This window comes from Watersipora subatra, chromosome 9, assembly GCF_963576615.1.
Source record: "Watersipora subatra chromosome 9, tzWatSuba1.1, whole genome shotgun sequence".
Classification (NCBI taxonomy): domain Eukaryota; kingdom Metazoa; phylum Bryozoa; class Gymnolaemata; order Cheilostomatida; family Watersiporidae; genus Watersipora; species Watersipora subatra.
The window spans coordinates 49,083,412-49,133,947 of record NC_088716.1 but is presented as its reverse complement, the minus strand read 5'-3'; the positions used below and the strand labels follow the sequence as shown (position 1 = coordinate 49,133,947).

The window sequence follows — 50,536 nt, the reverse complement described above, 5'->3', positions numbered from 1 at the left end:
CGAGAAACTTAAAAGTGAGCTAGAGGAACTCAAAAGACAAGACATCATCATGAACATATGCGATTATGAGCAGAGGCTGTCTAGCGGAAAGTTGGATCCAAATTCATTGTGCGCGGTCTGTCGCCATTGTTTTTATTAATTTAGCTAGCTGAGCAAGGCACTTCAGTCACATATTAAAAAGGCTGTTGAAACCATCAAGATAGAAGTGGGTTTAAATCTCAGAGAGTCTACAAGTACTTACGGTTTTGCTATGTATCATTTCACTTATCTTTAAAAACAGACATGTACTGTTGCTTGTACTATATATGTACTGTACATGTACTGATACTTGTACTGTACATGTACTGATACTTGTACTGTACATATACGAGTGAGAAAGTGGAATGGCTAACCTAACAAAATTTAGTCATTTTATGAATATATTTCTTTTACCTATCTTTTTACTTCTTTCAGTAACTGTTGTGATGAAAACATCTAATCCTTTAGATGACTTATCAGCTAGTCTTGTTGGATCTGTCAAGCTTGCTTTCAGTCGCAGCATCAGACAACACGCGTGTCACTCATGTGAACTAGTCAAAGTGTTGGCTGCCAAAGTGTACATGTATTGTAAATAGTTTTCAGTATGTCCTGTATTATAAGTTACAGAGCCATGTTCATTAAGTGTTGAACTATGGTTGGGATGTACGGCATATTAGTGAGAGTTGACAACATATGGATGTAGTTACCAGTAATTATCATATTTTCTTGTAGCCATAGCTTACAAGATCTAAATACTACATGTATCTGTGTATCTTTTTTTAACAAGGTTGGCTAATGACAGGCAGTTTCTGGCATATTATTCTATTGTACAACATTTTTGGCTGAACTGCATACTGTATGTTACACTGTTTGCTGTCAACTACTGTATATAAACACCAGCAGTTTATAACAAATTTACCTGTGTGTATTTTGACAAGGCTACTGTATGTTTGCCTTGGTTATATGTGTACATCAGTTTTACACACAAAAAACCAAATAGTTTACCGCTTGAACAAATTATAAAATAATATAATACAATAAAGTAATCTGAACATACCACTAAAAGCAAGGACCTCTAAGCTATAGCTCTCGATGAAATAAAAATATATACTCTGTCATCATTTATTTCGGCTTTAGATGTCATTATTGATTTGTTTGTCTTTTAAACTCTCTCACTGAGCAACTTCCTAACAGAAACTTTGCGGAGTTTTTTTCTCCCGGCAATAAGGAAAGAAATGAATTTAGTAACCCCTTTAGCTCTCAGTAAATCCTAGCAAAGGGTTGATGATTGTCAACATTGCACAGCAGTCATCACTTGCTGAAGCTGATATAAAAATAAGTTTAATTACTGCCCTGGTCATTTCTTTAGGTAGAAGACACATATACCTTTATACAAATAGTCCTACTAGAAAACATGATACAGAAACCAGAATACACATATATACCCTAATGCATATTACTCTTATGGAAAATAGAATACAGAAATAGAATACAGAACACAGAAAACCGTTATACATAAAGCATAACTAGCTAAATGCCTGGCATTGCACAGATAATAAAATAATTACCCAATGAATTTGAGCAACTTAGAGTATCTGGTAATCTAGCAAGTAACTTAAGCTAGTAACTTAAACTAAGTTTTTACTATAATAATAGCTGTGAAGCCAGCTTGACATTAGGCCTAATGGCGTTAGCGTAGCATTAAGCAGGCCATTAGTATTTTCACAAGTGATGCATAAGTATGTGCACTGTTATTCTATTATATGGCAAAAACAGTGTAGTGTATTGGGTTGGCTCGCCGGTCTGAAGAGCTAAAAATTAAAAGTCCAAATCTGGTGCGAAGGGAATTTTTCATTATTAAAACTTTATTGCTGTAACTGGACAGGCCAACAACAAATAACAACTGAGATCTATTTCAATCTTTATAGCCTAAACAGCAGCGATGTGCGTGTTACAGTATTATACTACTTGGTGGCATATTCTTTGAACAAGAGTCAAGAATCAGGCCGACCATGTGCAGGTATGTTGTTTTATCCTTTCAGAATGGTTAATCAATTGCATAATGGTCGATGGCTCTGCTGCGCCTAATTAACTGTTGCATACATCATGTTTAATCAGTGAAAGCTTTTGAATTTCTACCTACATGAAGTGTCTAACAGGAATTTTGATTTATTTTGTGAGTCATGCTGACGGAGCAAACATTCAGTATTTGTACGTAACCAAGAGCATGAGTTATTCCCATGTTTTTCCATTTATTGTCCATTCTATTAGCAGTGAAAGGTATTTTAAACACTGCATGTCAAACTATTTATTCAATTTTATGGGCTAACTGTTCTCTTTTTTTTTTATTATTGTTATATGGCATAATTTAAAAAGCCTTTCAATTTGAAATGAATATAGTGCCAATGAAGTCATATGTATAACATAATTCCCATGAATATTTCCGAAGTTTAAGCATGATGTAATATGCCACATATTTTTATGTCAGCCATTTTACATAAAAAAGTGGTTGTTTATTACGGTAAGTTTTGGTTAACAGCCAAATAGTTTTTTGGTAAGCCAAGCTTGTTTTTGAAAGGCTGATCAAATAGTGCATGCTTAGAATGAGGCAGGCCTCTATATCTTTGAAGTCTATTCAACATTATATTTCCTGGAGTTGTTCATTAAAAGAAGCTAGTACGCTGGCAGTACCATGTGTTGTGAGAGAGCATCATGTGTAATAAGTATGTTTGTAATCATGCTATAATATGGCAAGGTGGTCGTGTGGTGCATGGTTAATGCGCCTGCCTGCTAAATGAAATGCCTGAATTGAAGTCCCATGTGAGGGAATTTTGCCCAACATTCCAAGCATTGCTTCGGACATACATATGAACGCGGGACTTAGCTCTTATTATAATAAAGACTAGCAAAATGCCCGGCGTTGCACGGGTAATAAAAAACAGTTTACAAACACTGGTAAGTAATGTAGTTGCCACTGACTAATTAGCCAAAGGCAAAATTAGCAAATAGCAAATTTAAGTAACTTAGCTGGTATCTTAAGCTTGTCTAAATCTTCACTATAATAATAGCTGTAAAGCCATCTTGTAATAGTTACATTTCATGAGCTCTCATGCAATCAATCATGATCTTCAGGCTTGCTAGTAGTCACCAATAGTTTTTCTCGCAAGTGTTTCAAACATGCGTATTTTAACCAGTGTAATGACTATGATCGCAATTATTCCATTGCATAGCAATGTAGTTGCTTGGCCAAGAGATAGCCCGTCTGTATGCAGACCTTAAGGTTCTGAGCTCAAATCCAGTGTGAAGCGGATTTTTGGTTCTTAGAACCTTTTTAATGTAACTAGACATATGGGTGACAAAAACGGAGATTTATTTATATATACATGTGTATTTGCAGAAAGAGATTGAGGAAGTATCAAAATTTTTCCAAGGTAATGGCTAACAGCATCGGCATGTGAAAATGGAGTGTAAAACAGGTAATACTAGACGCTAAGTTAATATATAGGTTAGCAGGAATGTCTTTCAGGCAAAAATAGCGGTTTATCTATCAATTGCTTTGATGTTTGAGTTGATCTGACTGCCAGTATGTTTTAAAATTGAAAATGACCAAACTTGATCACAGTTAAAATGCTCAAAAGAAAAATTCATACGAAATGATGCCATTAGTTGTTATAGCTGCTATAGTTTATATCGGCTATTGTGTTCAAGTTACAGCATTGCGCTTCTTTATTATGTCGGTCTCTTGCTAATTATAGACATAATAATCACACTTTCACTTGATCTGAGCATATTAAACACAAGTTAAGACAGTTTTAACTGTATTAGCTAAGGTTAACTAAAAAGACTAATTCGTAGCGCGAGACTAAATCAGGAGTGGAAGGTTGTTTTTTATTCCAGCACAATGAGTGCTTTGATACCCTAAATGCTCTAACGCTGGTAATATTGGTAAGTAATAAAAACTAACATGAGAGACTCACACGGGAAATTTACGAGAGAGAGAGAGAGAAAGAAAGTGAGGGAGAGAGAGAAGGAGAGAGTAAAGGAAAGAGGGAGAGAGAAAAGAAAAGAGGGAGAGAGAAGAAGAGAGTCTACTACATACCACCTGTGATGTAAATAAGAAGTAAGATTGAGTATAGTTAATAGAGCCACAAGTTATACCTAAGCAGACAGCTTCAGCTTAGCATGTTAGCCTTTTCATCAAGAAAAGATAGTGTGTATTTTAAAATTTTATTTACTATACCCAAAATGGCAATTGTTGATGATGCCTGAAACTTTACTGATCAGGAGTCTAACTTATATATAGTATATGACTCTTGTCACTCTCAACCACAATTCAGAGTCTCATAATAAAGTTAAAACGGCCTTCATCATTCCATTTTTAGTTCCATTATGCATCAGCAATGAATTGGTTTAGGCAAAAATTTTTTTATTTAAAAACAGCTAGCTATCTTGTTATCACTTCCTACTAACTACTGTTATCACCTACTAACTAAGTAGTACTGCGAAAGTAGCCCACGAATATTCTTTTCTAGATAGTTACAAACCATTGGACATTTGAATTTTCTCTATTTACAGATGAGGCAGGGAATGATCTCTGGTGTCAACCTTACCATTGGCAGTATACAAAGTTGAATGTCCCTGATCGCTTGCTTGAAAAGGGAATGTCTATCCTTCAAAAAAAAAACTTGTGATAGGATGTGACTATCATTGAAGATGGGCAACGCCAGTAAGTTGCTTAAAAAGCTTGTCAGGTTCATTTATTGTTGCAGAAGAACAAAATCAACTCTGCTCTCTGTGTAATAAAGGACAGTTGACCTCAAGTTAAACTAATCAATTATCTGAGAGTACTAGAGCAACTACCAATATGCTACATTTAAAAATCAAGGACTTAGAAGAGAAAACGACATCTTGACTCCTTTAACTCTCAGGGCTGCCATTAAACTCCTAGCCCGCTGGTAGCCATCAGTTATCTTACAATAAATATCTTACATCTATATTGTGTGAAAAGAACATTATACCTTTAAACACCTACTATGTTATTCTATACTTTAAAGAATACAAACTTATAGCAAAGTTATATTTTAAAAAAGTCATGCTCATGTATGTGGTTCAAATCAAGTTTAAAAGAACAAGCTATTCATTTAACTGCAGTAGTGATGTGGTTAACTGCAGAAGTGATGTGGTAACTGCAGAAGTAAGGCGGTTAACTGCAGAAGTGATGTAGATAACTGCAAAAAGGATGTGGATAGCTGTAGAATGGATGTGGATAACTGCATAAGTGATGTATATAATTGCAGAAGGGAAGTGGCAAACTGCAGAAAATCAGGCTTGAACATTTATTATTCAATCGATTGCAACTAACATGAGGCTTTAGAGTCAAGACTCAACATTTGCAAAGGAATGAGAGTTGTGTTCTCTATGTAGTGAAGAGCCGGTTTGTATTCTTGCAGAGTTCCGATGAGAAATGAGGAAATGGCTCCTGAGACATATTCATGATATTTTGGGTAGACAAGACTCCAGTTTCCAACTGTTTTGCAGAAGTGACCATAGTGACATGCTGAAAAGTTAATTTACATCAACAAGGACGTTTTGCTCAGAACACAAAGCACAAGTTGGCAACTATCTGGTTATGATAAACCCAAGTTCGGGATCAACCGTCCCAAGAACCTGTCTATTGTTCTGCTTTGACATGGCAGTTAGAAGCTTGTTCACATTACAGTTATTATGGAAATTTGTTTATGGGGGCTGCCTACCTAACAAAGATACTCCGAGAAAAAGCAATAGAAACATGTTTGTGATAACATTGTTGCCAAATCTACGTGAACAGCATTTGGCAGCATCTAACACTGTAAGGCACAAATACTAACAAATGCATTTAAAGTATTTAGTATAGTGCAGGAGGCATTCTTCTTCCCTAAAAATTACAGCAGCATGTCCCCGCATTAGTGCAACTGGCAGTGCCTACCTAATAAGTAGAGCTGCGTGATGATCGCGTTAATGAAACGATTAACGCGACTTATACAAATAAACGATTAACTGAGTTGAGCCAATTAATCTTCAATTAAAATGCAACCGAGGTGATGATCTTGATGTGGTTCCTTTCCTTTGTACTGTTTAGTACCATACGTTATACTACGTAGCAGGTTACTACCATTTAATTTACTAACAAATATTATGACAAGCAACACTTTCTTACCAATTATATACAACCACAATTATTTTGCACTCAACTATGAAAACACAAATTGAGTCGCTAACATAAAACTTGTTTATACAATGCGACGCATAAGCACCGCGCCGATCTAGCCGTTAGCGGCCATGTTTTTAGCTGTTCGAACATGTTTCTAGGTAATAGCAACAAAGCATTTTCAGTATTATTTAATATCTTTCAGTTTATTTTTTGTTTATTTTCAAAAACTTTTTTAGATAAATTATACATCTATGTTTATCTTTCAAAAAATAACAATCATATATCGGCTTCAGAATATTAGTAATATAAGATTGACACTTTATTGGAACATGAAAGCAGAAAAATGTCTTCCGTTCTAGGTAGCGCATTTCCGTACGTTATTGGAAGCGTAAACAAAAACGCAAAGTGCAATATATGCCAAAAAGAATTTGCCTATCACCACAGCACATCATTAAAATATAATTTAACTAATTCTCATCTTACCGCGCAGAAATCATCACCAGCTGTCGCAGACAATAACTACTACTACTGTCCCCTGCGAGTGGCTATTCTCTAAAGCTGGCAATATTGTATGTAGGAAGAGGGCATCTCTTTATTTGGATAATGTGAATAAACAATGCTGCCTCAACTCTTGGCTGACTTAATTATAGACTTTCATCGACTTTTTCATACTCTTAATAATTATTACATTGTAACTTATGTACATTGTACATAACATGTACTCCTGCTAACAATTGTTTCAAATATAATTAATTTATATGCAGTGGTAGCCTGTTATTTGTTTTTGAATATGCAGATTTTTGCTAGATTAATTCTAAGATTAATCGAAGATTAACTAGTTCAGACCAGTTATTAATCGCGATTAATTTTTATAATCGTTGTGCAGCTCTACTAATAAGTTATAATAACACTAACTAGCTGTATGTGTGACCATACTTACTTTCCCACCAGAGGTGGTCTAGAATATCACAGTGCCCAAAGCTCTACAACAAACAAATTGAAATGAAATTACCTATGATCTGCTCATGGTAAGAGAAGCTCTTGAAAAATAACTGCTTACATTCGTAGGAATTTTTATTAGTAAATTTATTCTTATTGTGAGCAGTAAGTTTTAAAACTGTTTAATTACTAATAGAGACCTTGTTAGCAAGGCGTGTCAAATAGCTGTATCTTTTACTAATGTCTTTCATTGCACTTATTTTCTATGTCAATGCATAGTTAGCTTTAAAATGGTATCAGATAAATCCTGATTAAAAGAATGAGACTTTTATTTTTATATACATAAAAAACTTTATTTTTCACAAATACCAGACTGCGCATGCGTCGCAATGAAACCTTCAAACAGCATAAAATATGAGAGTTAATTTCAAAACAAAACATTTATAGACGACAACTACAACCATATAGAGCTTTTTTTCTGCAATCTTTACTATAATAAGAGCCGTGTTCATTTGTCTGAAGCCACGGTTAAAGCGCTAGGAAAAAACATTGCCTTCTAATAGAACTCAAACTTATGTACATGGGTCCGAAGCTAAGCATGCTACCTCTGTACCTCTCAATCATCTTTCCACATTTAAGAATAATAAGTATGCACATAGTTATTGCATATGACTTTCTCTCACAGTGCATGAGACTGCCAGCATTCTAGTTAACAATAATATTGCTGTTACAACAATATGTAAAATTATAAATTGTTCTTCAAGGGCTATGCATTAGTTATATTAAAACTATAAAATACTATCTAAACATCTGTTATAAGCCCAGGTGCAACATGATTGTGTTTCTATTTGATTAAATGTACTAGAGGTATGACTACTTACTGCAACTTCAGTTATCCATTTAGGACACGCCCACTTCTCATAGAACGCTCTATAGTCAAGACCAGGCAAGGAACAGGGAGACAACTCCTCAGACAGTTGGGTGCCATACATGTAAGCGGGAACCTTAATTCCTGGATTTTTGCCAAGTATGCTCATGCTGAATGGCTCAAGGAAAATGGTGCTCTGGTAGTATAGGAATAAGCAAAAGTAGTACTATTATAGATTTGTAGAAGTTACCAGAAAAATGATGTTTCATATCAAAGAATGACAATATCATGGATTCATTGTAGTCATGGTGTTATTCAGCATAGTATTTGACCAATCAGGAAGAGCAACTGAGCAACTAATGGTCGCTTTCTCATTAGTTAGGAGTTGTTTACTCACATTGGCAGTTGAGGGTTTGTCTTGTAGCATTTGCAATGTTATCTCACAGCCAGCTGAGTGACATCCAAGAGCAACCCGATCTGGCAAAACTACAACAGCTCCATCCAAATGTTTTTGAAGGTTTTGTTTTATCTACACAGAAACACAGAGCAGGTAATGAACAAGAAACCTTCTGTCACAGATTATCTTAGATAGCCACAAAATACAGATTCTAGTGATAACAACAAAATCTAACTAGAAGGTGAAATAATATAGACGTAATGCAAGCTAATCTAATATAAAAATATGATATATCGTAATCCATCAATGTGTAATTTGACATGATATATCATAATGTAACTCAAATCAATTTTTTGCAGCTCAGTGTCACAAACAATTGTGAATAAAATCTGTATGACCAGATTGACCTTTGACCACTACAACTTACACAGCTATAGATCAAACCACCATCAGCATGCTGCTTCTAAGGTTTATAGGTGAAACATGCCTTAACCAGGAGAGATAATGACAAGTTAGATAGATAAAACTCCGACATGATAAAAAAAATCAAAGACGAAAAACATTTAGAGTCAATTGTCAAATTTAGCAAACGGGTTAAAAGTTGTGTTAGCTTTTGCATTTACCCAATTTAAGTGTTGAATGTTTTTAGATGAAATCGTCTGTAATTGTTCAGGGAAGGATGAAAGGGTGATGAGGGGGAAGAACTGATCAACAGCGGCAACAATGAATCCATGGGCGACAACTCTCTGCAGAGTGTCACTATACCACTCTGCAGGTATTACTCCTTCTGGTCCACCAGGTAGAAAGTACAGTATAGGATATTGACCGGCTGTCTCAGGATATATTACTATAAGCACAAAGTAGTATGACTGTAGCACAAAGTAGGAAGACAACTCCTTGCATTCTTCCAACATCTTTCCAATAAGCAGCTATACAGGCTAGATAGATATTACCTTTATTTACACTGGTCAATGCTATTTAAAGCAATTCAGACCATGAAAGAAAATAGTAAAGTAAATTATGTGTATTAAAAGAAAAAGCTCTTCTATCATAACGCTGTTCTACGATGTAAATTGGCAAGATGTTGGTGTCTGGTATAAGGTGTAGTGAATTATTTGAGAAAGTAGGAATGTAATGGATGGTCAGGCAGATTGGAGATACGATCTGAGTATTTTAAACAGCAAGTATTTGAAAACAAATTTAGCTCTTCAGCATTAAAGGCATTTAGACACTGATCGTAACTGTCTGTATCAGTTATCATAACTTTAAAGCGTAATATTGAACGCCTTGTAGTTTTTCTTTATTCGTTTTTGATACAAAGTGATACCAGCTTAAAGCAGGATAAAACAAATCTTTATTTTGCAACTTAACTGTTTTATTTGCTTGCCAAATATATTTCGCAAGATATATATCTATACCAGATATATATATTTCTCAAAGTATGTTTGTCTGTATGCATTCCGGGTATAGATCTTACTAGAAATTCCACTGTCATACAGCCCACGACCAAAGTGATATTGGAAAAAAGAAAGGGTACTGATGGTTGAGAAATGCAATATTAGCAGTCAAATAGGATAACTGCAATGGTAGCTGTAATGTACTGGATGTTATTATATACAACAAATAGTAATAATGAAAGGAAAAGATTATATGTTTATATCTCTCCTCCTGCAAAAACAGAAATGCAATATTGGCCAATATTAGAAGTAAAATGCATTGATATTATTAGAATAACCAATATTATTTATATAGTAATAATAAAAAACCAATGCACAATTTTGTTTACATTTCCAAACGGCATAGCTAACAATATCACGAAGTTGTGATATTTATATAGATTTTTAGAAAATCTGTACTACGTAGTCATTGTCCTGTAGTCATCCAAACTTATAATTAATAATTGCAATAATCTCATTTGAACCGTTAGAAAAAATATCATCGTCATGCTTTTACTTACACTGCGTTAGATTTTTAGAAAGTCTGTACTACGTAGTCATTGTTCTGTAGTCATCCAAACTTATAGTTAATTATTGTAATAACCTCATAAGAAACGATAAAAAATATCATCGTCATTTGCTTGCCTTTACTTATACTGCGTTGGACATCAGTTAGAATGTGAAAGTATTTAAATGTGTTGGCAAATGAAAATGAAAAAATTGAAATCAGCAAAAATGAAACGATTTCTGTACTCCTATGTTAATGGCCAAAACCTTCGGCAATTCGACAATGCTATAGACTGGTGAAAAGTGCACGTTATCTTTTCGTGAAATGCGCAAGACATCGTCATACTTCATCGTTCTGTTATCTGTCCCTCGGCGTTTTAATTTCCGGTCTTAACTTTTATTAAACCAAGCTTTTCAAGTGTTTTGTGGCGATTTTCGTTGAAATTAATCTGTCTATTTGTGTATAATCCGATCAGATGGGTAAGTTTTAAGATATTATCGAAGGTTTAAAAAGACTTGGTAACATATTTAAATAGGTTTAAATGTGCTTTGTATCGTTATTATACTTTAACGACTTTACATTCCGATGCTTAAATTTTTTGATGAAATTTCTTGACGAGGGTTCGTCTCATTTTTGATTAATAATTTTCGTAAGTTGTGTGCGCATGCATTTATCATAAAACTCCCACACTTCCGCTCCGCTCGTGTGGTCGTGGGACAATCCTGAAATGAAGAATTGGCATCAAAAAAGATTTGGTCTCGGACCCTCCCAATCACAAACCAGGCACTGTACTATTTAGGCCACTGAAATCAATTTTTTTGCTTGCTGATATATGTCTCTATATGGGAGCAAATACCCAATGGCTTTGCGTACGATACAGGGTCACAGCATAACGTCAAGAAAAGCTGTTAGCTCTCATTATTAAGCATAATCAAATCTTCCATTGGCAATGCACCAGGCTAATAACAAGTGAGCACGCAACTCTCTTTATGTCTCATTCTTTAAAAGCTGATTTTTATTACCCAGGCAACGCCGGTAGCACAGGTAGTATCACTATATATATCAGGTATATATATTTTGTACTTGCAAATATATTTTGCAAGTGCTGTACATTTTGAGACAGAACTTGTTCTTTGAATCTCTAGTCGCAGAACATCTTAACTGAAGGAACAATAATAGAATGACTGGTTGATCATTTCGCTGAATTTTTTTAATGAAATTTTATTTGACAAGCTATTCGTAAGTATACTTTGTTAGTCATGTAAGCATTTCAATTCCAAAAAGATTGCTCCTATCATGAAATGCAAAAAACAAGTGGGCTACTAAATTTTAGTGGCAAAGTTATGAAGGCATATAGCTATTCTGATGATGCATCCAAAGTATATTGTGTGATTTTAAATCATCATTTACTTATATTTTGTTTGTATATTAAATATACGGGTAAAATTTTAATACACAACTTTAGGTATGCTTTTCAACATTATCATTCTTTTCAAAGCACATAAAAAGACAATATTAAGTTAAGTTGAAAAAGCTCACCAAGGAAGGTTGCTTGATAAGGTTCATCAACACAAAAAAATTCGATTTTCTCTTGATTGCAAAAAATGATTGTGGCTTGTATTTGACAATGTGTCTACTTGCCAGTAGTATGCAAAAGTGCTCCAGTGGTCTGGTTTAAGACCACACTCTTGTTACCGAGGTGCCCGAGTCTGTAAGGGTTGTCTTTATAAATGTATGGCGCAGGGCTGGAGTTGATATCATGCAGGAGGAAAAAGGCTGCCACAAGGAAAATCACTGTTGGAAGAGATTGTAGTCACAGATAATAATCTACTTGATGATTTGAAAGCATTACAGTGTAGCGCTAAATATGCTCACATGGCATTGTACAGTACACAGGCAGAGCAGCCTGTTACATTAACAAGTCTATAATTATAGTCATGTTACAAAACTTAAAAGTTGACTTGCAACAAAATACACATTACAGTTATTTGATATCAAAAGATTCACCATGTCTTACTCTGTTGTGTTATAGGTGCCAAATATGTGGGAATGTGATTACAAGCTCTTAAAAGCTCAAAAACAAACAGTTAATCGCAGCCACACGAGACCATCGTAGTTTGGATTCTCTTTCCAAAACGGCTCAAATATGACGTTATTGTGAAAAATGGTTTCTGTTTACACTTTCATGCAACCTTATTCGTCGAAATATTTTCACAAATATACTTCACGCATTCAATAAAACCATGTCTATTGTTCTTACGCGTCTGTTTTATTGTTATTGTAATGCTGTCACTTTTAGCACTGATATCTTATAACTTACAGTACAAATTCATTTAATTTTTTAACCTTACCTTGAAGGAGTACATATCATTGTCTGATAATCATGACGAGCCTGTTGGTCACCTGTGATAATCGAAAAGTGCTGCAAAAATTATTTTCAAAGTATTGGGTCACATGATCAGATTACGACTTGACGATTAGTTTAAGCCGAAACAAAACTGTAAAGTAGCGAGCATCTATATTTGATACGGGGTCTTTGGTAAAACCCGAAGTGTTTGTCATAAACTAGTGCTACGATAAGTTTTATGTTGAGCTTTTTATTGGCCTTTCAATGCACGTGAGAACATCACGTGACAAGACAATAACCAAACTGTCATGGCTACATCAGAGAAATAAACAGATTCCAATCTACAGGGGCTTTTAGCTTTTGAGCTTTTAAGAGCTTGTAATCACATTTCCACATATTTAGCACCTACAACACAACAGAGTAAGACATAGTGAATCTTTTGATACCAAATACATGTAACTGTAATGTGAATTTTGTTGCAACTTGCAAGTCAACCTTTAATTATTAGTTGTATGCTTAGGTACTTATGCAAGTTTCTACGCAATAAGAAGTTTTCTTCTCGGTCATAATGTTAGTAATGAATAGATTGAAACAAAGGTTTTACTATTCACTTACCAAAAGTATTACCTTATTTTAAAAATACGCAAGCTCTAAAATACATGCAGCTTGTATTTCATAGCCTAACAATGTTATTACTATATACTATAAGCTCCTTGAAAGAACAACTCTTATCATGTTTTTGTTACAGAGAACAAGACCAGTAATTATGTTTTTCTTTGTGCTGCCTGCACCAACAAATAGTACACAATTAATGATGGCCTGTAGACAAGCACACAGTATAAAACTGCTAAACTTTGTTTCTCAAGATATAATGAATTAAACAAATTGTTTTTCTATTTGAATTTACTTTCTTCAAAATCATCTAAGATTCATACATGTACACCATACTGCTCTTTTAATCATAGGTTGCATAAGCGAACAAAAAGTGTTAATAGCCAATTTTAATATATTCTTGGACATCAAATACTATTCAGTAGAAATTTCTAAAGGAAAAGTACCTGATATCATGGCTGCCATCCCTCACAAAAACTGTAGATAGTTGCAGCATGCTTCAGCATACTGATAATCCACTAAAGCATTTATGGGAGCGTGTCCATATGCTTCACCACTAGTAGCATATTCTAATCACTTGGAATTCTTTTTTGTAAACATAGAGGACAACTCTTAAAATGGGACTATCCTGCTGAAAATCTAGTGATGTTCTGATCAGTGTTTACAAACAAATAGACTGACACAACTGGCAGTAGATTTTATTATTCAAGTGAGCAGTAATCTGCAAAGAGAGGCTTATACTACCACTTCATCTAGTATAAGAGTTTCATATTTATACTGTTTCTTGTAATGTAATCTGGTCAAACAGCATAATATCTTCAACAGGTATTTGATAACGAAATGCAATAGATTCTAAAATGACATACTAAAAACTGAAAAACTTTTTATCAACTGACAGCTTATGGTTTACTTAATGCTGCCTCTTTGTTTATGTAATGTTGCCTCTATGCAATCTATTGCTGCCTCTATATGTTTATTTAATGCTGCCTCTATGTTTATCTAATGCTGCCTCTATGTTTATCTAATGCTGGCTCTATGTTAATCTTTTTTTGTTGTTTTTTGGTAAGGCTATGTTTGCCTTGGTTACATGTGTATACGAGTCCTATAGAAAAAACTTGAACATTTAAACAAATTATAAATTAATATAATACAACTGGAAATTCCATGTCATACAGCCCACGACCAAAGTGATATTGGAAAAAAGAAAGGGTACTGATGGTTGAGAAATGCAATATTAGCAGTCAAATGGCACTGCAGTGCAATAGGATAACTGCAATGGAAGCTGTAATGTACTGGGTGTGGGTGTTATTATATACAACAAACAGCAATAATGAAAGGAAAAGATTATATGTTTATATCTCTCCCCCTGCAATAGGAGAAATGCAATATTGGCCAATATTAAAAGTAAAATGCACTGATATTATTAGAATAACCAATATTATTAATATAGTAATAATAGAAAACCAATGCACAAGTTTGTTTACACTTCAAAACGTCATGGCTAACAATATCAAGAAGTTGTGATATTTATATAGGTTTTTAGAAAATCTATTTAAAAAAGTGTTTGGTCATGACAAACAGCAATAATGAAAGGAAAAGATTATATGTTTATATCTCTCCCCCTGCAATAGGAGAAATGCAATATTAGAAGTAAAATGCACTGATATTATTAGAATAACCAATATTATTAATATAGTAATACAGTAATAATAGAAAACTAATGCACAATTTCGTTTACATTTCAAAACGTCATAGCTAACAATGTCAAGAAGTTGTGATATTTATATAGATTTTTAGAAAATCTATTTAACAAAACTATTTAGAAAAAATAATAACAGTAACATATTGCCCATCATTGACGTTGTTAGTGTGACTATAACACTTCAATAGTCATCCAAACTTATAATTAAATATTGTAATAATCTCATAAGAATCGTTAGAAAAAAATATCATCGTCATTTCCTTTACTTTCACTGCTTTGGACATCAGTTAGAATACCAAAGTACTCAAAAGTTTCCAAAATGTCAGTTACTTTGAAATTGGCAAAAAAGAAACGATTTCAGTACTTCTACGTTAATTACAGAAACTTTTGGGAATTCGCCAATGCTATAGACTGGTGAAATGTGCACGTTATTCTTTCGTGAAATGCGCACGACTTAATGGTTCTATTCTCTGTCACTTGGCGGTTCGTTTGCCAGTCTTAATTTTGATAAAAGCAAGGCTTGGCAAGTTTTAATAACAATTTTTGGCCAAATTAATCTGTGTATTTGTGTATAATCCGATCAGATGGGTAAGGTTTAGGAATATGTCGACAATTTTCAAAGACTTAGTAACAATATTTAAACATTTTTTTATGTGTTTTGTATCGTTATTATACTTAAACGACTCTACACAAAATGGTTAAATTTGTTGATGAGATTTCGATACAAGGGTTTGCGACGTTGTTGATGAATAATTTTCGTGAGTTGTGTGCACATGCATTTATCATAAAACTCTCAAACATTCGCTTTGCTCGTTTGGTCGTGGAATAAAGTAATATGAACTTAGTACTAAAAGCAAGGACCTCTAAGCTATGGTTCTCGCTAAAATAAAAATATATACTCTGACATCATTTATTTGGGCTTTAAATCTCATTATTGATCTGTTTGTTTTATCCACTCTCTCACCGAGCAGCTTCATAACAGAATCTTTTAGAGTCCTTCAGAAAGAGAGTCATTCTCTCTCAGAAATAATAAATGAAATGAATTTAGTAGTCCCTTTAGCTCTCAGTAAATATTTGCAAAATGAAAATATGAAAAAATGAAAAATATTGTGAAAATGATAAACCAGTCACCACCCGCTGAAGGTCATATAAAAAAGAGTTTAACCACAGCCCTGGCTATTTCTTTAAGCAAAACACACATATACCCTTATACATATAACCCTTACAGAAAACAGAGTACAGAGTACAGAAAACCCTGGTACATATAGCCTAATGTACTCCACTTGTCCAAACCTAAACACCAGTGTGTGCATATGTTAAAGCATACTATCAGGTGCTCATCATAAAACTATGATGAGCATTCTTTGAACAAGAGTCAAGAATCAGGCCTCCCATATTCAGGTGTCCTATTATCCTTTCAGGGGGGTTAATAAATTGCGTAATGGTGGGTCCCTCTACCATGTCTTATTAGCTATTGCATACTTTATGTTTAATCAGAAAAAACTTTTGAGTTTTTGCTTACACCAAATGTCTAACAGAATTTTGGATTTAGTTTTGTGAGTCATGATAACGAAGCATATATTTAGCATATATAAGTAACTAAGAGCATGGGTTATTCCCATGCTTTTCCACCTGATATCCATTCTCTTAGGATAGAGGGGAGAGAAGAGGAGAGAGAGAGAGAGGGGAGGGAGAGAGGGGGAGAAAAGAGGGGGGAGAGAGGGAGGAGAGAGGGGAAGAGAGGGGGGAGAGAGAGGTTGGAGAGAGGGGGAGAGAGAGAGGGAGAGAGGTTGGAGAGAAGGGGAGAGAGAGAGAGAAAGAGAGAGCGATTTCTGAGAGGAGAGAGAGAAAAGAAAAGGGGGAGAGAGAGAAGAAAAGGGGGAGAGAGAAGAAAAGAGAGAACGAGAGAGGAAGAGAGAGAAAGAATGAGAGAGAGAGAGAGAGGAAGAGAGAGGAAGAGAGTCTACTATACACAAGCTGTGATGTGAATAAGTAAGATTGAATATAGTTAATAGAGCCGCAATCTATACCTAAGCAGATAGCTTCAGCTTAACATGTTCGCCTTCTCATCAAGAGAAGATAAAGTGTCCAATGAAGTACTGAGGAAGCAGTATGTAGGCATCAATCGTCTTGATTAATTTCAAAGTTTCATTTGCTATGCCCAAAATGGCTATTGCAGCCCTTTAAATCACTGTTCAGAGTCTCAAAAAATGAAATTAAAAACAGCCTTTGCCACTCCATTTGTGGTTTCATTATGTATCAACAAAGATGGTAATGTCATAAGGTGCAAATATGTTGATACTTGGTTATGAAAACAGCTGATGCACTTAGAAAGGGCAGATAGCAAATGCAATGATGGCGGCCATTGCTACAGAAGAGAAAATGTTCTCCATTGTAGTTTTAAGAAGTGTTTCATCAGAGCCGAACGTTGGAACTTCAAAATATAAATTTAGTAAGGCATCTTTGCATTCTAGCTAAACACGTAGTTTTTGATTTTCATGCAACTTCACAAAGCCAACAATGAGTTGGTCTAGACACACAAACTTTTATTTAAAAACAGCTAGCCATCTTGTTAGTACTTCCTACTAACTGATTGGTTCTGTGATCGTGCCTCACGACTATTCTTTTCTATTTAGTTACGAACTATTGGAAATTTGAATTTCCTCTATTTACAGGCAAAGTAGGGAAACGATCTCGGGTGTCAACCTTACCATTGGCAATATACAAAGCTATGTGTACCTGATCACTTGCTTGAAAAGGGTATGTCTATTCATCAGAAAAAACAGTCGTGACGGTTCTTAATGTGGAGAGGTGCGACTATCATTGAAGGACGGTAACGTCAGAAAGTTACCTAAAAAGCTTGTCAGATTCATTTATTGTTGCAGTAGAACAAAATCAACTCTGTTCTCAGTGTAATAAAAAACTGTTGACCTCAAGTTAAACTGATCAGTTATCTGGGAGTACTAGAGCAACTACCAATATGCCAGATTTAAAAATCGAGGACTTACAGGATACAACTATAGCGTGACTCCTTTAAACTTCCGGGCCACCATTAAACTTGAAGCGGGCTGGTGGCAATCAGTTATCTTATAATAAATACCTTACATCTTGATTATGTGAAGATAAAATAAAACTTTTAAACATCTAATATATTACTCTATACTTTTAAGAATACAAACTTATACTAAAATTACATTTTAACAAAGTCATGCTCATGCATGTGGTTCAAATCAAATATAAAACAATAAGCTTTTCAGTTAAATGCAGAAAACTGCAGAAATGACATTGTTAACTGCAGAAGTGATGTGGATAACTCAAGAAGTGATGTGGTTAACTGCAGAAGTGATGTGGTAACTGCAGAAGTGATGTGGATAACTCAAGAAGTGATGTGGTTAACTGCAGAAGTGATGTGGTAACTGCAGAAATGATGTGAATAACTGTGTAAGTAGTGAGCTTAACTGCAAAAGTGGTTTGGATAACTGCAGAAGCGATGTGGATAACTGCAGAAGGGATTTGGATAAATGCAGAAGGGATGCCGATAACTGCAGAAAGGATGTCAATAACTGCCGAAGGGATGTGGATAACTGCAGAAAATCTGGCTTAAACCTTTATTAATCAATAAATTACAACTAACATGAGGCCTTAGAGTCAAGACTCAACATTTGCAAAGGAATGAGAGTTGTGTTCTCTATGTAGTGAAGAGCTGGTTTGTATTCTTGTAGAGTTCCGATGAGAAATGAGGAAATGGCTCCTGAGACATATTCATGATATTTTGGGTAGACAAGACTCCAGTTTCCAACTGTTTTGCAGAAGTGATCATAATTGTGACATACTGAAAAAATTAATTTATACCTACAAGGACAGTTTTGCTCGGAATACACACCACAAGTTGGGCTGCATTATCTGATTGTGATAAACCCAAGTTCGGGATCAACCGTCCCAAGGATGTGTCTATTGTTCTGCTTTTACATGGCAGTTGGAAGATTGTTCTTATCACAGTTATGATAGCAAGTTGTTTATGGATGCTGCCTACCAAACAAAGATACTTAGAGACATGGCAATAGAAACATGTTTGTGATAACATTGTTGCCAAATCTACGTGAGCAGCATTTGGCAGCATCTAACACTGCAAGGCACAAATTTTAACAAATAAACTTAAATAGGTCATACAAAAATAAAATGGCATAGAACCTGTGCAATAAATGACGCCTAGGATAGTGCCAGAGGTATTCTGCTCTCCTAAAAAGGACAGCAGCATGTCAATGCACTAGTGCAAATGGCAGTATCTACTCAACAAGATATAATCGCGCTGACTAGCTGTATGTGTGGCCATGCTTACCTTCCCACCAGAAGTGGTCTAAAATAGCACAGTTCCCAAATATCTACAACAAACAAGATTAAATGACATTATCTATGATCAGCTCATGGTCGGAGAAGTTCCTAATATAAACTACTTACATTCATAGGAATATTTTCTTGTGCGTGTAAATTTATTCTCATCGTGAGCAGTGAGTTTTAAAACTGTTTAATAATAGAGATTTTGTTTACAAGGCGTGTCAAATAGCTGTATCTTTTAGCAATGTTTTTCACTGCTCTTCCTTTTTATATTACTGTATAGTTAGCGTTGAAGTGGTATCTGATGAATATAGATTAAATGAACAAGAATAAATTTGAGGTATTCAAACTTTATTTCCCACAAGTACTAGAGTGCACATGCATCCCAATAAAACCTTCAAACAACATAAAAGATGAGAGTTAATTTCAAAACAACATTTATAGACAACAATTGCAACCATATAGAGCCCTTTTTCTGCAATCTTTACTATAATAAGAGCCATGTTCATTCGTCTGAAGCCAGGGTTTGAGCGTTAGAAAAAATATTGCCTCGAATGGGACTCAAACTCGACTACAAGGATCCAAAGCTAAGCATGCTACCTCTGTACCTCTCAATCATGTTTCCACATTTAAGAATAATAAATAATAAGTGTGCGCATAGTTATTACACATGACTATCTCTCGCAATGCATGAGACTGCCAGCATTCCAGTAAACAATAGCATTGGAGTCACAGCAATATGTAAAAGTATAAATTGTTCTTCAAGGGCTATGCATTAGTTATATTAAACGTATAAAATACTATCTAAACATCTGTTATGAGCCCAGGTGTACCATGATTGTGTTTCTATTTTATTAAATGTACTAGAGGTATGACTACTTACCGCAACTTCAGTCATCCATTTAGGACACGCCCACTTCTCATAGAACGCTCTATAGTCACGACCAGGAAAGGAACAGCGAGACGTCTCTTCAGGCAGTTGAGTGCCATACATGTAAGCAGGAACCTTAATTCCTAGATTCTTGTCAAGTATGCTCATACTGTACGGCTCAAGGAAAATGGTGCTCTGGTAGTATAAGGATAAGCATAAGTAGTACTGTTATAGATTTGTAGAAGTTTCCAGAAAAATGATGTTTGATATCAAAACAAGACAATATCATGGACTCATCGTAGTCATGGTGTTATTCAGCATAGTATTTGGCCAATCAGGAAAAGCAACCGAGCAACTAACAGTGGCTTTGTCGTTAGTTAGGAGTCGTTTACTCACATTGGCAGTTGAGGAGTTGTCTTGTAGCATTTGTAATGTTGTATCACAGCCAGCTGAGTGACACCCAAGAGCAACCCGATCTAACAATACTTTAATAGCTCCATCCAAATATTTTTGGAGGTTTTGTTTTATCTGCACAAAAGCGCAGAACAAGTAATGAGCAGGAGACATGATAGCATGATATATTATAATATATATATATATATAGTACTTTATTGGCAATAATTTGCCTAATAATAATGTGCCTCAAATCAATTTTGCAGCTCAGTGTCACAAACAATTGTGAATATCTGTATGACCAGAAGGACCTTTGACCTGTACAACTTACACAGCTATGAATCAAACCACCATCAGAACGCTGCTTCTAAGGTTTATACGTGAAACATGCCTTGACCAGCTATATAGTCACATTAAATGGATGCCCAGCATTGCACGGGTAATAAAAAGGTTTTTACATAAAAAGCCTATTTTTAATCAACATAAGTATACAAAATTTACCATTCTAACTTTTAAATGAAGGTATTTGTGTGTTTTTGTGTGTGTCCGGCCAATGCATCGTTTAAATATTCAAAAGCGCGAGACATAACTAAAACAGAACATTGAAAAGCATTTCTTACTTGTTATGCTAAATATAAGATCAAGATATGATCATATAAAACAATTTATAAACGATGTCAGGTAATGTAGTTGTCATTGTTTGAGCTTCTTTACTCAATGAGTAACTTCAGTTACTAGTTTAAGCTTATTTAAAAAAGTTTAAAAAAATTATTTAAATTTAAAGTTTCTTTAAAAAATCTTTACTATAATAATAGCGGCGTCTGTCTGAAGCAAGCTAAGAGCTTTAGGAAAAAGATAGCACCTGACAAGAATTGAACCCGTATATTTGGATGTAAGCTTGTAGAGCCAAGTGCACTATCACTAAACCTTTTGAATACCTGTGCATATGATTACTATACAACATGAGCGCTAGTGAGGCAGTGGACTGCAAACGTGCAAGCATGCGTATTTTATCCAATAGATATTAATTGGACATACGAACGAACGACGACGACAGGCAGACTGAATATTTATGTATTTAGATTAGGGAATTGTTAAATGAATTTGTTAGCGCCACAGTAACTGTGCGATGTTGATTATATAGAACAGAAGAAGTCGATTAACATCAGAGCATTAGTCAGTGCCAGTGCAAGGTCTGACTCCAGAGAGAATGCTTGTTTTCAGGTTAGTCTGAAAAGGTTTACGTAGCCCAGGAAAGCCAAAGGATGCTATAACTTTTTATACATGTGTAAAATTAGAGCTTCATGACTTTCAAAATCACCAGACGATGCGATACCGCAAATAGGCAATTCATGATATTATTATTACATACAAATCTTGTAGATTTTTGTTAATATTTTTCTGTTTATTCACTTAAAAAGAAACTGTTTTGCGTTTGTGATAATTAGAAACATTTATTTCATGAAGGCCCGTGTGTGTGGAAGGACATGAAATGAGTTTATTATAAGACTAGATGGACTGTGTGTTTTAGTTCCAGTATTATTCACTTTGAAAATCATATGGAAAGAGATAAATCATCATTACATGATTATATTGTTTATAAAACTGCGGATATCTCTTTAAATGGGCAATTAAAGGCAATTTTCAAATCGGCTACCTTAATAGTTGCCACCACATGATTAAATTGCTTTATTGGGAAGCTCTATTTAAACTTAATTTGGTGACAAATGGCAGAGTTAAGAAAAGTTGAAGTAGGTAATTAGGAGATTTCTGAAAAGTTATACATTTTATCGACATAATAAAATCTTTTAAAGACATTTAGAGTTAATTGTCAAATTTAGCAAAAGGGTTAAAAGTTGTATTAGCCTGTGTACCCACCCAATTTAAGTGTTGAATGTTTTTAGATGAAATATTTTGTAATTGTTCAGTAAAGGATGATAAGGTGTTGAGAGAGAGGACCTGATCAACAGCGACAACAATGAATCCATGGGAGACAACTCTCTGCAGAGTGTCACTATACCACTCGACAGATACTGGTCCTCCTGGTGTGCTAGGTAGAAAGTACAGCATAGGGTATTGACCGGCAGTATCAGGATATATGACTGTAAGCAAAATACAAAGTCCTTTATGGCACAAAGTAGGAAGACAACTCCTTGCATTTTTCCCACATCTTTCCAGTACACAGCTATACAGGCTAGATAGATATTACCTTTATCTACACTGGTCAAGGTCATTTAAAGCAATTAGACCATGAAAGAAAATAGTAAAGTAAATTGTGTGTATTAAAAGAAAAAGCTCTTTTATCATACTGTCCATATTAGGTAGCATAACTCTAAAGCATAATTTTAAAAGCGTTCTATTTTAATTTTTTTATTAGTTTTTAATCCGAAGGAATACCATCTTGGAGCAGAATAAGACAAATCTTGATTTACTTTGTAAGTTGACTACTGTTTTATTTGCTTGCAAAATATATTTTGCAAGGTATATATATATATATATATATAATTCACTAAACATATATATATATATTCACTAAACATCCCTATATATATATCACATATATATACATTTTGCAAGATATGTATATCACGTTATACATCACTATATATATTAGTGATATATAGTGATATATACATGTATATCTATATATATATTTCTCAAAGTTCGTCTGTCATTCCAGCTATAGCTATAATTAGAACAGCGGAGCTAGACAACAATGCTGACGTAACGTCATGGAGTCCGTCATTAGAAGCCTAGCCTTATTAACTAGCTTAGTGGAATTTTCCATTGGATCAATAATTTTCCATTGACGATTTTTCACAGGCAAATAGCTTGAAAGGTACAGCTGTTTGACAAAGTTTTAAAACCCTTCCAGTTGTTTTTATTTCTCTCTTAATTTATTTCAACTACACAAAACACTTCTCTCATGATATGTAGTTTGAAATTTAGAATGGGAAATGTTGTTACATGTTAAATACAAATCAATTTTCTGTCCAAAGACTTTTTTATTACCAGGGCAACGCCGGGTGGTACAGCTAGTCACTATATATATATATCAATATAATATAATAATATGGTTGTCTGTCGAGAGTTGACAATGAATTGCATCTTAGCGATGCATGCTTGGATCGAGCGGTATGGTAGAGAAGAGGTGACCCAGTTCTCAGTATCTACCACTTCCGGAACTGTCAGATTAATCTGAAGGGATGCCTTTACAACATGTCCAGTCTGACAGAGCCAGGTAGCCATTTCACTTGCTCAATGTGCAAAAGACAGAGGTAGATCTTTAACGTGCCCACGTTGTCAATGTGGTACACGGGGCCTCCAAGTTATGGTCTAGATCTGAAAGATCCAGCAATTTACAGTTGAAAGCTTGCTGAGAGCTTTTTGTCAGATTGGCATTAAGCAGGATTCGAACCATCAACCTCATGGTTGACAGTCAATAGTGATGTATATAATCAATATATGACCATATATCACTATATGGCCAATATACATGTAGGAATATATATAGCAATATAAATATATCACATATATATATATAACTATATATATCACTATATATAGGGTATACAGTGATCAATATATATAATGATGTATCTAGTGATATATATATATATATATATATATATATATATATATATATATATATATAGGTGATACATACATGTATGTGATATATAAAGTGATTTATATATCACTATATATCACATATATATATAGGTGATACATACGTGTATGTGATATATAAAGTGATTTATATATCACTATATATATATATCACATATATATATACATTTCGCAAATGCAAAATAGATTCTGCATGTGCTGTATATTTTGAGACAGAACTTGTTCTTTGAATCTCTTACCTCAGAGCACCTCAACTAAAAGAACAATGATGGAATGGCTGGTTGATCCTATGGTTGAATTTTTTTATTGAGGTTTTATTTGAAAAGCTATACTTAAGTATACTCTGATAGTCATGTAAGCTTTTCAATTCCAAAAAGGTTGCTCCTATCATGAAATGCAAGAAACAAGTGGGCTACTAAATTTTAGTGGCAAAGTTATGAAGGCATATAGCTATTCTGATGAGGCATCCAAAGTATTTTGTGTGATCATCTTTTACTTATACTGTATTTTGTTTGAATATTAAATATACTGGTACAATTTTAATACACAACTTTAGGTATGCTCTTCAACATTATCATTTCTTCCAAAGCACACAAAAAGACAATATCTAAGGACCAAGGAAAGTGGCTTGATAAGGTTCATCCACACAACAGAAATTCGATTTTCTCTTAATCACAAAAATCTACATTAACTACACATAAGCTAGTATCTGACAATTTTCTACTTGCCAGTAGTATGCAAAAGTGCTCCAGTAGTTTGGTTTAAGATGAAACTTCTGTTACCGAGCTGCCCCAACTTGTACGGGTTGCCTTTATAAATGTATGGTGCGGGGCTGGAGTTGATATCATGCAAGAGGAAAAATGCTGCCACAAGGAAAATCACTGTTGGAAGAGATTGTTGTCACAGTTAATAATATACATGACGATTTGAAAGCATTAAACTTACCTTTTTCAAAACCATCTAAGATTCATACAGGTGCATCCTACTACTCTTTTAATCATAGGTTGCATAAACGAACAAAAAATGTTAATAGCCAAGTTCAATATATTCTTTGACATCAGATATTATTCAGTAGAAGTTTCTAAAAGAAAAGTACCTGATATCATAGCTGCCATCCCTCACAAAGACTGTAAGATAGCTGCAGTATGCTACAGCATACTGAATAATACAATACAGCATTTATGGGAGCGTGTCCATATGCTTTACCACCAGTAGCATATTGTACTCACTTGGAATCTTTTTTTTGTAAACATAGAGGACAACTCTTAAAAGGTGATTATCCTTCTAAAAATCTAGTGGTGCTTTGATCAGTGTTTACAAACAAATAAACTGACACAACCGGCAGCAGATTTTATTATTCAAGTGAGCAGTAATCTGCGATGAGAGGCGTATACTACCACTTCAGCTAGTATAACAGTTCCATGTTTCTAGTATTTCTTGTAATGTAATCCTAACAAACAGCATAATATCTTCAACAGGCATTTGATGATGAAATGCAATAAAATCTAAAATGATATATACCTACTAAAAACTGAAAAACTGTTTATCAACTGAAAGCTTATGGTTTACTTTATGCTACCTCTATGTTTATCTAATGTTGCCTCTATGTTTATCTAATGCTGCCTCTATGTTTATCCAATGCTGCTTCTATGTTTATCTAATGCTGTCTCTATGTTTATTTCATGCTGTCTTTATGTTTATCTAAGGCTGCCTCTATGTTCACTCACTCCTACTTCTATGTTTTCATTTTAAGTTTTTAAGCATTGAAATGCATCAGAATTCAAACATGCAATTTAAATGACTTAAATAATAAAAAGTTCAAACTTAAAAATCAAATTTTAGCCGCACCTATTAATAAAGGAATAATGCAAAGAGTGAAGCTATAACCATAGTAAACTTTTAATTTGGTGAAGTCTGCGAAAAGTATTTATTAAAAATATGTAAGAATAAAAACCATCTTATCTGTCAGATAAAGTATAAAAGCTGTGCTTCAGTAATTGATTTGGCTGCATCCTTTATTAACACATGTTAAAGTTGATCATTTTTGCAAATACTGTGTTATAAAAACAATATTTGTAAAAAATTACATTTTAAAATCAAAGTAAACTTAACATTTTCACAAATCTGTTTGTGTAGTTACACTAAGTGCATACATTGATGTTTTCAGGTTTACAACTAGAGTGTTCAAATAGATTCACTTATACTTATTGGACTTATAACACTTTTTATTCTTTTAGGCTGAGAGCACTGTTTTCTGTAGGCCTGACTACTTATACATTGCATTCAAGTTTATAGATGTTAAGGATTTTGAGCTAAAGACTACCAAATACCTCAAAATGTCTTTTCAATGAGACCATAAAAAATCATCTTCTTTCAATTCTGTACAATAATTTTTCTGCCAGATGTAAGTTATAATAAGTGTAGGTGCTAACATTTTTAGCAAATAACAAATTGTAATATATTTATCAAAGCTGAAAGTTTCTTACCTCCAATCTACACGTTTGCTTTGAACATTTTTGTGCCGATCCACCAACGAGAGAGCCATTGTAGTTTATCCTAACCAAACTTTAATCAGAATTTTGCTTAGTAATTTTGTCTGCCTGAAACCAATGATATACAGCCCTCTGTATATCATTGCTGAATATCAGGCTGTATAGGCTGTATAGCTATCAGGCTGTATATCATTGCTGAAACTCAGGAAGACTAAAACTATGTGATCAGCCACCGAGTTATTTTAGCTTATTAGCTAAAATACTTCAGCTTATTTTAGTCAAATGCTACATGAAATCAATACGTACCGTTTATCTAGGCGTAATAGACATTAGACAACTTCTCATACTATACAACTCACAGCTCTTCCTAATTGTACAAACATAGTTTACAAATCATGTACTGTGTGCGAGTTGTCTTCTTTTTTTTATAACCACAATCGCACTGACAATTATTTTTATCTTCGTGAATTTAGTTACCGAGGTTGGCGTCTGGGAAAGTACGCGACTTAGCGGACGGTCGTTTTAAATGCCCACTATACCACAATGAATCCATTTATTTTATGAGTGCTCCTCACGTAGTAAACGAGAGCATAGAACATATAGTAGTAAGTGTAATTATTCGTTACTAATTCCCGATACACCGTTACGTGATCGAATAAGTATGTCAAACGCGCTCTAATATTGTCTAGGATATAGGTCATACTCAACTTCGAATCACATTTGGAAGTTTGCGCAGGAAAAGGTATTTGTCGAATTCGGTTTATCCTTGAGAAGTAGACTTCCGAAAAAGTCGTCATGGGGCGTTTAATGATAAAAGGAGGTGTATGGAGAAATACAGAGGTAATTTTTTGTTTTATTAGAATTACATATGCTAAGTGCTGTTAAACATGTTTTTTGTTATATAAATGTATTTGCCCTTTTTATCAAGAGCTAGACTCTAGAGTAGAAGGAACGCTTGATGACTTGCTAGTACTCATACCTGCCAACTCTCATGCATTGGGCGTGAGACTCACGCAATCACCCTAAAGAAAAAATAAAAATGCGTGAGAAATGCGTGAGAATTTTGCCCCAATTTCCACAATTTTATAAATACTATCATTGATACATCAATTGCCCCAAAACCGAATCTCAAGCATTGCCCCGCTCTTGGGTTGGCAGGCCTGCCAGTACATGTATGGAGTAAATTTAGGTATGCAACTACTACTAAAAATGTATCAACTATTGGTGTGGCTAGTTTTCTTTTTTAATGTTAAATTTTACTGATGCTATATTTCAGTTGCAACCAGTAATTTTGGTTAAAACCAACTGAACTTTATTTGTAACATATTCTAGAATTTTCAGTGATACTCTACTTTATTGATAGGATGAAATACTGAAAGCGGCTGTTATGAAATATGGCAAAAATCAATGGTCAAGAATTGCATCTTTGCTTCACAGAAAATCTGCCAAGCAGTGTAAAGCTCGATGGTGAGTTCATCACAGTACTGGTGATAAATTATGTAACAAAAACTTCTGCTTTGTAAAAGTTTAACCATTTTTGTGCATTGATTTATAACATTATGCCATGCATGCTTTTGCATATGTCAACATATCAAAGCAATCCTTGCTATTTTGTATTTTTTGTATGCTATTTACTATTTGCATTATTGTTAGGTTTGAGTGGCTGGATCCAAGTATTAAAAAGACAGAATGGAGTCGCGAAGAAGAGGAAAAACTTTTGCATCTGGCAAAGTTGATGCCAACTCAATGGAGAACAATAGCTCCAATTGTTGGCAGAACAGCTGCTCAGTGTCTTGAACACTATGAGTACCTTCTGTATGTTGTATTAATTGTACATTTGGGTATTGTGTTGGTAAAATCATGGCACTGTTCCTTATTTCTATCAGTCTGTGCTCAGTGTAAGTGCTGCAGCTGTTGCACTGATTTCTCTGCAATTGCCTGTATTCAAAAGAAGTTCTAATCTTAGCTAAGATTGCAACTGTTGCTAGTTTTTGAAACTTGTCATATTTTTGTGACTGCTCAGGAGAATGTGTAATTGTGCATAATTAGCTATTTGTGTCTTAGAGTTATATAGTGCTCGAGACATTACTTTTTACATAGAGATAAAGCTCAGTCAAAGGAGGAGGGCTTAGAGGATGACCCTCGTAAACTTAGACCAGGAGAAATAGACCCACAACCAGAAACAAAGCCAGCGCGCCCTGACCCTGTCGACATGGACGAAGATGAACTTGAGATGCTGAGTGAAGCCCGGGCTAGGCTGGCCAACACACAAGGAAAGAAGGCTAAGCGTAAAGTAAGTCCTATCTCGAGTTTCATTACTAACCATTGCTGTAGCATTTATTAATATCAAAATTATGCGCAAATGGAATTGGTCATTTGTCATTGAATATGCAAATTGTAAAAATTATGTGTCATTTAAAATGAATGAACTAAATACTGCATATAACCCTTGTTGCAACTGTATTATAATTGCATGAAATCTTTTACAAATTTAGTTTATATCAGTTCTGAGCCGTCTTACTCCGGATTGTTTATGGGTTTAGGCTCGAGAGAAGCAGCTTGATGAAGCCAGGAGGCTCGCCTCGCTACAGAAACGCAGAGAACTGAAGGCTGCTGGCATAGAAGTGAGAGCCAAGCGCAAGAAAAAAAGGGGTGTGGATTATAATGAGGAGATTCCATTTGAAAAGAAGCCTGCTCCAGGATTCCATGACACATCACAGGTGGTACTTGCAAAAAATAATAGGAAGAGCTAGGCAGGCTGGTCTTTTATCCATCATGTAACAGTAACTTGTATACATTTTACAGCTTGATGTGTGATGAATGGTTACTGATATAGAGTAGTTTGTGCTAGACTTCGCTCATGTATATCGCTCAGGTGAGGTTACATAGTTGCTCATTTTTAGTCTAATTATTATTTTAATGTGATTTTTTGTCATTAGCACATGTTGTGTTTGTTGGACAGGAGGAATATGACCCGAAGAAGGTAAATTTTAAACGTCTCAGGCAGCAAGATCTTGATGGCAAGCTGAGATCAGAAATAGAAGAGGTCGGTAAAGTTATGTGTGAAGAAATCTGCTCTCCACTTCTCATTTCTTATTGTCTGCTCACGACAGAACAGACAACAGTTCTTTCTAGGTCTTATCATTGTTTTCCTTTGAATATTTCAACGAATTTTCCATTTGATTGAGTGTCTTGAACCTTTGTCTTTGAACCTTTGGTATTAACCGTAAAACCTTCATTTGAGCCCCTATTAAAAACTATTTGTCAACCCTTCTCTGCTAGTGGTGTTTTGTTAGAGGTGACGTTCAAATAGAGGGTGGCACTACATTTTTTGACTAGCTCGTTAGATTTTTGGGAAGATAAATGTAACCCTTTTACAGGTGAAGTGATGCTAATGTTGTCTATATTTTGCAGGTAGAGCGACATTGATGTCGTCTGCCTCAGCATTTTATCTAAACCACTTTTCATATAAAATGCCACTACAAGGGAAGGGTTGAAAAATAGAGCGCCATGTCGTTCTATTTTAAAATAGAGGTTGTATGTTATTTGCGTGTCTTAGACATCATTGTTTTGCTACCAATCTCCTTTACTGATTGGGGTAGGTCAAAAAGGCTATCACCTTTTATTAATTTACACCTACATTATATAGTTATTTACATTATATTTTGATAATATATGACAATATTGATAGGTTTTACATATATCAACACAGTTGAAAAGTTTTTCAGTCATTGGAGTGAGCATAGCATTGTTGAATATTGCTTTTATTAGGCTAAACCGAAGGGGTTGATAGGAAAGAGCAATGAGGGCAAGTGTACGGGAAAAGGTCTCTCATCTTAAATGGCCCAGTGTGCTACTTTCCTCTTGCACTACAGATATGCAGTGTGGATGATTATTGAAGGAGATGGTATACAGGAGTGTATAATGACTTCTCTGTGCTTTTGTAGCGAGAAAGGAGGAAAGACAAGGATAAACTGAAGAAAAGGAAGGAGAATGACTTGCCGGGTTCCATCATATCACAGAATAAGTGAGCCTTTTATTTTAACCATTTAATCTTAACCATTCGACGGGTGAAGCGACATTTTGTCAGCTATATTTTGCACTCGCCCCTCCTCCTCAGGCAGGGCGACATTCAAGTTGCCTTCATTAGCTTTTTTAAAGCAGTTTTTCATACATATTGAAGTATCAGATAGAGTTAAACAATGGGTTACAGAAAGCGAAATATTAGACTGATAGAATTATCACTTATTTCTATCATGTTTCTTTAAAGTTATGAGAAAACCCGAAGAACTTTTGAGTTGGAAGACAACGCACTGTCACAACGGCATTCCCAAACGCTAGTATGTTGTACACTGATCCTGAAGCATTTTAAAGCCTCCAGATTTGGTTGTAAACAACATTATAGATGAATCTGAAGATAGTGGGTCACATTTAGACCTTAGTGGCTTCAAATCAAAGTTTTGCTCTGATAATTCTGGTGATCGATCCTCTCAGGTGCACTCGTCACTAAAACCACATCAATTACGATGGCAATAACAATGAAAAAGATTTTATGTATATTTATATGTAATCCAGTTGTTATTAAGATCATTTTGTAGACTATTTTACTTGCCATTTTTATATAGGGTACATAAAAATCAAACAAACTGTTTTTGAGTTACTATTGCTTACTAAACAGTTAAAGATGAATTTGCACAGAATTTTAGTAGATTATATCACAAAGTATCAGTTTTTTTCTATCATTTGCAATTGTTTTTGACGTTTGAGGTGATCTGACTGCCAGAATGTTTCAAGATTAAAATCGACAAAAATTAATCGCAGTTAAAACGCTCAGATCAAGAGATGGTGTGATTACAACGTTTATAGTTGCAAAGAGACTGATATAATAAATACGCGTAACGCTGCAACTTGGACACATTAGCCGATATCAACTATGGCAATGATAGTGATGTCATTTTGAACACATTTTTCTTCCGAGCGTTTTTACCATGATCAAGTTTTAGCAATTTAAATCTTGAAACATCCTAGCAGTCAGATCACCTCAAACATCAAAAACAATTGCATAGATAGAAAAAGAATAGAAGATGTGATTAAACCTACTAAAATCAAATTAAAAATTATTTTTAATGTGAAATGTTAAAATTATTTGTTTTTAAATATTAAAAATTTTTATGGATTTTTCTCTCTAGATAAAAAATAAATTAATTGGTCATTGAAGTCATGCTGTTGAAAAGAGCTAAACACACTTTTTATAGCAATCTTCATCATTCTTGACTGCAGGTAGAGAATTCAATGTTTTTTCTATAATCGCGAAGGTTTGCTGAGCCAGAGAAGAAGAGAAGCAAGTTGGTGCTTCCATCTCCTCAGATATCAGATGCAGAGCTTGAGGAGGTTGTCAAGGTTGGCGCTGCTGCCGACATGGTTCGACAGCAAGCGGAAGATCAAGGATCTGGGGCTACAGGTACCCTGCTACAGCGCTATAATGTTACACCAAATGTAGCCTCTCTACGGACTCCACGCACCCCTGCTCTCACCCAAGACCTTGTCCTGCAGGTACACGTTTCGTTTTACTATTCACTATAGTCCAGTAAGTTATTGACTCCTCAAGCATTAGAAGTAGGATTAGCTATTTATAGTTAGTAATGCATAGAATTAACAATGGAGTATGCTAGTTTACTCTAATCTGTAAAGCATTTCGGGACAATCATTTGATGTATTCTGTTGTCAGGAGGCACAGAATATCATGGCCCTGCAAAATGTGGACACGCCTCTCAAGGGAGGACTCAATACAGCGCTGGGAGAGACAGACTTCTCCAGCGTCACACCTCGCCACCTCCAAGCCGTCACACCCAACACTGTGCTCTCTACACCATATCGCACACCGAGCGCTACTGGCCCTGGTATGACACCTGCTATGGGAGGAACCACCCCCGTCTCTCAGACTCCTAGCATCAGGGACAAACTGAGCATCAACAAGGAGGAAGAAGCTGCACTGATGCTTTACAACAAAGTGAGTAATTTTTATGCCATCGTTTTGTGTTCTTATGATAGCAGCTAAAAGATAACAATTTGTGTGCATTAATGCGTCTTTATGTTATACCACCTCTATAATAGATGTTAGATGCTCTACCTCCCAACACTTGCTATATTCTGAATTATTCAGCACTACTCAGTATGTTTTTCTATTGTGTCATTTCCTAGTTTGCCGCTGTCTCATCATCACATAATGTCACACCAACAATAGATGTCTCTACCTTATCATTGCTGAATTTTTAACTCGCCAGCTTTACTTGTTGCTCTAATCTCAGTATTAAATTTTTCATTTAATTTTATTTTTGCTTCGTATCAGATTTATGAGTGCTCTGTGCCTCTTGTTTCTATTTTATTATTTACTAGGTGAATGCTCGGCGTTTCATGTGTAATAAAAAGTTTTTGCTCAGAAAATTTACTTTTAATCAACATATACAAATTGTACTATTTTAACTTTAAAGTTAATGTGTTTGCTTATTTCTGTGTACTGTGGTTATTTCGGTGTAATTTATACCGTACCGGCGGCTGCAGTGTCTAATACAGCTCTATACTGATTGCAATAGTCTTGCTGCCCATTTGAGTTTAAGCATTTCTTTGGCCAACAATTCTAGCATAACGCAAGCATAATGCTAGCTGAAATGTTTAGCGTGAAGCCATGAAAGACTGGCATGTGTATTGAGTATGTGCACAATTTATTCCATAATATAGCCAGTTAGACAGTGTAGTGTATTGGATAAATGCCTGTCTACAGAACTGGAGTTTTCACATTCAAATCCAGTGCACAACGGGTTTTTCATTCCTAAAAATTTGTTGGTCTAACTGGACACACGAACAGACAGACCAACAAAAGATAAACAAACACTAATATATATATCGATATATATCGATATATATATATCAATATATATATATCGATATATATATATATATATATATTGATATATATTGTTATATATATATATATTGATATATCGATAGTAAAGGTTTTCCATTAAACCTCAGTCACATACAAATATACAGTGTTATTTATTAGAGTCAGCAGAAGAGCAACCTCAAGGCGGGTTTAGCGTCGATTCCTGTTCCTAAGAATGAGTTTGAGATTGTGGTGCCTGAGGAGGAGGCTAAAGCGGATGAACAGCTCGAACATGCTGATTATGTGGATGATCAAGCAGATCTCGACAACCAGCAATATGAGCGGATGCGTGCTGAAAGTGAGTTCTTTGTAGGCCTGCATATGTATATACACATAGAGCTATGCATCTCCTTGCTCATGTAACAATTGTCAAATTTACACTTTTAACCGCTGTTGTCGCAGAGAAACAGCGGAGTAGGTGCTTGTATATTTTATAGAGATAAAATTGTGTACTGAACAGACTGTGTGCATTTTGGCCATGCCAATGTTGTTTTTTATGGATGAAGTAACCATGTTTATTTTATTTTCAAAATGCATATCATTAAAGTACATAACTTTATAACAGTCTTTGTGTTGCGCACTGGACTACAGTTTTGCCACGGCTTCTATGTACACAGGAGAACTTGAGCTGAAAAAGAAGTCAACATCGGTTCAGAGAGAACTACCTCGACCAGCAGAAATGAATGCTAACATCATGAGGAAGGTTGGGCCTAATGACGCCCCTCTTAGTGACCTACAAAAGGTGAATGATTTATACGAGCAGTGTATCATACCTAAGGTTGACCATGTAGGCACGGATTGAGCTGAGTGAATGTGAAAGAAGAGGATGTACAGGAAACTTCTTTCACATGATTTTCATGTCATCTCTAATACTTCGTTGAGGTCATCCCTGCTATTATCATTTATTTGAGGTCATCCCTGCTATTATCATTTATTTGAGGTCATCCCTGCTATTATCATTTATTTGAGGTCATCCCTGCTATTATCATTTATTTGAGGTCATCCCTGCTGTTATCATTTATTTGAGGTCATCCCTGCTATTATCATTTATTTGAGGTCATCCCTGCTATTATCATTTATTTGTTTGCTTTATGCTTTACCATTCATTTATGACAACCACCTACCTCTCATACGGCTCAGTGACTCGTCTTAACAAACGCTGGAATGGTGTTATGTGTCTGTGTGTGCCAGTGCGCTTGGCTTATAATGTATGGTATGGTGCTGATGTTGCAAGAGTTGTTTTCTCATGTTTTTAAAGCTGATTTTTACTCTCCTTTTCGTTTTTGTCATTTAAAAATTGTTATGCAGCAATAATATATTTGTTCCACTCTGTTATGAATAGTCATATTTTTGTTTTCAGTCCGGTTTCAGTCAAAACATGCTGCCTTGTCAATTAAAGGCAGCTTCTGCTAGCCTTATGTATGTATATACGTAAATATGTATGTACGTATGTATGTATGTACGTATGTATGTACGTATGTATGTACGTATGTATGTAAGCAATCCCTCGAATGTCAAGTATGATGTCTGCAGAGGCTGTGTATGTTTTTAAGAGCGTTGTTATACAAACAATGGCTCTGTGGTCTTGTCTGGACATGTTTGAGTCCGGTGGCAAGGGACCCTCGGCAGCTGGAGACACGCCCAGTTGCAGAGGGAAATATAAGATTGGATTTAATTCTTGTCACCATAATTTTTGGGAATTGAACCCCCACCCGACCTGTTGTTTGTTGGTCAGGCGCGCCTCATACAGTAGCAACAGAAGACAACTCATAACAATAATGTCGTACAAGCCTAGCATGGCTACCAATAGTATAGTACATACATTCTGCTCTGTTTAATCTTATCCAATATATCTCTATGGATCTGCATAGGCTGAGGAACTGATAAAACGCGAGATGCTGACTATGATGCACCACGACGCTTTGGAGACACCGACAGCTGGTCAGGCTATGGCCAACGCTACAGTAGTCAAGAGGGGCAAGTCTAAGGAGACCGGTCAGACGCAACATATGAACTACTTGGAGAGGAACCCGTATGAGGACTTCACCATGGATGAATTGTTGGAGGTAGATGTAGCGGCGCTCTGTCATGATAGCCTATCATTAGTCTACGCTTTGTAGTCAATTTTTCTGACAACTTGTGCCGTGGAGGTTATGATACGAAACATGGCACTAATCACAAAGCATGTGTTGCACATAGAGCTTCATGATTTCTAATAATCACCAGACGATTCGATGTTGCAAACTGACGATTCGCGATATATCGCAATATAGGCCCTATATATATTTCAACTTGGAATGAAATGTTTTTTTTGGTGATTATTACAAACGTTTCATGAATGCCTGTGCGTGTGAAAGGCCCTGGTATGAGCTTGTTATAAGACTAAAAGGCCTGTGTTTTAATTCCAGTATTACACACTCTGATAATCGCCAGGTGTGAGATGAATCACCATTATAAAATTATATCGTGTAAGCGATTGGTAATATCTCTTTAAATGGTGGCGATTTTCAAATTGTCTACTTTAAAAATCACCACTAAACAATAAAATGTAAATCACCATATTGTGAAGCTCATGTTGCATAGTCAGAAATGACTAGTCCATATGTCATATTTTCAGGCTCGGACTATGCTCAAGGCAGAAGCTGAAGTGGTGAAGTCAGCAATGGGACACGGTGAGCTGCCGATTGATGCCTACAGTCAAGTATGGGAAGAATGCTATAATCAGGTTTGTCCTGTCTTGGTGCCTTTTGCGGCTGTCTTTCTAATCACCTTTCTTTACCCGCAGCAATTTTGTCATTGCTCGCATTGCATCAAATATCCATTGTCAGTTTCTGTTACACAAGTTCATTATTCAACAGACATTGCCGGAAAAAGCTATTACTTTCAGCTTTTGGTGTCAGTATTTATTCGCTGGGTGGGTTAGAAACTTGAGCACTGCTCTGCTCGGAACAGGGTTGCTTATCAATAAATCTTGGTGTACCCTAGGACTTTTATGTATTCGCGTCATCTAACATTCGCATTTTTGTGGAGTCATTCATCTCGCGAAAATTTCATGGGCGAAACTAAACTATCATAACGAACGAGCGAAAACGCGAAATTAAAGAGCTTTGTTCATTGATATCCACAATAAAATCGTCATATTAGAAATGCAGGTACCCTTTGTGTGTGGTTGGGCTCATTGGGCAATTTCTGCTAAACTCATTATAGCTAATACGCCGACTGAGCAGCGTGGCAAAGCAAATTGAGATAACAAGTTCTTTTGGAAAAGCAGGCCTGTATTCCCTGGTTGCAAATTGGGGCAGCTAATGTTAGGCGACTAGTTATGAGCATCTGGGGGTTTGGATGGGCGGTATCAGCCCCCTCAACAGGTTTCTTTCATGTAAGGCCTCAACCGGGCATCTCACGTAAAGTTTTAAAAGATTTTATCGGAAAGTATAAACATTTTTTCTATTATTTGATATTTGTTTGTTTTAGGTGATGTGACTGCTAGGACGTTTTCAGATTAAAATAGGCTAAACTTGACCGCAATTGAAACGCTAAGAAAAAGACATATTTTTTCTTTTGAGCGTTTCAACAATGATCAATTTTGCCGATTTTAATTTAAGTTCATCTGAAGGTTTTAACGCTTTCGTTGGGCCATTGCCAAATGGATGTTTGGTAAAACTTGACCTTTTGTAAACCTTTATAAAAGTCGTTAATAAAATATTTTGCCAATCATGATAATAATGACGCCCAAGAACTATTAAAAGTTGACGTTTATCTTATGGCTTGGAATAAAGTGATATTCTACAGCGATAAAAACCGTTTCCATAGCCGTTGGGCAAATAACTGTTCGAGTTAATGATGTTGAGCTCGAGTTATCTAATGCAGCTTATTATTACGTGGGAATGGACCAAACAAATCCGTTCGAATTAACCAAGTGTTCGTGATAAAATTTTACATTTTATCCGAGGGCGAGTTCTCCGAGTTTGACTATACTTAGCCACCAAAAATTCCTAAAAAGTTGGGGCGGCTCATCCAGCCAGCCGCCCGAGGGAATACGAGCCTGTGGAAAATCCAAGACAAACGAGGAAGATGATGATATTAGTTTAGTCACTGCATTTGTAACTGATGAGGATGAAAGTCTGGTAGGAAAGTCATAAAATTGAATAACAATTATTGTAGTGATGAATTTTATAACCAACCAAAAACAATAACAACCTTGAGCCATGGCCACCGCATGCTTTAAATACTTGAGATATAATATTGGTGCCACATCAGTCACAGCGGCAAGGGCAAGGACCTAGACGTCATTGATAGTCCAAGAAACAAATAGCAGCAAGCGATCAAGTTGCATTGTCGATCTCGCCCACACATTTCTACCTGCGGTTCACAAATACAAACTAGTCCCAAATTGAAAATTCTTTTTACTAGTGAATTGGACCTGAGGAATCCAATTATGTTTGTTCTACTGCATTTATTTTCACATCACTATATTTTCGCACTCATCAGATCCGCAAAATTAAGTTGCAGCAAAATTTTACTCTGTGTGCTAGTCACGAAACTAAATACTAGCGAAATATAAGTGTCCTAGGGTAAATCATCAGAATGTCCAGTTACGGCGAGCGATAAAGTTTTAGGAATGAAAAATTCCCCTTACACTAGATTTGAACTCGGAACCTCCAGTTCTCTAGACGGGCGCACTACCCACTACACTATGCATCCAATTGGTGATATCAATTAATAATTGGGCACATATTTATGTAAAAGCTGCGAAATACTAGCATAACTGATGCGTTACGTTGTGACTCGCAGTAACGTCGTTACGCGCGGTAACGTCGTGACACGCGGTAACGTCGTGACACGCGGTAAGGTCGTGACACGCGGTAACGTCAAGCTGGCTTCGTATCTCCTATCTGCTGACCATCTATTACATTCCTAATTCTCTAAAAACCACTAGACCTTATACCAGACAACAACATCTTTTCAGTTCACATTATAGAACAGAGTTATATTAAAAGAGCTTTTTTTTCAATACATATAGTTTACTTTACTATTTCTCTCTCATGGTCTAATTTGTTTCAAATGACATTTACCTATATAAATAAAATTATTATTTATATATCTATTACATTGTGCTGTCTATCAATATAAACAATGTCATCCCGCTATGTCGATAGTGTCTAAGTCAGTGATGTTTATCATCTCTTCTGTTTTGTTTTTATTAAGCTGTTTTACATAGACTAAAAATTATTGATATGTGATTTTCTCGTTTAGCTGCACTAGACATAGAAGCAGACCTTGTTTCAAATTTTCCTTGCGGATGCCTATAAGTAACATTGTGTAGACAGCAGTGAGAATGTAGTATTTGAACGCACCGTTGCATGAAAGCAAGTGAAGAGAGCAAACCTAGATCTTGTTTTGACATAAATAAACCATGAAAGGATCTCTAAAGCTCTCCAGTCACACCTTCAAATGTGTATAAGGGTAGGCCTCCTCGTATAACGACCGGGTTATGCTCTGAAGACTGTGTCGTTAACCGATTCCGTCGTTAAACAAACTCCCTCTTTTGTTGATTAGGTATTTAGGCTATTTACACTCTACTGTACTTCACATCCTCCCTTTTTCTGCTTTTTATTAGCGTTTTTCATAATAGATGTAAACTTTTCACAAATACATTAAATTTTAACTTTTATTTTAGATTCTGCGTGTACATGAGCGTGTAAACCAGTGGTTCTTAACCTTTTTTAGTGTATTTCCCACTTTGACAAACCACTCTTCGAGATTTCCCCCTTTCTAACAGCTGAAAATTATGGTATTTTTGCCACTCTCAGATTGCAGGAGGAGGCTTTTCAGATAGCATTTTGCCATACAGTCAAAATGAATCAATTATTAATTGAACTGTGATAGAAATCATATTTTATGGATAGTTTGTCATGATATACTTTTTATTTATGGAAAAATAAAGTTCAAGATAAACACAAGAATAAAGTAATTTAATTGTCCAAAAAGCTGCTTGATACATCACAAGGCTTGGTTTCCGTATTAATACAGTTTTACCCACAAAAAAGCATGTATCTGCACCATTCTCAATCTGAGGTGGGAAATTCTCAATCTGAAGCTTGAGAATTTCCCACCTCAGATCCTCAAATTTCCCACTGGTGGGAATTTTCCCACTGGTTAAGAAACTCTGGTGTAAACAAATACCTGGCAACTGAAGGGCATTATAGTAGATGTTACATATTTTTACCTATTCTTTTTATTTCTCTATTCATTTAGCATTTGTATGTACCATAGGTATTTTTTATAAGGCTTCAACTACGGCAGATATTAGTCTGACAAATGGCATCATAGGTGCATAAAAACTACTACATGGCTAGTGTATATAGATATCTATATCACACACATCTATATGGATATCACACATATAGATATGTGTGATATCCATACATTCATGGTTACTGTACTTTTTGGACTATTAGCTACTTTGTTCTGATGTTTTGAGCCATGAGGCTTATTTAGAGGTTACGGCTATTCTGTGGTTCTTTCTTTCACTGCTAGGGCGCATTAACCGGAATCTTCAGTTAGTGCGTCTTTAGCGGTGAAAGAAAAAACGAAACAATGCTTAGAGGTACTGTTCTGTTAGGCACTAGGTTAAAAGGCGTCGGTTAATACGGAACAGCGCCTAACGGCACTGTTCCTTTTAAAAAGCACTGTCATGAGTTCTGTGGCCTATACAAAAAGTGCGGCCTATGTATTGTCCCACGCCCAAACACGACCGAAGTGATTGTTTGGGAGATTTATGATAAATGCATATGTGCAAACAACTCACGAAAATTATTCATCAACACCGTCGCAAACCCTTGTACCAAAATCTCATCAACAAATTTAACAATTTTTCAATGGAGTCGTTTAAGTATAATAACGGTACAAAACACATATAAACCTATTTAGATATGTTACCAAGTCTTGGAAATTTGTAAACAATATCCTAAACCTTACTTATCTGATCGGATTATACACAAATAGACAGATTAATTTGGCCTAAAATTGCAATTAAAAACTTGGAAAGCTTTTTTAATCAAAATTGAGACCGGCCAACGATACGCCAATAAAGCCTCGCACAGATAGTAGAACTATTAAGCACTGCGCATTTCACAAGAAAACCGTGCTCATTTCACCCGTCTATGTCATTGTCCAATTGCCGAAGGTTTCTAATATTTTTCCGTTTTTAATATCTTGCACAAATATTTAGTTATAAGAATAATTATTCAAATTTATTTATCAGGTTTTTGTAATAAACGTAGACCGTTTGAGGCATAAACCGATTTACAGGTACGACATTGTGGTACACAGTTTATCAGCCTATGTTTTTTTTGTCCAATTACTGAAGGTTTCATTAAATTTTTAAAACGTTAGCCAAAATTTTTTACATCTTATATACAAGCTAGGGCCGAACTACAATGCCCCTTTATGACGAGAACATTTTTTTATTTTGCTCCAGTTTGCAGAAAGCTTCCAGACGTGTGAACGCTCATACTTGCTTTCTGTTAAAGATCGCCATCAAAAACATACATTCAACACAACCAACTTTCAAACTGTGTATATTACACAGCAGTTTGCCATTTTACTTCTAATATTGCATTTCAGAGATACAATCAACATATTTCCTTTTTGCTGTTGTTAAATTACATACATTACAGTAGGTTAGGCCTACAGCTTTAATTAATATTTATTTTATTGTTGTAAAACATAGGTTTGAGATAGTAGTCTCTGTCAATTCCTGCTGACAACTACTTTTTCAACAACCAGCACTACCCTTTCTTTTTTCCATTATCACTTATTCCATTATCAGGTCGTGGGCTGAATGACAGGGGAATTTCTAGTTTTATTATCCATATTTTAAAAATTAAGCAGATGCGGCTTATATAATGGTGCGGTTAACAGTCCGAAGAGTACTGTACTTTAAGGTTTTTAAGAAATTTGTTGTCTTTTTTCTTTAAGCGCGTTTTTTACAGTTTTCAGTTTTTTACATGCCTTTGTAACTCTGAGTTGACAGTAACTCGAGTCCATCATTCAGCGAGGAACACCTCACATCACTATCTGTGCAGTTTCTGGTAGTAAGGTGATTTGGTGGTTAACCAGCAGATGGATGTTAACCAGTAAATACTAATTCTACTTTATAAAATATGTAAAAGTCACCTGGTAACCATTAATTCGTTGTAGGTGCTGTTTGTGCCATCTCAAAGCAGGTATGTAAGGGCCAACTTAGTCAGCAAGAAGGACAGAATCGAGTCACTTAACAAAAGACTGGAGGTATGGCTTCTGTTCTATTCACCTGTCACTGGTTATCACCCTATAGTCCAATATTAGTTGTTTGCTGCTATCCATTCTATTAACCTGTATTTTATTTAGACCAACAGGACTGAGATGACAAAAGAAGCAAAGAAAGCTTCAAAAGTTGAAAAGAAGTTAAAAATACTGTTGGGTGGCTATCAGGTGAGTTTGTAGCATATATAATATACCAGAGTATATTGTAGGATACTATATATAATATACCAGAGTATATTGTAGGATACTATACATAATATACAGAGTATATTGTAGGATACTATATATAATATACCAGAGTATATTGTAGGATACTATATATAATATACCAGAGTATATTGTAGGATACTATATATAATATACCAGAGTATATTGTATATACTATGTATAATATACCAGGGTGTATTGTAGTATACTATATATAGTATGCCAGAGTATATTGTAGTAATTACATATACTATATACAATATACTATATATAATTATATATATATAGTATATACATACAGTAGGCGCTCCTACAACGTAAATAATCCGTTCCAGGACCATTTATGTTATAGGGAATTTACGTTATAAGAACAGTAAAATACATGTAAATTGCCTCCATTCCAAGATCTTTTCAAACTCATGTCTTTGGCCATGCAAAAAGGAAAAACTTGACTTAACATTTCTAATTTGTTGGCTGTACTGCAGTATTATTGGTTTGCATCGACAGCTTTTCTCCTTTTTATGATCAATCTTACAGGTTTTATAGATCATGATTGCTGTAATTTTTACACTAAGTTGATGGGACTGCACACTTTCGGCATTCATTAACAACGATTTTCTTAAAGGTTGACTTGCAACATAATTCACATTACAGTTATTTGGTATCAAAAGATTCACCATGTCTTACTCTGTTGTGTTGTAGGTGTCAAATACGTGGAAATGTGATTACCAGCTCTTAAAAGCTCAAAAACGAAAAGCCGCCGTAGATTGGAATCTGTTTATTTATCTGACGTATTCATTCCAGTTTGGTTATCGTCTTGTCATGTATGTTCTCACGTGAATTGAAAGGCCAAAAGAAAGCTTAATGTAAAACTTATCGTAGCACTAGTTTATGACAAACACTTCGGGTTTTACCGAAGACCCCGTATCAAATATAGATGCTCGCTACTTTACAGTTTTCTTTCAGCAATATTCAATCCTCAAGTCGTAATCTGATCACGTGACCCAATACTTCACAAATAATTTTTGCAACTTTTTTCGATTATCACAGGTAACCAACAGGCTCGTCATGATTATCAGACAATGATATATGCTTCTTCGAGGTAAGGTTAAAAAGTTTAACGATTTTTTACGGTAAGTTATAAGATGTCAGTGCTAAAAGTGACAGCATTACAATGACGATAAAACAGGCGCGTAAAAACAATAGACATGGTTTTATTGAATGCGTGAAGTATATTTGTGAAAGTATTTCGACGAATGAGGTTGCATGAAAGTGTAAACAGAAACCATCCTGTAACAACTACGTCACATTTGAGCCGTTTTGGAAAGCGAATCCAAACTACGGCGGTCTCGTGTGGCTGCGATTTTCTGTTTGTTTTTGAGCTTTTAAGAGCTTGTAATCACATTTCCTTGTATTTGACACCTACAACAAAACAGAGTAAGACATGGTGAATCTTTTTATACCAAATAACTGTAATGTGAATTTTATTGCAAGTCAACTTTTAACGATTTGCTTAAGACTTGTATAACCTATATGCACGCGCCTCTTTATTTGTGACTTATTCATTTCTACTGAAGTAATTCATTAAGTCCTTAAGTCCTTAAGTCATTAAGTCCTTAAGTCCTTAACATTTTGCTAAAACTCTTAAAATATTCATTAATCAACTTAAAATAAAGCAACATTGTAATATTGATGAAGTTTTCATTTTGATGCATACTGTGGTAGCCTTGACAGTGTGAGTGTCTGAGCTCAAATATGTGTGAATCACCTGTTTATTTCTTTTCTGGCCTGTATGATCGACTACATAATAGAAATATAACAATAAACATAATGATTTAAGAGCTGAATGTGTCTATAGTTGATGTCAAATTTTATGTGTTCCAAGACATGTTTTAAATTTCAAGATAGCGAAACTAGCTGCAGCCGTAGTAGTTGCGGAGGCGGGCGGCTAATACATTTTGATGAATGACTGAAGTCTTTCAAACTCACATCGTTTGTACCATTAGCTTCTTTGTTTTGGTTAACAAATGGCAGGATAAATTCCAAGTTAAAAGTGGTAAACCTTCTAACAAATACAACTGTCAGATTTGATGTAGTGATTGTCAGAAACATACATGTATGCCTCTGTGAGTCAGCAGCTTCTCTGTTCGATTCAAACCAAGCCTTAACACTGCACTGACAGCAGCATAAATGCAATCTATCAGTATTACATTAGTTTAACCAGATGTTTTACATTAGTTAATAGTTGTTGTTTGTGTCTATCTTCCTTCGAGCTCTCCTTTTTCATTCTGTTTTGAGATAGGTTTATTCTAAAGTCAGATCTATGGAACGGGTATAATGTCAACTTGATTCATGTATTTGATATGATAGTATTCTGTACTGGTTTGAAATGTCACGGGTTGGTACAGAGTGCTTTCTTGTTTTGCAGTCAAGATTCCAGGGACTTTCAAAGCAAGTAACGGAGGTGCAGGACCAGCTTGAACAGTCCCGTGTTGAGTTGAAGACATTTGAGATTCTGCGTAAGCACGAGGTGGACGCCATGCCTAAACGTCTCCAGGTTGGTCTTCATCCAATAGTAATCATTGCTTGCATCAAACCTGATCCTTTGGCTTGGTTCAGCTGTTTGTAGTCTTTTTTACTGGTCGGGTGTCGGCGTCGCTTTCAGCATGACCGATTTCAATCGCTAATAGCCCTTTCAAAGACGAACGTTGTAGAAATTTTAAAACTTTTTGAACTTGAAATTTTACTAGATTTTATGAGAAAGTATCAATATTTTTCTATCATTTGTCAATGCTTTTGATGTATGAGGTGATCTGACTGCCAGGATGTTTATAGATTAAAATAAAAAAAACCTGATCGCGATTGAAATGCTCAGAGGATAAACTATGTGCTAAAATAACGTCACGAGTTGCTATCATTGCTGTAGTTGATATTGGCTACTGCGTCAAGTTGCAGCATTACGGGTCTCTATTTCATCGGCTTCTTTGTGACTATAATCGGCCTCTTTGCGACTAGACGTCATAATTGTGATCGCAATCTTAAAACATCCTGGCTGTCAGATCACCTGAAACATTGAAAATAATCGCAAATAATTAAAAATACGGATATCTTCTGATAAAGTTTGCTAAAACGTTGTGTAAGGTCATCTTTAAACTACTCTACATTTCCTTCCTAATAGTTTATACTCACTAGTAGATACTTAAGGAGGTGTTAAATCAAAATACATTTGAGTTTTCTTCCTCTGTCCGTTTGATAATATAATCCAAGTAGACTACTACTATGGTAGAGTATTATTACCATTTATTCAGTTTCCTAGTGTAGAGGTGCTTTGTCTTACTAATGTAAGATAAATGAAAGTTAATTTCAAGCATTTTCTTAGTGTTCCATTCAAGTGAAAAAGCATTTGTCTGTTTACAAAGACATAAAAAACTCTGAAGAGTTTAAGCAAGCGTGCATCAAAAATATTCATCTCAAAATATTCTTGCTTAATACTTAGGAATAGTTCGTGTTGAGTCCCAGATGTTAATGACAACTGACACAGAAATTACCAACAAGTGTAGACAATAGTTTGCAGTAATAGTGTGGTTCCCCACTAAATGAACATGTCCTCCGTAGCCGGAGCGACGCAGTGGGTGGTATTATATATAATTCTTATAAGAGTCTTACAGAATTTTCTCCATAATTGGAGTTTAAAAAGTGAACAAAGAATATAAATGGAATGACAGACATTAATGCAGAGCACTCTGTGAAGGTAGCGATCAACAAACAGAATTGGTAGATTAAATACGTGTAATTATAAAACAGTACTCCAGTGTTGGAGCGAATTTAAACAAATAAACAATGTGACAGTTAATTTGCAATATAATTACAACGGTCGATTCACAGAAGTAACACGTATAATAAAGCTAACGCTTGTGCTCATTTAACTTGGGAGTTATGTCTGTGTGGATATTACGCACTGCCACCGCGCCAGTCAGAGCTGGAGGGAACGCTGATACTCAGGGCAGTTAGTGAATTGAGGGATCAAGTCCTACAGCTAGAGAACAAATCTTATTTTAGCCAGCCATTACTCAAGGCTATTGTTGAGAGTGCGATGCCGTTACTCAAGGTCTGCTCAAGGAACTGTTCAAACTGTGTGGCTTAAATGCTTCCCCTTGATAGGATACAGTTCTCTCCTTTGTTCTTCAGTAGTTGAAATTCGGAGCATGTGATTAGGTAAAAATATAAGTGGTCGGAGTGGTGATGTGTGTCTCTACACAAAGCGATAATAATTGATATAAAAATTGATACAGAAAGTTTATAAAATATATAAAAGTATAATATATAATATACATTGTATAAAGTTTATAAAATAGACCAGTAATTCTAGATAATTAATCCTAGCAGTGTTAACGTTCATTTACTTTGCTTGTACAGAACTGAAGTTGTGGACGATTTTCATATTAGTCTACTACTGCGTGTGCAGAGCAGATTCTGCATTCAAGCACAAAGCATAGTAAACTTAATTTTTTAACTCTTATTGCTTGTCTTTGAATGTTCTTGGTTAGAGTGCTTGGGTGGATTCCTGCATAGTGAAATGCGCTATAAATGGGTGTCACAGCAATGTCTTTATGTTTATTTGTGCAAACGAAACATAATAATATGACATTTGCAAAGTATTATATAAATGCTTTTATTTGTTCAGTCCGAAACTTCACGCAAAAGATGAAACACAAAACCTGAATGTGCATCATACTTTTCGGTTATTATATATATAGTTAACAATTATGTCACAGACTGAATAAAAATATGCCGGGAAATGTTCAAACAGCAAAGTGGTGACATGTGAAGAATTGTGGATTCGATATTATGGCGTAAATAGACACAAACATGCTATGGATTAGGCCTGTTGTAAAACACATAAATACGAAGAATCATCTCAATTAATGGATCAATACATATCCATGACAAGTCATGGCAGTTTAGTTATTTGTATTTGTTAGGCCTAGAGTGATTTTGGTAGTTTGTTAAAAAAGAAAATTGGCTGTGGAGTCGAGTCACAAGAACCAAATCTGCTCTGGCAGCGCGCAGTTGTTCAACTCGGGAGAACAAGTGTGACTGTGTGTGGCTAATGCTGTCTTCTAATAGCTTCAGCTCTCATCGCTCAGGTGTGAAGATCTTAGTCTCACAAACTCATGCTGGTCTTCACACCTTGAGAGGATGCTCAACCCTCGACAGGCGTGTGATTATTGATATTTGTACTGTTTATACTGGTTAAGTTCAAATTGCTTTTTTCTCTTTATGAAGTTGAATATGTAAAAAATGGTGTTCAATTATGTTTTATATTTTTATTAATTTAGAAATCCCTTGTTTATTGCTTTTCCTATCATTTATTGTGATCTTTAAATTGTCCAACACTCGGTTATCAAAGAGGATATCTTGTGTAGTTGATTAGCGGGAGAACAGCAAGTTTTTTTGGCTAAGCTTTAAATATTGCTTATAAGTATATCTATACAGTAGACTGTATAATTATATATATCTATACTTATATATATTTATATATATACATATTTAGTTATATATATATACATGTTTATTTATATATACTGTATATACAGTCAAACATAGATAACTCGCCCACGGATAGCTCGAACACATGGTTAACTCGAACGGTTTCTTTGGTCCGTTCCCACGTAATGATAAATTGCTATAGATAACTCGAACTCAACACTGTTAACTCAAACTGTTTTTTTGCTCAGCGGCTACCGAAACGGTTGTTATCGCTTTAAAAAATCACTTTATTCCAAGCCATAGAGGTAAACCTCAACTTTTCGTAATTCATAAGCTTCGTTATTACCACCATCTGCAAAATATTTTTGTCAACGACTTTTCTAAAGGTTTGGTGAAATTTGATTTATACCAAACATCCGCTTAGCGATCGCCCTTTGGAAGCGAGGTAAAGCCAGGTAATCTTTGCATAAACTTCAAGAAAAATCGGCAAAATTGCTCGTGGGTAAAACGCTCAAAAGAAAAAGATGTCTTTTCTTTTGAGCATTTCAACACCGATCAAGTTGTGCCAATGTCAATCTAAAAAACGTCCTGGCAATAACATCACCTCAAACAACAAACCAATCTCAAGTGATAGAAAAATCTCTATACTTTTTGATAAAAAATGTTTTAGACTTTACATTAGAAGCATTTAATTTGAAACAAGCCATTTGTGCTTTTGATTTATATTATAGTTTGTACATGTACATGTATCTACTAATAAATAAGTAAATACATGGACTTGTGACAGTGCTCTGATAACTTGAACGCTCTGATAATTCGAACACTTTCGCTCAGTCTCGTGAAGTTCGAGTTATCCATGTTTTGCTGTATATTTATATATGTATTGATATACATGTATGTATATATATTGGTTTTTGATTTTCTAGGCAATAAATGCCGCTTAGTCATGATACAGTTTTTCTGTTAAAATTCAGTAAAGTTTCTAAATGCAGCTGCTTCATTAAAGTTTTATAGCTTCACCAGACATCTACAGTGTAAATGCTGTTATAATTTATAATTATATACAAATGTTAGATACCTGTTTACAAGTTACAAAGGTGTCTAATTAAAAATGCCAGGTCTAACCCTTCATGTTATCGGCATACATTCGGTAATTTCATATTTATCTGATTACAAAAATTTAAAACCATTTGAAACATGAGACTTCTCTCATTTTTGTATCCCTTGGAAAGAAGTAAAAAAAGGCTGTTATGATGCAGGAAACTCGTGTTCATCTGTGTTGGCTGTATAGCTAGTAGTTGGTGGCACTCGTTTCTATTCATTTGTAATATTATAGTTGTGAGTGGCAACTGTTGCATCTTTTTTTAAATGTACATCTTATCTGCTCTGTACAGCTTTATCTAACATAATCTCTCCAATCTCTCCTAAGTTGTAGAGGAACGTGTTTCGGCTAGATAATAAAACCTGGTAGACTATATAGTAAATAATTGGAGTTGGTAGATAACTGGAGTCGGTTAACCACTGGGCGATGTGCTTTAACTGCCAGCTATGTGTCTCTTCAGCATTGCAATCATTTTAAAGCTTACAAAGTTGACTACATGGAAATGGACCTGCAGGTACTTCTTCAATGTCACACAACTTCCTATCTTACATAAAAGAAAATTTAATGTTCGTTTTTGCAATCCACAAGCACCTGGAGTTGTACCTAGTGCTGGGACGATATTAAAAATTCGTTTCGGTACGATATGATGGCATAGCCACCCGATATATCGAAATATCGGGTCTGTTATTCGGAATTGTCTTACCTGCCAGAAAACTGCCATGAGAGTACAACTCCTTAACGAGTCTATGTACCCATATAATTCTTTGAAGAATCGGTATCAAATCGAGTAGAATACATGTACGTATATATATATTGTCGTCAAATATCAATGATATCCGATATTTCGATATGTGCAAAAAGCACTCGGTACGGTCGGTATCAGAAAGTGGTATCGACGGTATACCGAAATATCGTAATATCGTCCCAGCACTAGTTGTACCACCAAATATTTTATTAGTTTAAGAAAATAGATGTGAGCATATGTTTAAGCGAGGGACGGGTGTTCTCACAAATAGCCCAGTCTCCAACAAATTCACACGTCTGTAAAATGTTCACACATCGTTTTATCTTCAGAGTCTGACTGAAGATGTGGCTAGACAGACAGAGCGGGAGAAGGAACTCCAGTCTCGCTATGATCAACTCAACTTTGAGCTCCAGAACCTACAGGTAGACGTGCCAAAGCAGAAGTCACTTGCTGTAGAGAACAATGTTGATAAAGCGCTTGGCGGTGGGGATGAAATAGTCAGCAATGGGCCGAGCTCGACAGATACTTGAGATGAGAAGAACAGGCATTTAATAGTGTCTGTTCTATGAGCTGTGTACATATTGTTCTTATGTAGTCAAATTTATATTTAGTTGGTTTTGACATTGGACAAAATGCAGCTATATGGTACATGTAGGCTCTGTCGTATAATTTTAGAAACAAGCTATTTTTCAGTTTTTCTAATTATAAGGTATGGGTTCGAATTTCGAATATCTTATATACTTGGTTATTGCGAAGATGTTGTACATAATAAAAGTCACAAGCATTGTTCTCAATCCTAAACATGGACTGATGACCTGTCCTTTTCTATGAAGCGCTGCGATCTGGTTTCCAGCCCCAACATTGCCCTGAAGTAGCTGTCTATTGGCACTTCTATGAAAAGCTTTGCTCGAAAATACTTTGCTGGCAAGATCGTCAGATGTGACAGCAGGAGCACTATTGATTAAGGACACGGGTGTCAAGTCTGGCGCAATGTGTGATCG

The 50,536-nt window shown here is 35.4% G+C and overlaps 2 protein-coding genes across 2 annotated transcripts; one reads left to right on the top strand and one right to left on the bottom strand.

The window, feature by feature from the left end:
• Positions 1–5,119: 5,119 nt before the first annotated feature.
• LOC137405166 (uncharacterized) lies at positions 5,120–25,361 on the bottom strand. The gene is made up of 6 exons (XM_068091393.1): positions 25,343–25,361; positions 22,576–22,718; positions 20,620–20,751; positions 8,029–8,211; positions 7,149–7,191; positions 5,120–5,575 (listed from the first exon to the last, which is right to left on the bottom strand). The coding sequence occupies exons 1-6, from the start codon at positions 25,359–25,361 to the stop codon at positions 5,376–5,378; spliced, it is 720 nt and encodes a 239-aa protein (XP_067947494.1). The 3' UTR covers positions 5,120–5,375.
• A 2,083-nt stretch (positions 25,362–27,444) lies between these two features.
• On the top strand, positions 27,445–50,330 carry LOC137403548 (cell division cycle 5-like protein). Its single transcript, XM_068089494.1, has 17 exons — positions 27,445–27,578; positions 28,102–28,205; positions 28,392–28,553; positions 28,839–29,031; positions 29,282–29,458; positions 29,701–29,784; positions 30,686–30,765; positions 32,054–32,291; positions 32,467–32,748; positions 33,802–33,979; positions 34,299–34,423; positions 35,553–35,747; positions 36,299–36,406; positions 41,887–41,976; positions 42,076–42,159; positions 44,627–44,755; positions 49,865–50,330. Exons 1-17 carry the CDS (start codon positions 27,534–27,536, stop codon positions 50,063–50,065), a joined length of 2,475 nt encoding a protein of 824 aa, XP_067945595.1. The 5' UTR covers positions 27,445–27,533; the 3' UTR covers positions 50,066–50,330.
• The last annotated feature ends 206 nt before the right edge of the window (positions 50,331–50,536 follow it).

Bases quoted from the DNA above. Each gene is read 5' to 3' on its own strand.
- LOC137403548 (XM_068089494.1), top strand. From the start codon at position 27,534: ATGGGGCGTTTAATGATAAAAGGAGGTGTATGGAGAAATACAGAG. The intron at 41,977-42,075 runs GTATGGCTTCTG...TATTTTATTTAG, and splicing joins CACTTAACAAAAGACTGGAG to ACCAACAGGACTGAGATGAC. The intron at 44,756-49,864 runs GTTGGTCTTCAT...TTTTATCTTCAG, and splicing joins CCATGCCTAAACGTCTCCAG to AGTCTGACTGAAGATGTGGC.
- LOC137405166 (XM_068091393.1), bottom strand. The intron at 8,212-20,619 runs GTGAGTAAACGA...CTATACTACCAG, and splicing joins ACAACTCCTCAACTGCCAAT to AGCACCATTTTCCTTGAGCC. The intron at 7,192-8,028 runs GTAAGTAGTCAT...TGTTTGTTGTAG, and splicing joins AATGGATAACTGAAGTTGCA to AGCTTTGGGCACTGTGATAT.